The sequence below is a fragment of the Sylvia atricapilla genome, chromosome Z (genome assembly GCF_009819655.1).
Source record: "Sylvia atricapilla isolate bSylAtr1 chromosome Z, bSylAtr1.pri, whole genome shotgun sequence".
Classification (NCBI taxonomy): Eukaryota; Metazoa; Chordata; class Aves; order Passeriformes; family Sylviidae; genus Sylvia; species Sylvia atricapilla.
In genome coordinates this window covers 7,006,439-7,076,940 of record NC_089174.1, presented here as the reverse complement: position 1 = coordinate 7,076,940, position 70,502 = coordinate 7,006,439, and the positions used below count along the sequence as shown (strand labels likewise).

Below are 70,502 nucleotides of genomic sequence, written 5' to 3'. Positions count from 1 at the left end.
CTTGCAGCTGGGCAGCTGATCCAAATGTGAATGTACCCAAAACGGCCAGTTCAGCATCCCTGCTCCCTGCAATGGGGCGTTTTCCTCCTGCCTGTGCTGCAGAACAAGGGATTGGAGGTAGCAGAGGGCTGGGGAAGGCCCAGGCAGAGATAAAACACTATTAAAAAATCCAAATGATCTAAACGTTAAGGGAGGAAAAACTTAATATATTAAATGTAAATCTATTTTTGTTACATCTGTTCAGATCCTTTAAGGAGCTTTAGGACAGCTGTTCCTATATCCCATTTAATCTTGATGTTATTGTAATGAGCTAAGGCTTGGGGGCTGAGCTGATTGTCTCTCCAGGCGAATTCCTGAGCACCAGTGGAAACGCTGCTCCCAGCCCGGAGCCACTTCCCCAGCTCCCATCCCAGGGATGGTTGGGTTTTTCCAGGCCAGGAGGGGCTTTGTCGGCCAGCAGCCTCTCAAAGCCCGGGGGACACAGTGGGAACACAGCAGGCCTGGCTGCTGGAATTGGGGACCCCCCACCAGTGCCCGGGGCTGAGCTCCAGCCCCACTCCCGCTCCTGCAGGCAGGGAGGGGAGGGCAGGGAAGGGAAAGCAGAGCTGCAGCCAGGTGCCTGTCCCAGCCTGCACACCCAGCACACCCTGGGGGGACACGGCTGAGCCCCCCACCCTCCAGGCTCCCCTCCTTCCAACCCTCCTTCCACCCCTCCCTTGTTCCGTGGTCCCTCCTGGGACCTCTCCTCCAATTTCCTCCCCCCAGGTTGTCACGTCCCCGTTTTGCTCCTCAGCTCTTCCCCCACTTTGCTGGCAGAGTTATTCCTCTGACATGAGAGGCTTTGTTTTTAATTTCCTAAATTACAGCATAATTTAGGCTAATTATTGCTTTGTCCCTCTGATCTTATTAAACCTTTAATCCCTCGGTGATTCCCCACCCAGAGCAAAGTCTGCTTTTCTCACATTCATTCCTGCTCTGGGTCTGCTCTTGCCTCTTGCCCCGGGCGGCCTCACCTCCCAAACCGGCTGCAGATGCCCTGGATATTCCCTCCCTGCCTCCCTGTCCTTCCAGTGCCATGGGATGCCCTTCCACAGGCAGAGAGAGGGTTGGCATGAGGGCAGGAACCCCACAAGGAGGGATGTGCCATCCTAGACCAGCCAATATTCCTCTCACTGTCATTTTAAACCTCCCTGGCTTTTTTCCTGAGGGATGATGTCCAGCTGCCCTTTGATCCCAAGCCCTTTGGTGTGCCACATCCCTCTGAGCACCATGGAGACCTTGTTCCTCCCCTCTCCAACTGGGTCAAGGCCAGGCTGGACGGGGCTGGGTCCAGTGGAAGGTGTCCCATGGCAGGGGGTGGAATGAGATGAGTTTTAGGGTCCCTTCAAACCCAAACCATCCTGGGATTTTATGATGGGCAGCTTCAGGCAAGGATCAACCCCATTCCCTCCTTGCCAAACAGCTCATAATAAGCCCTTCCTGCCTGCCACGGAATTATTATTGACTTCCCAAAGTTTGGAAGGCTCCTGTGTGCACTTTCTTCCCAAGCTACCCAAGGTTTTTCCATGCTGGGATGTGCAGAGATTGTCACCCATCCGTGGGCACCCGGGGCCACCCCAGCCACTGCTTCCCAAGGAACAAGCCTCAGGATGAGGGAAAACAGGCTTAAGCTGTGCCAGTGGAGGTTGAGTTGGATATTGGGAAAATTTTGTCCTGGAAAGCTTTGTCAAGGCCTTCCGCACGCAACGGGGGATTTAAGAGACCTGGGGATGTGGCATCTGGGGACACAGTCACTGGTGGCCTTGGCAGCACTGGGGAATGGTTGGACTCGAGGATCTCAGTGAGCTTTTCCCTCAGGTGACCCCTGGATGGATCCAGCCAAGGCGCCAGCACGGAATGCTCACCTTCATTTGCTTGGGCAAAACAGATGATGGAAATTTACTTTTTATAGCTACAGTTGAAGGATTTTCTGACCACAGGCTGCAAAAATCCCCTTAATGAAGCCCCAGAGCTCTCCAGGGCTTTGAGAAGAGCTCTGGCCCCCGGCCCCCCTTCTCCACTTGAAGTATTGTTTCTGTCTTGAGTCTCCTGCCAAGAATCTCTTCAGCTCTGCAGCTGGATTTGATACAGGGGTGGGGAGAGGAGCTTAATCACAGCACTAAAGAGAGAAGCAGTTCTGGGGGAGTCTTTCAAGGAGCAGAGCTGAAAGAGCCCCTGAGAGCGAAGGGGCTCCCACTTGCACTGCCCAGACAGGGGAAACAAACCCACCCCAGAAAGGCCAAACAAAACCTCGCCCAGGCTTTGCTGCTTCTAATTCATCGCAGGCCCTGGATTAAAAGTAGGTCATTAAAGCAGCTGCAGGAAGGGCTGAGGGCAGCCCTGCCCGTGGCACTGAGATGATGGTGGTAAATCTCAGCCCCTGCCGAGGCTCCTGTGCCTGGAGTGGAGCCCAATTCCCAGCTGGATGCAAGAGGCACCGCAGCAGCCCTGGGAGAAGGCTCAGAGTGGGTACAACCATGGCAACCTTCCGGCATCCATGGCCTGAGAGGATCAGGAGGAGGGTGGGGAGAGGAAGGGATCAGCTGGGACTGAGCAATGGAAGCAGGACAAGGATGCAGTGACCTGGTTTTGAGGACTGAGCTGGTGTAGGGGCTCCAGAGAGAGCCGGAACATTGCTGGCTTCCCACCTCCTGCTCACCTGGATGGGGCTTGGAGTAACCTAGCGTAGTGAGAGAGGTACCTCCATGGCAGGGGGTGGAATGAGATGAGCTTTAAGGTCCCTCCCAATCCAAACCATTCCAGGATTCTACAATTCCATGCCCTGGTGCTGCCCAGTGCCAGGCAAAAGCTGCTGCCCAGAATTGCAGAATGGGATGAGGAATGCTGGTCCCTGGAAGTGGGGATGATTTCCAGCTCAAATGAACTCCTGCTCACCAGCTTTGATGCTGCCAGGCAGGTGGAGCATCCACCTAGGGCCAGCAGTGCCCAAACCCCAGAGAATCTGGGACAGAATGCCTTTTCCTGCCCCCCAAATCGCTGTGAAACCAGGGCTGCCCTCCCCACAGCCTCACAGTCCCTCTCTCCCAGCTCTCTGCAGCCTCCTCTGAGGCTTCCCTGGATCCATCCTGCCCTGAGGGCACCAGGAGGGATCCATGCCCAAATCTTGCTCCAGCACCATCAGTCCTGGGAGCAGGACCCCAGCACCAGCAGGAGGGCACCAGAGGGTGACAACAGAGCAGCACGTGGATCTCCCACGTCTATTATTGCCACCCAAACTTTTGTACCCCAGGAAGGACTGTGACACCTTTGCAGCTTGAAGAAGCGGAGGGAGGGATGTATTCCCTTTGGTCCCCGAGGTGGGAATGGCGTCTTCCCCCTCAGGGGGCTGTCAGGGCTCAATGGCCACACACGAAGAATGTCACAGCTCCTGTTCTCCCAGGATAAGCAGAATCCCAGGGAGCCCCAAAGGGAGAGGAGAGCTGGGGGAGGGAGAGGACAGTGGAGGGGCTAACTTGTATAATAACATTAATATTAATATTAATATTAATATTAATATTAATATTAATATTAGTAGTAATAGTAGCAACTGTTTGCCTCAGCCATAGAAGGAAGTGCCTGTTGGATGCCATCAGCTGTGGCTCCTGGATTGTGGCTGCTGGATTCCAGACTTGCTCCGTGGAGCTGCAGGGATCAGAGGAGAGGCTGAGATTCCCAGTAACACTGATTACAGTGAGCACAGAGCTGCGGGATGTGCAGGAGCTGTCACTTCTCTCAGGGCTGCTCCAGGTCTCTCACCCTCCTCACCACATGCTGCAGCCCTGGGCTCCTGGTTTGCTATGAAAGCTCCCGGCTGTATCTTCCTGGGGCTCAGGAACCCACAGGAGTAGTGCATCCTTGATGCTGGACCCACTGACAGATGGATGAGACCCCATGGCACAGAAGGGGACCACAGCACGAGGTGTCCGTGTGGGAGCATCCTGCTCCTCACCTCGCCCAGGGATGTCAGCAAAGGTGGAGTGACCCTGTCCTGGGAGATGAGTGCTCCCCAAATCCCCCTTGACAGTGCCAGCAGGACCCGTCCCCCATCCCAGTGCACATGCAGACATCCCGGGCGAGGAGACAGGATCCAACCCACTCCAAACCAGGCTGATTCCCGTCGTCTTCCAGGTGGCCGAGGCACCGGCCAAGGAGGATGCTGAGATCTGCAGGACCCTTCTGCTCCTCCCGGAAGGAACCCGCAGCCTCCCACCAGGCCCGAGCATTTGGAGGCCGTGGAGGAGGAGGGCTGTGGGGGCTCTCCACGCCTGGTGCCATCCCCCTGTCCCCACCGTGGGGGACACAGCCCCTCCCTGTCCCCTGCCAGCTGATGGCTTGTCCCGTGGCCAGCGGGACGGGGCTGCCTCCAAGGAATGTTTGATGCCAAGTTCAACCAGGCATTGAGGATCTTCAGCTGGCCGTGAGCATCCCCCTCACCATTCCAGCTCCCTGCCCCCCGCTCCGTGCCTGCTGCCGTGCCTTCCTGGGGAAGGAGCACGTGGTGACAGGGAGGATGTGGGGACAGGGAGAATGGAAATGGCTCCGAACGCTTCCCTGAACCTGGAATGGTTTGGAGGTGTCTCTATCCCAGTCTGGGGTGGGGGAGCGATCCCTGCCTGGCTCGGGGGTCCCTCCAGACCGGAGCTGTGCCAGGGCTCTAACATTCCAGGAGCACCGACAATAGCGAGGAAGAGCCGGCTCCGCTGGCGCCGCGGATCCTGGGCTGCCGGACTCGCCACCCACGGCACAAAGCAATTAAAAGTTGCACACAGAGGCCACAGTGAAGAATGAGGACACGTAGCTGTGTCACCAGCGCTCCGTTCACGCCTGTCACACCAGCCCAGCCGGTCCCGGGGGACGCAGCCGGCACAGGGATGCCGGCGAGCTGCTGCTCCAGCAGCGCCAGGATCTGGGAAGCAGTGAGAAGCAGGGAAAAGGAGGCCTTAGACAAGCAAAACTTCCTCCCCCACCATCCTCTCCCTCAGCCACGGCTCGCTGCTCGCAGCCCACAAGGCCAGTGACCGGCAGAGCATCCGCAGTGACCGGCACAGCATCCCTACGGAAAACCCCACGGAGCGGGGAGCGGAGCAGCCGGGCAGGACGAGGCACGGCGGTGTCCGTGCGGGGGTCCCGGTGCCCGCAGCCCCCCGGGCCCGCCCCGGCACAGCCCATTGTGTAACGTGGCCGCGCCGTCAGGACTCATCTCGTCACCCGCGCCAGGAGCCGGAGGCGGCGGCTGCCAGGACACATCAGGGACACACGGGGGTAAGGGGAGCAGGGATAAAGCTCAGCTCACACGGGAATCCCCCGTTTGCTCCCCACGGAGCATCACCCTCCGCCCAGCCCGCTATCGACACAGAATTCTGGAATTACTTAGCTCGGAAAAGACCTCGGGGGTTTTCCAGAGCGCCCTGAGGAGAGGGTAGAGTGGGTGTGGTGAAGCGGGACGCATCCTTAAGGATCCCCTTCCCATGGCTCCCATGGCTGCCCCTTGGCTTTGCTGCTACAAAATCCTCCCAGCCCGGGCGTACACACACCCCAAAAATCCTAAAAAACCCTAAATCACGCACCCCAAAAACAACCAACCACCCCACAGGGGTCAGTCTGTAGGAAGCAACACCCTAAATCCCTCATCCTGCTGATGGGTAACGGGAAAGGGCTGGAGAAAAACCCACCGCAACAAGAAGTGTGAAAACAATGGACTTGGGGTTTCCTTCAGTGAGTAAATAATAACAAAACCCAAATCATTTCAAGGATCCCAGAACAAACAAGAAACACCACAAAAGAAAACGCCGTGGTCTGCACGAGGATAAACAAACAATCCCACGTTAAATGCAGCCAGAGAAAAGGCCAAGTTTGTTTGGGAAGGGAGAGTTAGGTTGGAAAAAATGTTTTTAGAAGTGCTCCCTATGGCTTCACCTGATCTCCCAGCTCTGACTCCAAAGGCAAAGCCAAAATATTTGATTTAAAAAAATGTCAAAGTGAGACATTTTTATATTTTTAAAAATCCATTCTTTTGGCCCAGAACCCAGAACGAATGAATAGTCCAGGCCAGTCCAAAACTGCATATTTTTGTTGAGCACAGCATTAATTGGACACGTTTCACCCCGCTCCGGTAGAAACAAAGCGACCATGGCGGAGCCAATTCCAGGTTTGGTGCTGGGACTGGGGAGCTGGGCACAGGACACTGGGCAGGACCAGCCTGCCCAGAGGACACAGTGAAGTGGGAAATGTTAATTACGTGATTTTTAGGGTAAAACCATTCCTTTAAAACCTGCTGGAGGGGAAGGAATGGTTTCCCCACTTTGCAGATGGAAGGTGAGAGCCAAGCTCCCCCAGGCCCCTCTGCTGTGGCTGCTCCAGCCCCCCCAGCTCCAGGGTGAGCTGAGAGGATTCCCAGCTGCCTGCTCCTGCTCTTGGCAGGATGAATCCCACACGGCTGGGGAGCCTTCTGCTCTGCCAGCACCCCCTGATGCTGGAGATGGGAGGAGCTCCACAGCTGAGGTGCCCATCCTGGCTGGAAAACCACAACGGGAGCAGCCTCAGTGCCAGGTCAGGATGATCCAAAGGGTCCAGCTGCAAGTCCTGGTCTCCCAGGAAGCTTCCAGCTTCCCTTCCTCCAAAGATTTTCCTTGCCCTGGGGCTCAGCAGATCCTGCCGTGCTCCTGCTCTGTCCTCCCTGCCTGTCACTGTGGGGCCGTGGGGCCTCCCCTGGCTCCGGCCGTGCTCCGGCCGCGCTCCGTGCTTGGCTGCACTCCCTGAAAGAGCCTTTCTCTGGCATTCAGGGCAGGATCCGCCCGCCCATCCCTTCCCGCCTCTCTCCCGCAGCCAGCAGTGCCGCAGGGAAGAGCTGAGGGACATGGGATGAGGCAGGGCCAGAGTATCCCATGGCACATCCCGTGGAGTATCCCATCGAGCATACCATGGGGCAATTCATGGAACATCCAATGGAACATCCCATGGAGCATCCCATAGAGCATCTCGTGGAGCATTCCATGGAACATCTCATAGAGCATCCCATGGAGCATTCCTTGGGGCATCCCATGAGGCATCCCATGAAACATCTCATGGAGCATCCCTTGGAATATCTCATGGGGCATCCCATGGAGCTTCCCATGGAGCAATTCATGGAACATGCCATGGAACATCCCATGGAACATCTCATGGAGCATCTTATGAAGCATCTCCGGGCAGGGCATGCCTTGGATTCACTGCTGCTCCTGGAGAGCCATTTTGGCTCCTGCCAAGCCCTCTGCCCATCCCCAGCTGAATGAGGGGGTTCCAACATCCAAATGGCATTCCTGGTGGGAATTCCTGCATTACCCTCACATGCACAGGGGTTCTGTGCCTGGAAATTCACGTCCAGCAGCCAGGATCACCAAGAAGGTGCAAAACTGACTCTGGAAAACCCTGCAGGATTTTCTTTGCTAAAGGGTGGTCAGGCCCTGAAACAGGTTGCCCAGAGAAGCAATGGAATCACCATCCCTGGAAGTGTTCAAAAAAACCATGTGGAAGTGACACTTGGGAACATAGCAGTCCGGGAGAACAGTTAGACTCCAGGATAACGGCAGGATTCTCCCACCTTAATGATTCTGTGATCCTGTAAGACATGGAATAAAATCCCCATCCCCCAGGCTTCGCTGCCTCTCCCTGAGCTGTGAGTGAGGTGTTCATAGCCTGGGATTTTCTGAGATTCGGGATGAGGCTCCTTGGCCTCGCTGCCCCCTTCACGACACACCCCACGGCTCCCAGCCCTCTGCACCCCCCGGGGACACCCAGGCTCATCTTCCCCGTTTATTAGGAGCTAATTGCCCCTCTGTTGGTTTTGAGAAGGATCTGGGGATGTTTGGAGGCTCAGCCTTCCTTAATCCTTTCCCCCCAGGCTGGGGCGGGTTTCCGGGTGACCCGGGGGGCCGCAGACACTGTGCCTTTGTTCGGCTGCTCCGGCTGCCGGGATATCGGGATATCGCCTTACGAGCCGAGCGCTCCGGCCCCACTCCCGCGTCCAAGAGCAGCAAAGCCCAGCCGGCACCGGGATTATTGTTGGAAGCCCAGGGAGGGCGAGGAGAAGTGTCAGGCTCTGGCAGGGCTGCGGCTGGGGGGAGGTGGGATGGACACGCTGCCTTCTCCCGCTGGGATGAAGCTCAGCCTTTCCATCCATCCCCTGGGAAACCTTTTCCCCTCAACCCTCGCCGTGACCCAGCCCCTGGAGGTGCCCCCAGCCTGGTCCTGTAAAGTCCATAATTAATGGCCAATCCCATTTTACATCAAGCAGTGGGAAGCCACAGTTTGTCCTGCATCCTCCTCGTGAGCTGTTCTCGTGTTTCCAGCCAGGAAAAAGTGATGGGTGCAGGATGGGAGCTGCCATCCTTCCAAGTTCCTGCAGCCCTGGCACTGGAGTGAGCTGGGCATTGCACAGCTGCAGCTGGGGGGACACCAGGGGGTCCCACGGGGACAGCAGCCCTCCACCCCATTTTTCCGAGGGCAGCTTTCCTTGCTGGGGCTGGGGGAGCAGGAAAGCTCCTTCGTTGGTGCAAAGGGAAATAACCCCACAGGCAGCTGTGCTCCTGGCTGTGGGTTCGCCCACTGGTTCATCTCCCCAAATATTCCCTGTATCCCTCCCCACCTCCATCTGCACCAGGAGAAGCCCACCTCCAGCTCAGCACCTCCTGGGCACCCCAGGAAGCCCTTTGCTTGCTGATGGGCAGGGCTGGCACCCCACAGCACCCCATCCCCTGCCTCCTGCTGCAGGGATGATCCCACCCCAGCTGTCAGCAGGATTCAGGGCTTTTTCCACCCCACTCCAGACACCAGCTGGACCACGTCTCCACCTGAGCTTCCCCAGCCCCCAGATGAAGGAGAGTAGAGCCCCTCCCCCCCAGTCCTTTGGAGTCTCCAGCTTTCTTTTCCTTCTGGCTCAGCCTCCCTACAAGGACTCCAGAGCCACAGCCAGAGCAAATTTCCAGCAGGAACCCGGCGCTGGGCTCGCTGGGGAGGATTACTCCGGGCTGCAGGAATTAGGGAGGAGCTGGGCTGAAACCGAAGCCTCGCTCGGCCCTTCCCAGCCAGGGCAGGTCCAAGGCTGGAGGCGATTGCTGGGTCTGGGGACAGGAGCTGTAGGATGAGAACAGGAGCCCAGCTTGTCCTGGATCTGCCCAAATCCCATCCCTGAGCTCTGGGTGCTGGCCTTGGGACAGGGGAGCTGACAAAGGCTCGGGCACATCACTCCATGAAATGGGATGAAGCAATGGGAGCCTGGATAACACCCCCCCAACAATCCATCCTGTAGTCACCGTGTCCTTATTCCCTGTGTCCTGGGGAACAGGAGAGAAACACAGAGTAACCCCATTGAAATGGGGCAGACTCCCAGCAGGATCCTGGCTGGCTCAGAGGAGGAAGAACCTCCCCAACAAGGTTCTGGGATTACTGAGAGGCAGAACAAGCCCCTGTTGGGATCCCAGGATTGCTGAAAAGCAGGACAAGCCCCTGTCAGCCTCCTGGGATTGCAGAGAGGCAGAACACCCCAACACTAGTGGGAACCTGGGTTGGCTCGGTAGCAGCTCTCAGGGTGGCCGCAGCACTGATATTTCCCATTTTTCTCTCATCCTCCATCAAAAACAAAAGGAAAAGCTCTGCGTTTCCTTCAGACCCCCTTCCAGCAGCTGGGGGACCCTCTCCAAGGGTTGTGTTTCAGGAACATTAAAACCTTGCACATAATTAACTGATGTTTGCTGGAGAGCCGTGTTCATTCCTTCTTAACGAACCAAAACCTCCAGGATTTATCCTGAAGCTCCCTGTTTCACTGGGACAAAGTTTCCTCCTCATCCCCCCATGGCTTCCTAGCACGGTCCTTTGCCTTTTCCAGCCCTGTGACCCCTCCAGCCCAGCCTTTTCCTCATGGTTATCCCAGCGGGTTGCTGGCAAACCCAGGGAGGTCATTCACGGGAGCCCCTGCACATCCCGGCTGGCTGGGATATGACCAGGGAAGAGCCTTTTCAGGATGCTGGAAGTGCTGCCAGGGGAAAAAGGCTGCAACCATCCCCGCTGGCTCGGGGCCTGCCTGCGGAGGAAAAACCTTGGCAGCGCGTGACGCTTTTCTCTGAGCACTTGAGCTCCGCTGGGTCCAACTGCGGGGCCTTTGTGCGAGCGGTGCCGGGCCTGCACCACCCGGATCTGCTCCGCCTCAGGCACAGATGGCTGCCCTGGCACAGGGATGGGGATGGCAGTGGCACAGGAATACGGGGAGAGCGCTGGAGACCAACCCGCTGCTTTGCCAGCACCATCTGTGCTCTTTCCCTCCTCTTCCTTACCCTTCTCCTCTTCCCATCCCATTCAGCATCTAACACAGAGAACACTGTCCACATTCCCATCTCCATCCCATCCCCTACCTGTCCCCATCTCTGTACCATCCCATCCCAGTGACAAACGTCCCCCCAGTGCATTCCCGTTATTGCTCTTATTACGGAACCCACGGGACTCATTGAATTCCACAACAGCCTAATGGATCTTCCAGGCTCCTCTCCTTGGAAACCAGGTACAGGCAAGCCAGTGGATGCAGCAGAAAGCCTGGCTGTGGGAAAAGCCCAGTGCCTTGACCAGGAAAACCTGTTAGTTATTTTGGATATACTGCAGGGAAAACAAGGATAAACTTCCCAATCCTGGCGGCCACAGCTGGTCCAGCCAAGGGTTATGAACAGGAATTGCTGTTATCCTGCCCTTTCCAGTCTGGGGGATTCAGATGCTCCCCTTGGAGTGAAAATGCCAGAGAAGGAGGCTGAGTGGGCTGGGAAGGGCGGATGAGGCCAGGAATGGGCTGCAGCAATGGCAGAATGGGGTCGGATATTGGAAAGGAAACCTGGGATACATTGTCCTGTTCATTCTCAGCCCTGCTGAGATCCAGGGAATACAGCCAAGGCTGGGAAGAGCAGGGGCTGGAGGCACTGGTGCTCCAGCTCCCTCCCTCCTGCCTCTCAGGGCCAGCTTGTCCATGGATGGGCAGCAGCAACTGCTGCTCAGGGCCTTGAGTGGGAAGCTCCAGGGATGGCAATGCCTTGGCAGTGCTGGGATTAGGAGGGAGAGGACAGGTGGATCAGGGAGAGCACCCTGTCAGCACCAGTGCCACCAGCACAGCCCCAGCACATAGAGCCAAGGTTCCAGGAATCTTGGAGGTGTCCCTGCCCCATGGTTCCCCACACCAGAGCTCACCCTGAGCCCCACAGCAGCCCCGATGTCCCACCTCCACGTGAGTCTGGTCTCAAACTGGAGCTGGAAGTGCTGCCAATCCATCATTTCCCTGCTCACCTTCCTCCCAGGGGATTTGAACTCCCTGTCCCTTAATCAGATCATACAAGTTCTTTCCATATGGGCTCCCTTTCCATGGGGCTTCCACCCTGGCCATGGCACACAGTGGCACCACACCTACACACGAGGTGACCCTGGCATCCTGATCCCCAAAACGGTCCTGCACCAAGAACATGGTACTCCCCAGTATCCCAATCCCCCCAATCACTCCTGCACCAGGGGACATGGTTAACCCCAGCATCCCAATCTCCCCAAATGCTCTGGCTCTGCTGGTCTGGCAGCCGCCCCACTCCCGAATGGGATCCGGCCAAGGGTGAGTTAATAAACTCGACAAAAAGCTCCTTTATGTGAAATAATTAAAATAACTCCTCCAGTCCTGATGGACATCCAAAACCATCAGCAGCTCTGCAGCTTTAATGAACTTTCCAGATCCAGAGGCTCCCGGGTAGGATCCTGCCGACCCCTCGCTGCCAGCCGGTCCCTGGGAGCAGAGCAGAGCCACTGCACGGCCTCAGTTCCCTGTCCCCATGAGCACTGGCAGCAGGGTTTGATGTCCCCTCCCTCCACAGACAGGGACAAGAGTGCTTCCAACCAAACCCTTCCCAGCACGGGGACTTCTGCAGGATGTCGCACTGGGGTGTGGGGTCAGGAGAAGCAGCTCCAGCACATCCCTGCCCGATGTGCCTGGGGACACACATGGAGCACCAGGAGTGATCCCGCGGGGCTGGCAGGCTCTGCACCCCCCAGTCCCTGCTGGTCCCACCCGGAGCAGCCCCGGAGCCAGAGGGACCCTCCCGCACTCCCGCTCCCGGCCGGGGGTGGGTTCCAGGAACCTGTTAAAGCACTTTTCCCTCTGCTGGCAGGTCCCAGCACGTTTGGTACTTCCAGTTCTCCCTGCGGGCATCAGGGCCCAGAGAAGCTGTTCAGAATTAAAAGCCTTATTTCATTCCCACTGGGATCAAAGCATGCAGAGAGGGAGGATTTTCAAACCAGCAAACCACATTTGAGCCCGGCTGGTGCACCCCGGGGGCCCCCCCAATCCCGACCCCCATCCCGGCATTCCCTGCTCACTCCAGCAGGCTCTTGGCATGTTCCCAGAGGTTCTGGCTGTGCCCAAGCAGCTCTGAACTATCCCGCTGTGCTCCATCTCCAAGGATGGAACCCCTCCGGGTTGGATGAGTTTCTCCAACCTCTCTTGGTTGGAGGCTCAGCCCCATTGTAACTCTGAGATCCCATGAACCAGACCCATTCCCTCCCATGCCTCTGTGGTCACCCCAGAATCCAGCACCCACAATTCCTGACAGGAGAACCTGGACTGGAGCAGGTCTGATTTGCACCAGGCAGGAACTTCCATGACTCCATCCTCTCCTAAAGCAACTTCAGGGTGAGGAGGAGCTGGTCTCACGCCCTTCGTACTTTTCCCTGTGCCTGTCTGGAGCAGGCTCATTCCTGTCAGGAATGGGACATCCTTGTCCTGTGCCACCCACCAGCAGCTCCCAATAGGCTCTGCCTGCTCTGGAGCACAAGAGCAGCCCTCAAGGCTGAGTGGAATCCAGTGGCCTCCAGGAGCCTCCAGCTGCAGGGACTGAGCCATGGAAACACAGAATCATTTGGACTGGAAAAGACCTTTAAGATCATCAGGTCCAGCCATATCCATATGGAGTGCCCAACCATATCCAATCCTGAGTTCATCCAATCTTGAGCCCACGCTGTAAATATTGGACAAAAATCTCCAAACTTTTCCTGATCAAACCAAACCCATCAGGTCCCTCCAGGACCAGCTGGTACAGATCTGTCCCAGCCAATTTTTTCCCAGATCTCTTCAGCTCAGGCTGTAGTTTCAAACCCGCGGCAGGAATAAAGCACACGGGAGACAGTCGGGATTCCATAGGAAAAAAACCCTTTTTATTTAACAATATATCAGGTTCCATCACGGCTCCATGGAGTTCAGCTGCCACAGAGCTGTTACCGATGCCGATGATATGCTACTGGGCGGGAGAGCTGGGAGAAGGCGAAAGGAATCAAAACCAGGAACATGACACGAAGAAAGAAAATCTGCGGCGCCGGGAGCACGGCCGAGCAGATCCCGGCACCACCGGAGCCCCACCAGGAGCCAAGGAGGATCAACCAGCACGGGGATGCCGAGGATATGCCCCTGCAGCTGAGGAGATTCCGGCACGGAGGGGCCTTGTTCCCTCTGTGCCCGGTTCCCCGCACGGTGCCCAACCATTCCCGCTCAACCCAAGCCCCCTCACATGTGGCCCGCACCAGGAGCACATCCAGGCTCCAGCTCCATATCCACCTCTTGGCTAAGGGCAGTGGAGGGTGGACAGGGAAAATCGGGCAGCCAGGCTGCTCCGGAGGTACCAGGGCACGGGAGTGGGGCAGCGGCAGCCCCGGCTGGTTGATGGCAGGGCCAGGCCCCTCGGGACAGGGGACGGCGCGGATGTGACGCTGTGGGATGTGGAGGTGGCACAGCTCTGAAATGTGGGAGCGCAGTGAAGACATGCAGGGGCACGGTGCTGCTGGGATGGAAAGAGGGATGTCCATCCCTGCTCCAGCACCTGTGGAACCTCCCAGGAACCCTCTGCTGATATAATGCAGGTTCACAGCCTGGCTCCTGGGAGCAACTGGGAGAACTGGGGGCTCCCTGATGCCTTCCAGCTGCCCATGACAAGTGCCATGTGACACCAGAGATGGCTCCAGGCATGCCCACCACCCCTGGGCAGGGACCCTGCACTGTGCTGGCCACAGCTGAGGAGAAGCCACCCCAGCCCAGGCACCAAGAAGAGATGGGGTCATGGTGAGCTGCCAGCTGGCAACCAAAATAGACAAACAGAAAACAGGGATAGCTGGGAAAGGGATCTGCACTGGGAGCAGTTCCACAGGCCCAGAAAAGCAGACCAGGATCTCAGCATGTTGCATTGAGTTCTGCATCCCCAAGTCAAGAGATTTTTTTATTAAAGACAAAAAGCAGATAAATTTGATGCTCCTTTATGTCACCATGTCTACGGCCGGGGCAGGGCTCAGAGCTCTGGGACTCACAGGGAATGGGGCCACAGATTCTGAGATGGAACAGAATCCCAAATTTCTGCCTCACTCTCTGCTTGGAGCCCATCTGATCCTGCATCATATCGAGGGCAGGTCCCCGATCCCGGCAGTTCCCACACTCCAGCACAGCCCACAGGCTCTGGGCTGAGCTCTATGACAATGTTTTACACCCGTTCTTGTGGTTAAAATTTCTTTTTTTTTCATCATTTTTTAAGTTCTCATTTGTTTTTCTAAGAAAAAGCAACCAGAAAATAATTCGGAGTTTATACAAAACATCTTTACATTATTTTTTCCAAAAAAGACTAAGTATTTACACAAACAAAAGGGGGGGGGAAACAAAAAATTGAAAAGAAAGGAAAAATCAACCGAATTTCAATGCTTTCCATGAAAAGAACCCAAGGGACACACTCTGATCCAGGACCCAGCAGCCCGAGGTGCTCAGCAAAAACCAAGAGTTCTGATTTCACCCTTTCTTCACATATTTACAAGGTTTTGCAGCTGTTCCCAGCAGCAGGAGTGGGACTGATGGAGGCCTCAGCTGGAGACGGCCACCATGAGAAGCCACCGGCACTGTCAGATCACTCGGTACAACCCGTGGCCAGACTCTGTCCCTTCTCCAACAAAACCAAAAAAAAATTACATTATCCCCCCCCCACATCCCCCTCCACTCCAAATACTACGCTCAAGGGATTCCACTGTCACTGTCACCATCACCACTGCCACCACCACCCAGCCAAGACTCTGCCCCCTTTGGGAAACACAGGATAAGGTTTAGCAGAGGGAAGAGGGGAAAGGGGAATTTTTTAAGACACAATTCTCTGGGATTTCCCCATTGGAGGATGGGGGTCCTGCTGCGGGCAGCTCCCGGCCAGGACGGGCAGTGGATTCCACAGAGAATACAGGGATGGAAGGTGCTACACAGGGAAGTAGCGCTGGGATAGGGAAGCGGGGGGAGCACCCGCTGGGGCACGTCTCTCCCGAGGGAAGCAGCTGGTTTGGGGCCCTGGAAGCAGAACCACCTCGGGATGCTGAGGGCAGGAGGGGAGCTGGGACACCCCACTCCACTCCAGCCCGAACTCCTGTCCTAACCCTACAAACCCAAAAACGTGACACCACAGGATGCTCCCATCCCGCTCAGGGCCAAACCCCAGTGCAGCAGCTGGGCCAACAGATCCCCAAAGGCCACCAGATCCCCCCCAGGCCACAGATCCCCATCCCTGCTCTGCCCCCGCCCTCACCCGCTCCTTGTCAAGGCACTTTAGCAGAGCAGCTCTCTCGCTCTTTGGGCACTTCCTAACGCGGGATTCGGGGCCCTGGGGACAGGCGGGAACAGCCTAGGTGGGAATAGCCCTGCTGGCCTCACTCCTGCTCCCTGAGCAAAAGCAGCTACTGCTGGAAGGAAAAGAAAGTGATAAAGAGGGGACAGCCCGAGGACAGGCAGTGACAGGGCACTGCCAGCCCCACTGGGCTCACTGGCATCAGCCGTGGTGCTGGCGGCTCCTCCCGGAAAGAGAAAGCTGGGAATGATCCCACCAGACAGGCTCAACCCCTTCCAGTTTTGGGCAGAAGATGGGCAAGGAAAGGGCAGGTGAGCCGGAGTGGTGGGATCCCTGGGAGGTGGCAGGACAGGGAATGCTCCTGCACCAGGAGCAGGGCAGGGAACAGGCACAGCAGGGGTTGATCCCCAAAGCAGGTCCTGCTGAGGGGCACTGGACTCTTCAGGTAAATTAGGTGGGTGGAAAAGCCTTTGGCTCAGCTCCCAGTCAAGCCAAGCCTGGTGCTCCAGCCTCTTCGGGGCTTCCAGCCCCAAGCACCAGCCTCCTCCTGACACCATGGCAAAAGCTGCAGGTCGGGAACCTTTGTTTTCCAGTTTTCCTTTCCAAGGACAACTACCTGCAGTATGCTCAACTTGAGAGGGGGCTGCAGCTTACCTCTGCCACCCCCTACTTTGCTTCCAGCAGGCTAAGACCCAGCCCAATAGAAAGCCAAAGGTTTTTTTCCACAGTGGGATGATCCAGAGGGGTCAGGAAGAGCTGCCAGGCTATGGCTGCTCCATGTGGGGCAGAAGCAGTGTCCAACCCCTCGCGCACTGAACGCTTGAGACAGGGTGGAGATAGTTGTTGGTGGTTTTTTTTTTTTCTTTTTTTTTTTTTTTTTTTTCTTTCTTTCTTTCTTTTATAAAGAGACTAAAACAAGAGTCAACAGCTACGAACACAAAAGTTTCCATGGGCAGCAGGGAGAAGTGGGATCTGCCCCATGGCCGGCGGGATCACGTGCTGGAAGGAGGTGATGGTGTGTGCCCAGAGGCAGCGGGCCGGAGTCCTGCCCGGAATTCACAAAAATAAAAATGTTACAAAAAATTAAAATAATTATAATAATAATAATAGTAGTAGTAGTAAATCGGGTTTGCCAGCTTCCTCCCTGCACAGTTGTCTGCATCTTGTCACCTTGGCAAAGCATCCTCCTCCTCATCCCCCTGTGTGCTTGCTGCTCCTGGGACCAAGGCCCCAGCGTCGCTCCAGGCTCTGCGGTGCTGGTGGACAATTCCCGCAGAGCCAGAGGGGTGACGCGGGAAAATCTCAAACCACAAAGGGGAGGTGGAGTCTCCGGGTTTGCAGCGATGTCCCAAGCACGGAAAGGCACGGTGCCCGCCCCCCATGACCGGCCACAGTCTGGAGAAGAAGAGGAGGAAGCTGAAGGCTCACCCTCAGAGTCTCGGGATTACAAAAGCTGAGAACTACAAAACTAAATACAAAGGGGAGAATCAGCACGTGAGCGTTGAGCCCTCCGGTTCCCGGCGCCGCTCCCGGCGCTGCCCGCGCCGTGCCGGGGGTGGGACGTTTCACTTCCTCCCTGCGGCGCCAGCCCCGCGCTCCCGCGCTGCTGCATCGGCCGTTCCCAGGCTGCTCCTCACACCTTGTAGTAAATGTTGGCTGGGCTCTGCGGGGGCATCTCCTGCACGATGTAGACGGGGTGCCCGTAGTCCCCGCTCACCTTCTCGTAGTGCGGGCAGTAGTTGTTCTCTGTAGTCCGTAAGGGGATGATGATGTCGCTGGGCTCCGAGCCCGCGTTCCCGCTGCATTTGGGGCTGGCCAAGGTGCTGAGGGACAAGGCTGCGGCTCGCTGCTGCGTGTGCTTCCGGTGCCGCTTGCGGATCTTGATCAGGAGCACGACAAGGAAGATGATGATGAGGATGAAGATGACGCAGCCAGCGCCGATGGCTGCAAACACAGCCACCTTGGAGCTCAGGAAGCCATCGCTGGGACCTTGGGTCTCCTGGCCGTCCTGGTTGACAGAGCCTGCAAGGCAAGGGGAGACGGGGGTCAGAGAGGCAGCCAGGTCTGTGCTGCGTCCATGCGTGGATCACACCTGTGGAGCAGGGGGATGAGTTGCCCATTGGAACCCCTCTTCACCCCCCAAACTCAGCACAACGTTCTGCTACGCTCCCAAGGAGGCAAATCCCTCACCTTCAAGGGCACGGCACTTCCTCCCCACCTTCCCACCCCAGTCAGATCCACACACCCTTGGGAAGGACTGGGCAGGGCAGGCAGGAGCCCCAGGCATCCATAGAGGGGGCATCACATGCCCTGTTCCCCATTCTACGCCACTGCTCCCCTTCCCATATCCCTGCCTGTGGAGCAGAGTGTTGATCATTTCCAGGTGACACCATTCCAGACCTGGGGAGCCTTCGCTCCCCACAAAAGACTGGGATGCCCTGGTGAACATGGGCTCTGACACCCAGACCCCCCCAGTCTCCAGTTACTGACCCCTGGGCTGGGGCATCTGCAGTCCCTGTGGGGGCAGCTCAGAGGTCGATCCAGGCAGGAAGAAAAGAGGGACTCTTCCCAGCTCCATCTGATTCCACTTTGCTCTCAGAGGGGTCAGGAACTCAGGAAACCACCTTCAAAGGGCTCTCACACCCAAGGAACTCACCTCCTCCAAGCCCTCTCAGAGGTACTCAGATGTGAGGAATACATGGGAGGAGGGTGAGGCGGAAGAATGCTGGAACAGCACTTCCCTGCCAAGCTCTGCCAGGAGCTGGGAAAACAAACCCAAACTGCTCTGCACCCTGGGCTTGGGACAGCAGCAGGACAGCAGAGATGGGCACAACACTTATGGCAAACACATCCAGATTCTGGATCTGGAGAGTCTGGTATCCCTGGGACTCAAGCAACAAGCTCAGCTTGGAGGGGCTTCCTTGGCCCCACAGCAGGCAGAGCCCCATCCCTCTCCTGAGGATCCTTGGAATACCCACCTGGCTTGCCAGGGTCCTCCACTGCTGGGACCTTGCTGCGTGGGCTCTGCGTGACGACCTTCAAAGTGTCATCCGACTCCTTGCTCGGCCGACTCGTTGTCAGCTGCTCTGGGATCACCGCGTTTGGATCTGAGAAAAGGGAGAGGAGGGATGGATGAGAAGCCTTGATCCAACCTGGAAAGCTTGTTCCCCCCTTAAAGAAGTGCCCCCAGTTGTCAGCCACTCCCATGGGGCACAGGAGCACTGGGAGATGCCGAGAGCAATAGAGCAAGGCTGAGCTGCTCCAGGGCTTGTGGGAAGCAGGTCTCCACCCTAATTCCCTGCTTTGCTGTTTTCAGAGCTCTCGTGCGTGGGCTGGGACAGGTTTCTTGCTCAGGCAGCGGGAGGAAGGGAAGGGCAGGCAGGAGGCCAAGGCTGCAGCACAGTTTCGCCTGTTTATTATAAATATTGGCCCCGACGTGCAAACACAATAATGAGAAGCAGAATCGGGAGCTGTGCATCCAAGTGAGGGCCAAAACGAGCCCAGGGCATTGCTGGGGCTAGGAAGCAGCTCGGGATAGAGGTGGTAGGGGGCAGGAGCTGCAAGAGAAAAGCCTGTTGGTGATATCCCTGGTGTCCCACTGCCACTGGAGCCCCCACAGCCTGGTGGCCTCCACAGCTGAGAGTCACCAAGCCCAACCCCTGATGCCTGGCCAGCTACAATCCCCCCTTGGATACCCGGGAAGTCACACGGGCACTGCCTGTTCCAGCCCCACCCGAGGCACTTGCAAGGGTTCATGGGTCCTGTGTGGAACTCACTTCCCGCCGGGATACAGCCCACGAGGTAACTGGGAACAATCACTCCCTTTCAATCCCAGCATCCTGTACAGGCGCCATGTTGGCAAGAGAAAAACGGCAGGAAGAAAGATCCTAAAAATGCAGCTCTGTTGAATCAACCCAGGAGTGCTCCCAGGAGCAGCTGGCCTGGCCTAAGTTTCCCAGGAATCTTGAGCTCCCACATCTCCCAGAGGAACAGGATGGTTCAGGGGGCAGCAGGAGACCCCAGAGAACAGGAGGACTCACCCTGCCCCACTTTCATGACAATCTTCATGGAGCGTGTCTGGCAGACCCCTCCTTCCCGGTTCTCCAGGCCATCCAGCGTGCCATTGGAAGTGGCTGCAAGAAAAGAGAAGGAATGTTATACAGGTTCCTAGGAGCTGGAAGGGCACTGCTGAGCAGCTCCTTGCTGTTCCCTGGCATTACTGTGCAGGTCTCCATTGCCCCCTGGCACTGCCAGGCAGGTCCCCCACCTGTCCCCAGGCAGGTCCTCACTGTCCCCTGGCACTGCCAAGAAGGTCCCAGCTATTCCCTGGCACCTCCTACCCCAGGGATTCACTCTTGATCCCCCATTACAGCCGCATCTTCACACCCCAATCTGGAGCCCACCAAATACCCAGCTCCTGCCCCTCCCGAAGCTGCTCGCAGAAGTGAGGACATGATCCCTTAGGCTTCCTCTCACTGCCACATCCACACAAGTGAGCCATTCTCCACGCCTGCACCCTCCTCCCCCTTTGATTCCTGGATAATTTCCTTTGCTCCTGGTGCAGAATGGGAACACTTGCATATGCACAGTTTAAATTATACATCTCTAATTACACCCTGTGCCTTGGTGAAGAATGTAAACTCAGAGCCCCAGTGGGCTCTGGGGGCTCTAATTGCAGGGCAGAAGTCACTTAAATTCACATTAACTTTTTGCTGGAGCCGGCACAGAGTTTTCAGCCCTTGGATCCCATGAGAGCACAGGGAAGGTTCCCCCATCCTCCAGCCCTCTGCGGGGCTCAGGGCAGGGGGGACACAAGAGAATAAACCCAAACACAAGGTTTTCAGGATTCAGCACCTAAATGGAAGGTTCTGCTAAAGAGACTCAAAAAACTGCCCCCCACCAGGATCCTGGATGTGACCCCACTGTGCTTGGCATGGAGCCAGATTTGCCCAGGAACCAGGATGGTTCCCACCCCATCGCAGCAAACACAAATCATCCCAGTGCTCCTCCAAATTCAACCACAGGGATCAATTCACTCAGGGAAGCAGGGAAACCTGGGAGGAGCTCAGCAACAGCCTGGGGTACGCAATGCTATGGAGAATCACAGAGTCCAGGGATCATTTTCCAGACACAAGACAGGACTTGGCCAGCACAGCACAGCCAACACCTCCCTGAGCCTCAAGGCCAAAGCTCAGCCCCGGGGTTTCAGGTTCCCTCTGCAGCCCAATTCCTGCCTCCATCCTGCAAAAAAAACAGGACTAGGAGGGCAGGTGACTGACAGAAATTTGGGATGAATCCATTGCACCCTGCTGGGTGTTGGTGAGGGAAGAGGCTGAAGTACAGAGCAAGGTCATCCTTCCACATTCCCCTTCCCACAGCCGGAGGTTGGGTGCCTCCATGAGCCTCCACGCTGGGATACTCTGGTAAGCACACCCAGATACCACCAGGAAGCAGGCTCCAAGTCCATCAGCTCTTTCCAAGCACCTCTGTGCAATCAAGGCTCTCGCTTGAAACCCCAGCAAATGTTTTCCTAATCAAAAAGTCCTTGGGCCATTTGCTGAGTTATCGCCTCTCCTGCAGCAGGGTCCCCCCTGCCAGCAGCTCCCGGGATGGAGCTGCGCATCCAGCTGGGATGGTGCATCCAGCTGGGATCCGCTGGCAGCCGTTCTGACAGCAGCACTGTCAGCACCAAGCCCCATGCAAACGCCTGGGAATGTGGAGAAACGCCCCCGACAGCCTGCACGAGTTCTCTGGAATCCAAACAGGACGGACCTGAGCTCAGACTCCCCATAAAAACACATCGGGAGTGAACTCCAGCAGAAAGCTCGGCAGCCCAGTTCTCCCAGGCTGGAGGCACCGGTTTGGGGGGTGAAATCAGCCGACAGATCCCAGCTCACAGCCCTGAAGCAGCTCCTTGAACAGTTTCCCTGCTCCCCAGCTCCATGCCATGAGTTGTTGCATCTCAGAGAGACTCATCCATTGAGGGAGAAGGCAGCAGTCTGTAAAAACCAGTCCCTGTGAGGCTTCATGAGGTCTGATTTATAAATAATTAACTAATTATAACAAACTGAGGTAACAAGCAAGCGTGGTTCAAGTGGGAGAAACCAGAAGATCCCACAAAGGCAGCAGTTCCTCCAAATAACTATGGAGACATTCCATCCACATACAAGAAAAATATTAAAGGTCCAAAGAGGACAGAGGGAGCAGCTGGAGACACAGTGATGGCAGCTGGAGCCACAGGGATGGACGAAGGGACACAGCTGAGCATCCTTCTTCCCACCCCACACTTGGACACAAAGTTTCTTCTTGTTCTGGCCATGGAAATGATGAGGGAGAAAGTAGCCTTCAGAGGGAACCAGGTGGAAAAATGAAACAGTTGCTTGAGGGAACAAAAAAGAGGAAAACCGTTTGTAAAACCCATAGTGATGGTCTTGGAATAGCCTCTGGAAACAAGGACACATGCCTCCACACTCCCTGTAAATCCACAACGGGCTGGAGTGAAGTTGGATGCTTCCATGCAGCTGGTTGGGCTTCCAAAAGTCAAAATCCTAAATCCCCAAATGCATCCAAGTGGTGCAGAGTCCAAAGAGTTTGATGTGAACACGTAGGGCAGGGTGAGAGCAGAGGATCCTTGATCCATTGGGAAAGGCTTCTCCAGTGCAATTCCCTGTGAAGCTCAGCGATGAAGAGCTTCTCCTCCCGCTCTGTTTCCTGCTTTCCCAGCAGAAGAAGCCCCAGTAGAAGGCTCCAGGCTCAGCTCAGCTCCAGTGGATCCAGACTGGGATCCGGGTGGCACTCGAAGGATTCCCTGGGTGCCTCTGCCACTCACTGCCATGGCTAGGGCGAGCTGTGGTGATGCCACCAATCCTCCAGCTGCCAATGGGACCCAGAGTCACAACCCACAGAGGAAAATGTTAAATCCATAACCACGGTAGTGGCTGCAGGAGAGCTGGGAGAGCCCCGAGCTGTAGAGAGGCAGCTGCAGGGCAGCAGCAGGAGGCAGAGCTGTGACACGATGAAGGAAGCCAGGCAGGGAGTTGGGAAGACCCATGGAATAGGAAATGGCAGCTCTGAAAAAACAGTCACCTCCCCACGCCACACCAGCAAGGCTCAACTCAGCCAACCCCAGCAATGCTGAGCATACAGGAGCACTTTACTGCCCTATTCCATTTTGGAAGGATTCTCAGCTTGGCTGTAGGACTGGAAGAGCAAAAATAACCTCTGGCCAGTGACTTCCAAAGGCTAACTTCCAGAGCCATCGGATGCCTCTGCCCTAATGGAGCATTAAGCCCCGGGCTGCTGAGTGATGAGGATTTAACAGTGATACCATTAACCATGTAATTGCTTGTCAGTTTAGAGGAGATGCTCAGCCACCATGGAAGTCAGGCAAGACCTCCACTCCTGGAATCCCACACACACATCCAGCCTAGTGACACACACCACAGAGCTGGGACAGATGGCTGAGACCCCCAACAACCCCACAGTCCCTTCTCTGAGCCAGCAATGCCATGTGCTGTCCCTGCTGCCTCCCCAGCACCAGCACTCGGTATCACCAGAGCTTTTCTCCCTCCCCTAAAAATATTTCAAAGGAGAACTCGGATTTTGGCAGATGGGAGACGCTGGAAGTAATACCTGGCAAGAGATGAAGGCAAGGGTCTCTTAAATGGTCAGCCTTGGCCAGAGCAAGATGTTTGGTTTCTCTGCTGGATTCCCTCTAGCAGGGCTGCGTTATGATTTGGGCCCCAAAGCACAATTAATGTGCTGAGACTGTAGCGAATCCAAGTCTCTTTCCTTTTATTGCTCTTAATCACTCTTCCATCTGTGCAGCTCAGCCCTGCTCCAGGCTCAGCCAGGCACGGCATGGCCACAGCACGGCCACAGTCCCCACCAGCCCCTCGCCCCTAGACCTGCACAAGGTTTGTGTTTCCATCACTTCAGGAGAGATGGCAGTATCCCACTGGTGTCCCACAGCCTGATCCTGATCCCACTGGAGCCCAAGGGCTGTCCCCGGCAAGGGGCAGCTGGTGCTGAGCAGCCTCACCCCAGCCTGGGCACCCCTGGGCTGAAAGCCCCTCCTGGCACAGGTGAAGCCCCTACAGGCCACCCTGGAAATGTGCCTCCCACATCCCTGACATGCTCAGACACTGCCAGAAATCTCTGCAGGAATCCAAAAGCAGACTGCCCTTCAAATGATACCCCAGCTCCTGCCACCTCCCCTCTCTAGATCTTTCAAGCTGTTTTACACCTCCTTGGTACCGACAGAGGTGCTCCTCTGGAGCCCAACCCACCACGGGCACTGAGCTCCTTCCCCCCATCCCAGCCAGGGCTGGCACCCATGGGGACACGGAGCCACTTCCAGGTCATGGAGCAGAGGCACCTGCCTGCTCCACTGCACACCAACTCCCCGGGGCCCTTGGGGAGCACGGCTTGGTTACAGCGCCTGCTCCTCCTCCTCCTCCTCCTCCTGCTCCTCCCAGGCATCAGGGCCACACAGCTCCAGCTCAGGGCATCCCGTTATTGGTACTATTAATATTAATACCAGAGTCACTTCCCAGCCAGCCCCACTGTGGAGACACAAGCCCCACACCCCGCACACATCCTCCAGCCCCTTCCCTGGGCTCCAGCACATTGGCTGGGCTGCTGCCAGCGCTGGGGCAGGGGCCGTGTGGAGGGAGCCCACCCCACGCTGTCACACTGCCAGCGGGGCCGGCAGCCTTCTTCCAGCCTTCTCCCGGCCTTCCCGAGGCAGCTGCGCCGGGAAGGGGCCCTGCAGCCCCTGAAATGCCTGTGTGAGCCAGCCCAGCCCTGTCCCGTTCCTGCACGGCGCAGGAGGTGCAAGGCTTGGGTTTCACAGCCACTCCTGCCAGCTCCAGAGCTGCTCCAGAGCTGCTCCAGCCACACGGTCCGGCATGGAAAGAGAACGGCCATGGGAGCTGCTCCACCAACACCACTGACTGAGGGAGGCCACCTCTGCTCTCCTCCCTGGCACCAGGGCACTGCCAGGCCCAGAACTATGCCATGAAGCCAACTGGGATTGTTGTGTCCCTCCCCACAGCTGTACATGGCAGGTGAGGAGCCTGTCGCTACAGCCAGCCCATGGAGCACTGGGAATCTGGCCATCCCGCACTCCCTGCTCCACCAAACACAGTGGGAAAACTCCCAGCTCAAATGCACTGCTGGAAATAGGAATGAAAACCACCACAGGGGGTTTGGCTGGGATGGGGTCTGGCTTTCCCTAGCCAGGGTCAGCACCTCCCAAAATCAAATTAAAGGGTTAAATTAGGCCCATTCCTTATAGAGAGCAGAGGGATACACACAGTTACAGCTGGAAAAAGGGAGGACTCCACCCACTACACTCATCCTCACTACCTACAGCTCCACTCTCTCCCATTCTTTCCTGGGGCAAAGGAAAAGGGACAACAGGCAGACACTGAAGTATCCACTGGAAGAAGACACTTTAACCCAAGTAATGCTTAAGTGAAAAGCTAATTTCCTATTAAAACAGCTTTCTGGTGGAAAATTATAACCAACCCAAATTAGTATCACAATTAAGAGTCACTGCTGGATTGCAGGAAACCTCATCCAGGCTGGAAAGCACATCTTTGCTGCACGACCACAGCTTGGTGACTCACTCAAGCCCTTTATCATCAACACTGTCCATGTGGATGAGCTGTGGAAACTCCCGCATCCTCATCCTGCTTCCTGCCCAGCTCAGAGGGACCATGGTCCTAAATAAACCCTTTGTCTTCAAGGCTGTCCACCCCTTCCTAAGAAAGAGCATGTCATTGGAAGAGGAAGGTGATTTGTGCAGTCTCTGTGGTCACCCCAAGCAACTGGAGACAGGTCAGGATGAAACTACCATTTAATTCCCCGCCTGATGCTCTGCCAGAATCATACGTGGGCCCCACTGGGAGCAGGAGGGGAGGAAAGCACTTGCTGCCTTTTAACAGGGTGTAAATCTCTCCTGTTAGGTAGCAAAACATCTCAGAAATGACTGAGAAGTCCTTTGAGAAGGGGATGGAGACAGTGCCATCCCCCAGCTGCAAGGCCAATGCCAGCTGCCCACCTGAGCTTGGGCTCTGTCCATGGCCACATTCCCAGGGGCTCAGATAAAACTTCAGGTTATCAGGGACACAGAGGCTGACAGAGGGATAGATTCATGTGGAGATCTTCTGGAAGGTCTAGGTGCCTGGGAGAGCTCAGGGAGCCAAGGAGGTGCCAGGCAGTGGGGAGAGAGAGCAGGTCTGGGTGCTGTGCGACAGCCAGGAGGAAATCCCACTGCAATTACAGGCAAACTTTGCATAACCACCAGGAACTTCTGGAACTGGGGAGGTGACACCAGTGAAACTCCTGGCCCAGAATTGCAAATAATCCCCTGCCTGCAAGAGGAGCCAGCCCAGGCACTGCTCCCACTGTGGCCAGGCACCCACCAGAGCCTGGCCTGGAGCAGGACCAGCTGGGGCTCCCAGTGCTGCACCCCACAACAACTGGAGCCAGAGATTATCCATTGCTTCTGGGGATTGCACGGCATGACCTCGGGAGCTGGTCTCTGCTTCAGGCAGACACCAGTGCATGGATCAAATAGTCTGGAGCAACACCCTGAGTTACACCGTTTGGAAATTTCCCATAGATCCAAATAAACCCCTGACTCTCCAGACAAGGATCTGCCTCCTGGCTGAGTAATGGACAGAGGAAGGAGGCTCTCTGCCCCTAAATCAGAGCTGACCCCACTGCAGCTGCCTCCAGACTCCACTGCTCCAGCAGCCCCCTCTCCATGAGGTGTGTAACTCCCACTCCACACTGACAGGTGGGATCAAAGAGCTCAGGCATTACACAGCAGCAGCAAAAACATCAATCCCAGGGCAAAGAGACTCCAAATGGAGGATGACACCAATCCTCCCTGGAAAGGTGACCCACTAAAGGTGCCACAGAACACCTGGCCTAGCCTTGCTGAGGGGTGGATATACAGAGATCCCTAGAAATTAGGGATGGAAGAGGGTGACATGTCACAGTTCATTAATGTCAGACTCTGTGCATCCTGCACGTCTCAGGGTCCAAGCGTGGTGGTGCTTCCTGAAGCTCCCAGTGAGCTCTTGGTCTGACAGACAGCACCCACCATCATCAGCATCCACCACCACATCCCAGCATCCACCATCCCAGACTCTTCCACACCAGTTCGGAGCTGCAGTGATGCCAACAAGCCTCTTCTCAGCCCTACAGGAGCAGCAGATTGCAACAGGGATGCCAGGAGAAAAGCCCAGGAAGAGGGGCTTGATGGTGTGGTTATTTAAAAAAATATGCCAAGGAGTAGCTGCCTGCACTTATCCATGCACAGCTTCCCAGACACACCAGTATGCCAGGGTTTGTTTAAATTCCTCATCAAGTTGAAAGCTCCTTCTGCCTTGAGAGTCTCCTATTCCACGTTTAACCCAAAAGCAGACAAGTTTAATCTCTTCCAGTGTCCCAGAGAAAGTCCTTGGAGGTGACCATCACTGAAGAGCCAGGTCCATCACAATCCATGGGCACCTGCAGCTCCAGGAGATGCCCTGGGATTTCTTGCAGGAGGAGCAGGGACTGAAAGAGCCAGGATGAGGAAAGGGAAGATGGGATGCACCATAAAATCTGCTTTGGTGTGAGCCATCCCAGGAACAAGGGGGTAGAGCAGGATCAGGCAGATGATGCAGGGGAAGATGTCTCCTCTTCACTGCCATCACCCCTGCACGCCATCTCCATCTCTACTGTCATCTCAATGTTCAGGAGCACTGAGGAGTTAGACATGTTTTGTTTTCTCTTAATGGGTCGTGACAATGCTGAAGGGGTCGTGACAATGCTACAGATGCTCTTGGAAATCATTTCTGTCGGGGAAGAGCATTCCGGGATGCAGCCAGCCCAATTTCCCAGGCAGACAGCACTTACTGCCCATCTCCAGAGCCCTTTGCTGTGCCAGGGCTGCAGCCAGAGCTGGGCTGCCAGCAGCCAGGGAGCTGAGCGGGCACGGGGACCCCAGGGCGGGGATTTGTGGCAGGCAGGGCCCCCTGGCCCCAGAGCAGATCAAAGCACGGGGTATTTACCTCCCGGCCGGGCGCAGGACACCGGCCCTTTCTGAGGGGGCTTTTCATCCCTATTAGGGCCGTGAAAGGCTGAGCCATGAGATCAGCTGCCAGGGGCTGTCCGGGGACAGCGCTGAGCTGAAAAGGTCAGGAGGGAGGAGGAGAAGAGAAAAGAGGCAGAGGCTTAAGGGACAGGGCTCAACAAAATCACATTTACTGTGGTCACGCTCTTCAGACAAGCCTGCAAGACAAGGAACCGCGTCTTGTCTAAGGGCCATTATAAGGGTTTGACATGGCCAGGGCCCGGGCTTTGAAGTCAGGAGCAGGACACCGTTAGAGCCGTTTGTGTCCGGCCTCCGGCTCCCACGCGGCATCTCCATCCTCTGCCAGTGGCTCCCAGCGGGATGGCGATGGAAGAGCAAAGCCCCAAAACCAGATGGATGCCACCAGGCCGGCTCTGCTTGGTCCGGGTGTGTTGCAAGCCAGGCCCGTTTGGGTGAAGAATGAGGAAGCCGCTTAATTGGGGTTTTATCAGCAGAAGTTCACAGCTCCCATCGTGGCATCAAACGGCCCTTGGGCTTTCAACTCCCCTCCACCAAACAAGTTGTGGGAAGGAGGATGACGAGCACATGAAAGTGGCCACATTCAAATGGCATCAGCAAAGAGCTGGCGGGCTGACAAAGACCCCCTGGCACAGCCCCCAGCCCAAGGAGAACCAGTGAGGGAATTATCAAATCCCAAGGAATGCGGGAAGGAACGCGAGCGGCTCCGCACACACGCACTGGCATGGGCTGAAGGCTTCCTAAACCGACGGAAGCTGGAGGAGCACAGCCAGAAAAGCAAGTATGGCAACGTGTCCCAAAAAAGCTCCCGAGCAGGAAGGATGATCCTGGCAGCTGGCAGGGTATAGGTGACCCCCTTCCCCACACTGAGCTGCAGGAAAATGCTGATGGAGCGTGGCCCAGGGACAAAGCCGCATCACAGCAGCAGCGATGGTTTACAACAAATAACTCTTGCCAGGTTAAGACTAATTGCATCTAAAAACAGAAATGCAAGACAAGGGCTTTATCACAACACTCAGGGTAATAGATCCGCTCTCACTGCATCCCGCTGCCAAAAAGCGTTGGATTGGATTACGGACGTTATTACATCAAAAATGGATTGAAGGGCTTAAGGACTCACAATAAACAGCAAACGCCTTGGATTTATGAGGAAACATCTACTAGGACCTTGCTTTTCCTTCAGCATTGTCATCAAACAAGGGCTCTGTGCTTTAAAGAGGCTCATGGGACAGGTCGGACACTGAGGAAGAACACCTGGAAGAACACCTCGGCACTACCACATCTGCAAACAACTGCCTGCAAGTGCACCCTGAGGCTGAGCAAGGTTTGCCTGGGGTGACGCACTCCACTGCATACAGAAGGGGCTGCCAGGACCACCACCCGCCCCAAAAACCAGAGAAGCAACTGGGAACTATGGGAGTCCATCCAAATCATCACCTGCCATGAGCAGGGACACCTTCCAGGCTGCTCCAAGCCCTATCCAGTCTGGCCTCAGACACTTCCAGGGACAGGACATTCTAAGGACGGGCTAGGTGACATTTAACAGTTCCTTCTAATGCAAACTATCCTTTGACTCTCTGATCCAGAGGTTTGGGATAGCAGGGAGCCACTGCAGGAGCTCCTCCTCACGTCACCCTACTGCCAGGACACAGGGATTAATGGATCTCTATCCAGGCACCTCATTACCAGAGATAGTAAAACTGGAGCAAGTTCAAAGACGAGCAGCGAAGGCAATTAGGAGTCGGAGTGAATTAGGAGGGGAGGTGGAGGGAGCTGAACCTGCAGGGCTGGATAAGCCATGGTGGGGCCGGAGCTGCTCACGACATCCCCAGAGTGCAGGCGCCAGGCAGGGGGAAGGCTATTCCAGTGGGAAGTATTTTGTAGGGAAGAGACAGGACACTGGGGACAGGGAATCCCACCAAAGCACCAAAGGCAAGCAGAAAAATACCTGGGAGACCAGGGATGGAAGAAACCACAGCCCAACATGATATAAAACACACAATTCCCAAATTCCCAGCTCCTTCACCCTCTCAGCACTTCATCCTGGGGATGGTGCCCATGTCCTGCTGTAGTCCCACATGTCCCCCCATTCTCTGTCTCCAGTGTAGACCTGCAGGCAGACGCTGCTGCATCTTGCTCTTTATGGAAAGCCTGAGGAATAAGCATCACCTTTCCTTAATCCATCCCCAGGAGCAAAGATGCTTTTAAGGAAAGCCTGGAGCTGCTGAGGAGGGGGTCGGTGTGAGGCTCTGGAGAGGATGGGGACAGGGAACAGCAGCTTTCAAAAGCCTTTTCATTGCTAAGCCGAGGGCTGGGGCCATGTCCCTCCATGATAAAAGTGTCCCTAAACAAGGCTTGGCATATCCAAAGTGATGGCAAGGAGCATTTCTGAATAGAAGGGATCCTGGGAAGCCCCCCGGCTCCGGTGAGGAGGTTTTCCAGCCACTGGGGAAGGTGGGGGATGAGTGGCACACGCCCTGTTCCCCTCAGCTCCAGCGTTGTTTCCCCAGCTTAGAAATGAAAAGGGAGAAAAAAACCTCCTTTGTGTGTCCAGGCAAAGCTTGGGGAAAGGGAGGGGAGAAAAATTGAAGTGGGGGGGGGAGGTGAAGACAACACGTGGGTGGTCTGCTCAGGAGACTTTTGACTTTGTTTTTTTGGCTATTTTATTTCTTGGCAGAAAGAACTCTTGGGGCTGCTCGGCAGAGGGTACGGCCAGATCACAGGAACATCCTCAGCCCACCCAGGGGCCAAAGTTCAGCTGGCAGCTCCCTGCTCTGAGGGGTTTCGCATCAAAGCTTGGAGGAGTCAAGAGAAATTAAAGTCAGAAACGGTCCAAGACAGGGGCAGAGAGCACTGCCGGCCCCCTGAGGAGAGGGGGGGCATCCCACAGAGATGCTCCAAGCACCCTGCTCACCACATCCCTATACAGCCTGAAACTGGGAACAAGAGGATAAACAGGATTTTATATTAAAAATGAGCTTAAAAGGCTCAGCCCAGCATCCGACGGGGACACATAGCCGGGATTTCCCAAGCTGGGCTATGCCGTCTCTGCAAAATCCCGGCTGTGTGTCCTGTTGCATCCGCAGCGAGCCGGAGCCGGTCACCTGCAGTGACCCAGGTGTGCTGGCAGCCTTGGAGGGGAGCTGGCATCGGCTCAAAGCCACGGGGGCCCCGCGGGAGCCGCGTTTGGAGTCAGCAATGCACCGGCAGCCACTTGTGGAAGCACCTCCCAAAGCTCCAGGAGGTTGATTTTCACTTCAGTTTTCGTGTGAAATGCAAAACAGCTCCATAAAATTTGGGTAATTCAGAGGCTGGTAAATCCTTCTGCCTCCACCTTCCTGATGGACTCAGTTACCATGAGTGGAATCCCACATTTCTTCTCGGTGCTTTGTTCACCTCCTGAGCTCGTTTAGGGGAATCTATTTGTCTTTGAGGGCTCTCTGCAGCCTGAGAGTCCCACGGGCTGTAGCTCAGAGGACCCCAATTTCAGCCCTCATTAGCTTGAAGACCATGTCAGTGCTTGAACTTGACCCCTGAAAACAGAAGAGCCACTGACCGAGCGCTTCAAGATGTTTGGCTGACCCAAGTCTGGCACTTTGGCCTCTCTTCCAAATTTTTGCCCACTGAAGGCAAAGCTCGTATTCAATCAAGCTTTCTATCAGCTGAACGACAGCAGGAGGGCTGAAATTTGGGCTCCCAGAGCCACCAGGCTGTGGTGTCAGCTGTGGTTAGGGAGATGGGAACCTATGTGGGAGTTGTGCCAGGGCTTTTGGCATCCCCTGACCATCTGAGGCATCTGGGCTGGAACCAGGGTGTCCTGCCCCCACTGCCTTCAAAGCTGGTGCCCCTCAAGTGACACGTGTCCCCATGTCTGGACAGTAACAGTGACCACTGCTCTGGAAGAGCCTGGCCCTGCCACAGTGACTCAGCCCTGCAGAGCCCGCAGTCACTGCCAGCGCTGAGCTGAGCTGGCTCCGCAGGTTGTGGCGCCAGGTCGTCCCTGCTGTCACCTCTCCTGTTAGGGAAACTTCACTAGATGATGATCCAGGAGCCGCTTTGGCATCTCCACAGTCACAAAGGGAACAGAGCCCACTGCGAACCCCTGTCACCACCCAGCAAAATCTGCCATGACAGAAGTGATGAGGGCTCAAGGCTGACCTGCCAGAGCCAGGCCCGGCTGCTTCCCCTGCATCAGATTTATTCCAAATTATTCTGCAGCAAGATTCCAACAGCCCCAGCCAGGCCCGCTGGGGACATCCGGACCAGCAGCCTCAACACAGCACCACACTACAGCATAGCCCCCCCTTCTCCGCTGCCCGCCACAGCCTTGCCACCCCCTCCCAAAGATTCCAGGCTAAAAATACCCTGTTTCCAGCCGGGAACACACCGCTCCCACGGCCGGGCGCTCGCTCCCACACAGGCAGTGACCCCTGTGCCGGCCGCTCGCCGCAGAGCCCAGGGCACACAGCGAGGGGAGCTGAGCCGTGGCCACCGTGCCCTTTGCAGTGCACCCAGCCAGGCGGGGACAGCCAGGCTGAGGAGGAGGGGACAAAGAGAGAGCTGGCAGCACTGCCCAGACGCGGCTGAGCTCCCCCTCCATCCACACCAGAGCAGGCACAGGCTGATACATTTCTGTGCAGCAATCCCCTGCACGCACAGACCACAGGCTGTGAGAAAATTCCAGCCTCCTTCTCTCTCCCCTTCATAAAATGCTATGGTGCACCAAGACACAAACAGAACAAGCCAGCGTGCAGAATTTTTCAGCCACTTCGATCACATCTCATCACACACATGACACCACCAGCACTTCCCAGTGCTGGGGCTGCTCTTGGGGGCGACACCCAGGAATAAGGACAAGCATCACCATTCCTCTTTCTCCCCAGCTCCAAACCAAAACCTTGCAACACTTCCATCAAAGATGGCAGCAAAAAATAGGCTCCAGGCATGACAACACTCCAGGGCCGACCCCAGATGGGGATGTGCTCCTGCCCCCAGCCATTAGCAGGGCAGGGGACACAACACAGCAGCCAGATAGGGCCTGGTGACCCACTCGGCCAGTGACACATTCCTCCCCCTGCTCCCATCCAGCGGGACATATTTTCCATCCGTGTCAGCTCTCTGCACCAGCCAAGCCACACACAAGCGCCTGGTGACACTCTCCAGGCACCCAAGCCCTCCCGAGCCAGGGCTGGCAGCAATGAAGAGGAGGGCAACTCACATGTGATGAAGTAATCCTGCTGCCGCTTGAATTCCAGGCCCATGTAGTTGGGGCTGAACTCCTGGAACTTGATGGTGAAGCGGATCTCCTGCTCGGGCCGGTTGCACGTCACCAGCACGTTGGGGTCCATGACAGTGCTGCAGGCATCTGCCTGCTCCTTCCTCACCAGGTACAGCTTGTAGTACTCGTAAGGCTTGGACGGCTCTGCCTTGGGGCAGATAATGTCCAGTTTATCCCCAATCTCTGGGTAGATGACCAGTCCCTTCCCAGTCATGAACCTGGAAGAGAAGAGGGTAAGAGGTTACCACGTGCTGAGAAGAGGTCACACGAGCCTGGCCCACCCCACTTTAACATCATTATTTTATTTTGTGCTTCAACTATGCTGTTCCCCCTCTGTAAGATGGGTTTTGACACAAGTTCTCCTCTTCCCTCACCATCTCGGCCTGTGCATGGAACCAGCACAGGCTCCTGCTGACAAAACCAAGGCTGGCTTGGGTCAGTCCCGCTCGCCAGACACAATGAGGGTGAGCACCCTTCCAGGCCCCAAGCCTGGCATCCAACCGGGAACGAGTCTTCCCACAAAGGGCTGGGAGACGCCACGGCTCTGCCCGACGGCCAGGCAAGGAGCTTCCTGCAGGGACAGGCAATAATTAGGTATAGGGAGAAGTCCTGACAATGGGATGCAGGGAGGGATCCCGTCCACGCCCCAGCTCCCTGAGGAATTCCTGTCCTTAAATGGAAGGAAAGGAAGCATCCTGCAGGACAACTTCTACTGAGCCAGGCTCAACAGCGTGCCCAGGAGCGTGGGAGGACCGGATGGAGAGGAGCAAGGAGGGAGGAAAGCTATTCGGGGCTGGAAGGCAGGGCATTGGGAAGGGTAGGAAGGTAAGATGCTGATAATTAACATTCGGATCTCGTTATGGTGGGGCAAGGCACTGATTAGGTTTTTTCAGCGTGAAGGAGAGGATTAGGGCCGCAAGGAGGGAAGCAGCAGATCATCTACTTTGATGTAGGCAACTAAACGCGTTCCTGATGGGAGATAAGGTGGGAATGGATTTTCCTGCAGAGTTATCTCTGCTGCAACTCCCTCACGTAATCTGGGCAAAGCAAAACGCAAAGTGAGTGCTTTGCCAAGGCTGCATGGCCATGCTTCCCCTTCCACTGTTGGACACAGCCCATCCCTGCCCCAGCCCACCCCAGAGATTGGATGGGGGCCGGGATACCTTCTCCCCCAGCCAGCTGCTCCAGCTGGAGTTGCAGGCTCCATGGAAGGAAGATCAAACACACAAGACCAACCTGCTCCGTGGCTCCATGCAAGTCTTAGCAAGAAGCCACAGAGCTGGAACCAGTACCAGCCTTTGGCTGCAGGAGCCAAGCAGATCCACAGGCTGGGCTGGGAGCAGGCAGGCGGAGCTGGAGCCCACACACCCCCCGTGCCCTTGGCACAGGCTCCAGAGCTTGGTGCCAGCTGTAGCAGCAAGGCAGGCACACAGACATCATCTGCACCTCACTTGCAACTTGCCAGGTCAGAGGAGCATCCCAGGCACCCAGGGCACAGCACAGGGATGGCGGGTACAGCCCTGTCACGGAGCTGGATTTAGAGGGGTTATGGGTCCATCCTTCCTGCCTGGCTGCAGCTCCAACACACCAGCTCCAGTAATACCCAAAGGAACACAAAGGGGCAGCTCGGATCATCCCAAACCCAGCACTACTGGCACAGCAGCACATGGCGGGGTGTTTTGTACAAGTCACAATTCAGGCAGAAGGTGACCAGGAGAGAGTGAGAAACCTGGACTGTGGAGGGTCTTTAGGGACACAGGTGGGATGCAGAGCCCACCTCCATCCCGGCACTGCCAGCAGGTGAGCCACGCTTTGCTTCACACTACCAAGTAGGTCACCTGGCCAGTGGCCAGCACGCACTTCCAAAGACTTGGGAGCGATAAAGGCTTCCCCACCCACGGCCGGAGCCCTGACGCAAGGCCGGAGCAGGAGCAGGAGGCAGGAGCAGCCCCTGTCCCTCCCTCCCCGCCCGGCCGCAGACACGCAGCGCAAGTGAATACTTGCATGGGTTCCCACCCCGAGAGGCAGCTGGATCCCACACTCCTTTCTCCATGGTTGGGCTGAGTCAGAGGCTTCCTGGCACAGGACCCTGGAGTGACTCAAGCTCCCTCCTCCAGCCCCTGCCAGCTCCCTCCTGCCCAGAAGATGCCAAACAGGAAGCCACAAACAAGTCAAGCAGATGTCTTGCACCGCCGGAGCAGGAGGAGAAGGCTCCTATCCACCCTCATCTCCATACCAGGAGGACCTATCACACCTCTGTGGCCAAAACCTTGGCCAACACCTGCAAACCAACCGGTCCCTGGGCCACCAGCCTGTTGGGATCAGGCCAAACAGATTTGTAAGCAGGGGAGGGGCCGTGAAGCAAGTGAGGGAGCTGAGAACCTCCCAGCACCACATCCTGCTGGCACCTCTTCATCTCGGGAACTTCAGGACCAAGGCCTACCCTTGGTTTATGTAAGGATAAAACAAGGAGGCAAATCTCTTCCACGAACGCTCAGTCTCAGCTCAGAAGCACACAGCTGCTGTCTGGGAATTAGCCCAGGAACATCTTCCAGATCCACGCAAACAGTGAGCGAGACAGAGCCACTTCCCTGTGTGTGGAGCTTTTGTGCTGCTCCCTCCAACTGCTGCTCCCCACCAGCCACATTCCCACCTGCACATAGACCGTTTTCCCTTTGTCCTCCAATTGTCCTGACTTTTTTCTCCTCCATCTCCCCTCTCGCCCAACAGCAGGGCTGTTTCCAGACGACAGCCTGGGCAGCACAGGAAAACAGATAAACCTGAGGCATGTGCCTCAAACTCCTCACACAGTTCTTCCAGCTTTTCACCACACATAAAGAGACCTTTATTTCCCCAAAAAATTCTGCTTTGTCACAAGAACAACTTGTGATGATTGTCCTAGGGAAGACCAACAACAGCTCCCACCACGCCAGAGGCTGGTTCTCTGGAAAATTGTCCTTTAAAATACAGAGTGAAAAGCAACATTTATCACAAGAAAAGTAGAGGAAAAACGTCCAAAAATTGTCACATGTTGCCTGAACGCAGGATTTCAGCCAGTTCTGGAGACGAGGAATTTTAGTTTCAAGGGATGGTTGAAGACAAAAAGGAATTACACTCTTGACTTGTCTTCACAAGGACTTGTCTTCAGATTTATACTAACCCGGAGGAATGAACAGAGCAGCTCTTAAATTAATAGGGAAATTCATCGTGCCCTCAGAGCACCCACTGTAATTTCAGGGAGGGAAGGGGGAATCTATTGTTCCTCTGGAAAATAGAACCTGATATCCCTGTTTTAAGGTGGTAAGGGGAAAAAGAAAACTAAAACTTAGTTCAACCTTAATGCTGAAACAACTCTCAGCATTACGAATCACTCTCCTCTACCTTGCCCACCACGTGGGAGGAGGAGAATAATGGCTCCAGCTTTATTCCTACCCCATCCCTGAAGTGTCCAAGGCAGTTTGGATGGGGCATGGAGCAACCTGAGATAAGGGAAAGTGTCCTTGTCCGTGGCATGGGGTGGAACTGGATGAGCTTTAAGGTCCGTTTCAACTCAAACTGTTCTGGGATCCTGTGATTGGCACCATCACCAGTTCACAGGCAACATCCCAGCATCCTCTCTCCCAGCATCTAACTACAGCCATTAAAGCTTAAAACGAGTATTTTTTTTGCCAGCTGAGCAGGTGGAGGGGGCTGGCAGCTTCATCCCTTAAAGCCCTTGAGGTGATTTTTGGGTGGCATCCGTGGCTGCCCACCCGCAGAGCCAAGGGACCATCCCAGCCAGGCATCCCCATCCCCAGCGCCACTCCAGGCCCCCAGCTCCGGCCCCGCAGGTTCCTTGGGAGCGATCAGGTGGCAGCGTCCAATTTCCTCATTGTTTCGGGAGGTGTTTTCTGATGGGAAAGGTGAAAAGGGGATTTGTGAGCCTTGTAAACCGATTCCTCTGAGTTGGGTAAACAACGGGAGCTCTGTTGGCAGCAGGATGCCGGGATGCCGGAGCAGGAGATGGGATTAAAGTGCAGCCTCTCCTGTGCCCTGAGTTGGGGGGCTGCTGGTGGGGCCCCCAATCCCCTGCAGAGCCCCCCTCACTTCTCCTTGGGTGTCCAAAATGCAGGATCTGATGGAGTGACCAGGGGCTACAGGTGGGACCTGCTGGAAGAGCTATGGACTCAGCCAGGGTCCGGTGGCATCCCAGAGAGGGCTTGCTGAGAGAGGAGGAAGAACACAAGCTGAAGAGGAAAATCAAGCAAGTTTGGCCAGAGTAAGATCAGGAGTCATACTGGGAATGACACCCCACTCCTCCATGCCCCCCCCTCCCTATGCAGGCACCTCTTCTCCATGTGGGAAACATCCATGAATAGACAGGGACGAGCCAACCCATTCGCAGCAATCCTGCAGACACAAGCGTCCTGCAGATAAGTCATCTGGAACGTTAAAATCCAACAGTCCTTCAGCTCTTTGTTAGGGAAGACCAAAAAATGGCTTAAAAATACAATTTTTTAAGAAGAATGGGTTGACATATTTTCCATCTGCTGTCCCTCTGGATCCAGGCATTCCTTGCACCACATCAACCACAGAATCTCCGGGGCAGCATCACCTTTCCCCACGTCCACAGCATACGATGCCCCTCACCTGATTTCAGGCTTGGCAGAAACAGAACATTTCCCAAGAACCTTCTCCTTGGAGAAGATGTTCTAAAGCTGATGCTGACATACATATAAGATGACATATGCTAAATGCTGTTTGCTTCAAAGAAATCCAAAAATAACTGGATCTTACATGGAGGACGTGTATGTCTGGCAGGGAAGGCTGACAATGCCTGGCAGAGCGAGACCTGCAGGAGCTGGGAGATTTTCCTGGTGTCTGGGCAGCTGAAGCCCCCATGGGCCAAGCTCTCCACACCAACAGAGCATGAGTCCTTCCAGATGGATCACAGCTCCCACCCACTGGGAATCTCCTCAAGGAAGGGATGGGAAGGGACCAGATGCAGTAAAAAAGCCAAAGCTCCATATTCAAACTGGCTGTGGGATCCCAAAAAACACTCCTGAACCCTTCGATTTGCTGGTGCCCAGCCACACACAAATCCAATCCTGCCCTCTCTGCCTCACTTGTCCAAGCCTTCCTAGGAAACAGCAGCCATGCCCAGGCACTGGGGATCTCTGGCCAGAAGGATCAGTCCTGTCCCCAGAAGTGTTTTCCAGAACCTGATGTCACAGAGCCACGTCACACTCCTACCATTGGAGAGTCCCTCCACAGCTCGTCCAAAGCTCCCTTGGTGAAACCCAGCCACCTCTGCCCTTGCCAAAATCTGTATTTTCATCAAGAAAGAAAATTGAGAGGTCAGCAGTAAAAACTGGAACCTAGCTCAGGTGAAGTGGGATGTCACAGGTCAAACAGCATTACCAGACAGGGAGAACCACACTGTCCTCAGGGAGCTTGAGCTGAGAACATCAGACACCCCTCGTCACAGGGAGAGGTTCTCCTGCTGACACCAGGAGGTATCAGTGAGACAGTGCAGCCCCCACCTACTTCACTTCACCCCTGCAGAGCCAAAGACAATCAAACCAGAGGAATTACACCCTAATCCCAAAGGCCCACCTGATACCAGCACACTACCAACATCCACAGCCCTTCCCCAAAGTGGTGCCAGTATGCAAAGGCACAGCCCCTTTCTCCTGTTTGACTCCCATTCAGCTCTTGGGAACAAAGATACTCCGTGGAAGGAAGTTAATTACAAGAGGAATGAAAAGGTTCCTCCCTCTGTATCTGTCGCCTTCTCGCTCGTCCATCGCGCCGCTCACCACCACAAGAGGGTAAATAGGAGCACACGAACCCCCACGGTCTCAGATCACACTCCTTTCATGTGCTCCTCTATTATTAGTCTTCTTTAGAAGAGCCTGCCATCTTTTTTCCCCCTGCTAATCTATGGATAATTATTTTCCTTGCCCTTCGGCAGCCCTCTTCTATTTCTGCTCTATCCTTTGGAGCTGAGGTGGCCACACAGAACTAGCAATTCCAGGTATCTGAAAGCAGCTCATATCTCCTCCACTCCTTTGGTCTCTGCTGTTCAAGGAGATATTTTTCACCTTCCAGCCCCCTCAGTTCCTCACTACCCTTGTGAGAGGGAACAGCCTCTGCTGAGCCCTCCGGGGCCGTTCTGTCCAGTCTCCCTCCCAGATAGACTCTAAGGCCCTTTTTTTTTTTTCCTCATCTCGGGTTTAATGAGGCCCATTCAACCCTCCCAAAGACAAAAGGCCCTTCTCGTTTCCAAACGGATTTACACGACGCATCAGTGAGGCATAAACGAGTCTCCATGGCAACGCTCACCGGCCCCCCCAGCTCTGGGATGCCATTTTCCAACTCTGCTGCTCCCCAAAATCCTTTTGTTGCTTCCCTGCCAGCTGGGAGGCTCCTTGCAAGCCGGTAACTCCCCATCCCACACCCCCAGGTGCCAGGGGTGACATTTTTTGAGGTGAAGTCACAAGATGCCCAAGCCAGCATCCCCCTGGCACAGACACCCCAGAAAGCTCCGAGCCTGGGTCACGGTCAAGCCAAGGTTGGGATTGAGCAGAAGGGATGGAAACACCGAGTGCCATGGAAAATGAATCCAAACTGCCCCTCTCTGCCCAGAAAGGGGGTCACAGTGTAGGCTGTCCATGCTCAAACACCAGACCGTCACAGCATGGCTCCCAGCACCTCTCAACAGGAAAACCTGTGGCTCTGGGGATTCCCATGGCTTTGGCAATGGCCAAGAGACCACTCCATTGCTTCACATAGAGATTTGGGAAACAGGAGCCCCATGTTCAACACTTTGGAACATAACTCTCCCCAAGCAGCCTCAAGCACTGAAGGCTGAGAGAGCACCTTGCTTACACTGAGCAGCCCTGGAAGCAGAGAAGGTGGGATGCAGGGAAGGTGGGACGCAGGGAAGGTCTCACTATAGCTCCTTGAGCTTTGTTCACATGTTGCAGTCACTGCCATAGCTATGAAGACCAAGCCCTCACCCAGCATCTGGGGGACACACCAGAGAGCCCACTTTTCCAGGAAAATACCCATGACTGTTGGGTTTCTCAAGTAGGAAGTTGGGAGCAGGATCCTGGTTTCAACTACAAACCTGCAGCTTGTGGACAGGTCTGCTTTCCCATCCTGAATTCCAGATCCCTTCTCCTAGGGCAGTCACACCACGATTCCCACCAGCCAAGGGCAGAGGAGGGTTCCAGCCACCAGGATGCTGGGAGAACAGGTCAGCAGGCTTCAGGAAAGCTGGCATAGGTGCTGTGGGATGCCAGCCACACCTCAGCATCCACAGCCAGCAGCTGCCACCACAGCTGGTGACATTCCTGGCCCCAGTGACTCAGTCCTCCTGTGCCAGGACAGGGCGGCAGGAAGGGCTTTCTCCCTGAACCATCCCGATAATTACAGCATGGCCAGGGAGAGTATCCAAGTGCCAGACTCCCTAGCAGCCCCAAGGAGGATGACAGATCATCACCACCAAAGGCAGCGCCCACAAAAGGAGAATGTTCTCCTTTGTCCCATTGTGGGCTTGGCCAGGATGTATCCTGATGCCATTCCATCACTTCCAGGGACAGCTGCTGACCACCCTCATGCCCCAAGGAGGAGGAAGAAGAGAAAGGGAGGAAAGGGAAGGCTCCCAGCCCTCGCAGCAGCCGGGCCCGCCAGGAGCAGCCATGTGCTGCTCAATCCTCCCAGGTCTGCGCACACTCCACGCTGCACCCAAACGATCTCAATGCAAACCTAGCGAGGGGAGGAAACAAAACCTGCTGCTAATTGAGGGATTTTGGAGTAGATTTAATTAGGGCCAGAGCACTGGCGCAGGCTGCTGCTGCCACCTGCAGCACTCTCCGCAGCCGCTGGCACGGGCTCGGGGGACCCTGGGCTCCCGCCCACGCCCGCCCAGGGTCCGGACAGGGAAAGAGGAACACAGGGAGTCCCTCAGGCTCACCCCCCTTGCACACCCACCCCCCTAAACCCGTTATTTCCCAGTACAATAAGCACCTCCAGCAGTGACGGAACCAAGGGCTTGGCCAAAAAATAGAGGAAGAAAAGCCGTATTTTCTCCCTGGAGTCGGATCGTCCAGCTCTCCCCTCGGAGGAATCAAGAGGGGCCGAGTTATCTAATTAATGCTGGCAGAAGCAGGAGGCCGAGGGCCGGGGGGCGGCGGCAGCCCACAAAGGCGGCGTGGGGAGCGGTCTCCCCGCCGCCGCCGCCGGCATCCCCCGGCAATGGGGCCCCACGCTGGGAGTGAGGTAAGAGGGGATTCAAAGGGGGGTTTGTCAGAGGTTTTGTTTTTGGAAACGGGGGAGGGGAAGGGGACAGGGCTTGACAAGAGCTGACAGACAACTGAACAAAACCATAAGGGCCATGAATGGCAACACGGAGCTTTAATTGGCGTAGGAATGGAGAGAGAAGTGAGACAATGAGGCTGGGCGGTGGCGGTGGGGCCGAGGTGTGGGCAGTGGGCACTCACCTTCTCCCACCCTGCACCCCAATCCCTGCTCCAACAGAGGTTGGCAGCTGGATGCTGCACTGTGACCCCCATCCCAAAAAACACCACCTAAAACGCACAGGGAGAACATGGAGGCAGAATGACAGAGCCTAGCACACGTCAGGCATCACAAAACCCTGACGGCACCAAGAGCGGCACAATCCCAGCCCCGGGATGCTGCAGTTATTAAATGATCCATCGGAAACAGCTCATGTTCCCGCTCGGCTCCATGCATTTTCCGGCTTCGGTTTGGCCACTCGTGCTCTGGCTACAGCCCCGCTCATCCGGAGGACGGGGGGCCGGGAGGGGGAGAGAGGGAGAGGCAGGTTAAAAGGGAACACGGTTGGATCAGCGGGGTTCCCACTCCTTCCCTGACCCCTCCGAAATAAAACGGAGGAGATTTCGTCTCTCAGTTCCAAAGCAAAGAATTACTTTGGCAGGGGCTGCGGCGGCGGCCGGGCGCCCACTTGGAAGGGAAAGCAGCAGGAATATGCCCAAGGAGCCCAAGACAAGCCCTCCCCGCCAAGCCCCGCTCATTCTCATGCAGATCAAACCCAGTCGGGACAGAACGGAGGCAAACTGCAGCCCCCCCCTCCCCAGAGCAGGGCTGGGGGCACAGGGAAGGGCTGGGTGGGGGGCTCAGCACACCAGATCTGACACAAACCCCAGTGTTTTCCAAGATCGTCCTTCTTCCCACATCTCACTTTTCCATCTCAGTTAGAAACAAGAAGAATAGAAAGAAAGAATAAGAGCCAAGAGTTGAAGTTACAGCTGGTAGTTGGGCCTTAGGAGAGTGGGGCCCCTTTCCTTCCTGAACCCCAGGACCTGACACCTCACTTAACCCTGCACCCCACAAACACAGTTTGCAGCCAGGAGTCTCAAATCTCCCCATGGGACAGTGACTGGGTGCTCATGCCACTGCATTCCAAGGGATACAGAAGGGCTCCCCAAATCCCTCAGCTTCCCACTTCACTGGCCACCTCCAAAGCAAGGGAGAGGAGCCACCAGCCTCCCCCATATTTCTGAGAAATACCAGAAAAATAAAGCCCACACATGTCCCGGGGAGCAGCAAAAACCACAAGGTCTCCTGGATTTTCCCCTGGCTCCCAGGAGCCCCTCACGGTGTCCTAGGGCTCAGGTTTCCATCCCTAGAGATCCCACTGAGGGCTGGGTGACAGCTCCAGAGCACCCACCCAGGTCCCTGGGGCTCTGGCTCAGCCCGGGGATGCAATGCTGCGGTTTGAAGGATTAATCCCAATGTCAGGAACTGGGCAGGGAGGAGCAAACCCTGCGGAGGGTTCCCCAATCCCAGCTGCGGGATGCCCTGCCCTGCCCCGACAGGTCTCCCGGGTTTCGCCAGCCCTGCCAGCCCTTGGTCCCAGGGGAGCAGCGTCACCCCCACCGCGCCGCCCTGACTCACACCGGGCCCTTTGATCCCCCTGCTCCCAGAGCGGACAAACAAGTTCTGGCATTCCAGCTCTGGCTCCCGTCTGGAAGCGGCCATCTTCCCAAGCAGCTGCAAATCACCATCCCTCAGCCCTGGCGTCATTACTGAGAACTTGTTTGGCTGCCACTGGCACTGGGGGTTATTAAAAGCTTCCCAACCCCCCATTCCAAAACAGGCCATGTGCACATCTGCCCACAGCTGCCCGACCCGGCTAGAAGGGACCTTGATGACCATCCAGTTCCAACGCTGCCACGGGCAGGAACATCTTCCACTAGCCCAGGCTGCTCCAAGTCCCATCCAACTTGGCCTTGGACACTTCCAGGGATCCAGGGGCAGTCACAGCTTCTCTGGGCACCCTGTGCCAGGGCCTCACAATTCTCATAGGAAAGAATTTCTTCCCAATATCCCATCAAACCCTGCCCCATGGCAGTGAAAAGCCATTCCTCCTTGTCCCATCCTCATCCAAAGTCCCTCTCCAGCTGGCCTAGAGCCCCTTTAAGCACTGGAAGGGGTTCCAAGGTCCCCCTGGAGCCTTCCCTTCTACAGGCTGAACCAGGTCACTCAAAATTCCTCCCTCCCACACGAGTCCCACCACCGGCTCGCTGCACTCAGCTGCCCCAGACCTTTGGCCACACTCCATGGGGTGGATGGGGCTGGGTTAAGTCTGGGAGAAAAAGCTAAAGATGAGTCACAGGACCTCATAAGTTTATTTGTTCTCTCCCCTCTTGTCCTCCTGCACAGAACTGAGCCATCACCAAAGCCTGGAGACCCAGCTCTGCAGGAAAGTTGGATCCAGTCTCCTCTTCCAGTCCTGCTCTGGATGTCACCCAGCAGAGCAGAAATTGCCCCTTTATCCCTAGAACCTCTTCCCAGTGCTGCATACACTCCTCTTTACTGTCCTGTTCTGGCACAACAGCCCAGATTTTCTCCATATCTACACCAAACAGATCCTCCTAAAGGTTTCACCACTGGAAGGAGTTGGGAAACTCTTGTTCTCTCCCTCAGCAGCCCTTCCACTGTCCCCAGTTTACTCAGCTGAAAGCTGATGGGAAGAGCAGCAGCTGAGGGAGGGACCAGGAGAGAGAGCACAGTAGTGTCAGGTTTTAATCCCTCCTCCAGTACAAAGAGATCTGGCTTGTACTTGCTTTTATTTTTAGGTCAGATTTACATGTACAGCTGAACTTCAATCCAAAGTACAACTTCTAGCAGGGAATGGGAGAGGAACCAGAACCCAGCACTGGCTCTGGTGTCATGGGCACTGCCAGAACTGGAGATCTTGGGACTGGTGCTTCTTTCCATCTCCAAGGATGTCACCAGACATGGCTCCCACTCCCAGAGGGAGCTTTCACAAGGCACTAAGCAAAGCTGGTGTTTAAACCTAAAAATAACCCAGCCCTTGGGCTTGGGGAGGAGGAGGAGGGCAGAGCACCCGGCCTGTCCCGCTCCAGCACCAGCAGTTTCCAATTGCCTGCGGACGGGGAGTGTTCCCAGTCCTCCCCCCGAGAAGAAATCCTCCGCCTTGCCACCCACACTCATGGAAGAAAACTGGCAAGAGCCGCAGGAGAGACCAAAGTCTCCCCCAACCACATCCTGCCCCCCTGCTTTGCTGCCAGATGCGATCCCCCAGAGCCTTGTCCCAAGATCCCGCTAGCTCCAGCATTCCCAGCAGCGGTCCTCGCCTCACTCAGTGTGTGCCACCTCGCTGGGAGCCTGAGAGGTCTGATGCTACCAATCCAACAGGAGCTCATTCCAAGGCTGCTGTCTGTCTGTCTGTCCGGCTGACTCCGCAGGCAGAGCCAGTCCCCAACACAGAGAAATCCTCAAACCCACCGGAGCTGTGAGAGCAGAGACCAACACCCACCTTGGAGCAATGGGTTTGGGGTGCCCCCTAGAAAAGTGGGCCCTTTATCCCGGCTTGGGAAAACCCCAAGTGAGCAGCACCAGTAGTGTTGTGGGACCTCCCTGTCCTGCCCTGCAGCCCCTGGCAGGACTCACCCACACAAACCTCTCACCAGCATCCCAATCTCATCCCTGACCCTCAGCTCCTCCATTCCTTTCCTGCTTCCCTCTCCCAGAAAAGCACTTCATGGGGCGCTAGCTTCCAACTATCCCAGTTCACTCCAACTCCCTCAAACCATTTAAGTCTTTCTTTGCATGTAAGGTGGTTTTTTCTTTGCCTTTCTCTTTTTTTAACTTATTAAGGAGAAAGTTCAAACCATTGGCAGTGTCTGCAACACACTAATTTGGAACTTAGTGCGGTGTCGACATTGCATTAAGTATTTCTGTCAACCATGAGGACACACCATGTCTGTGTAAGAAATTACACCAGCAATTATAGCTAAAGAGGCATGTAAAATTTAAAAAAAAAAAATTAATGTATTCAGAAATGATAACTGACATTCTTATTAGGATTAATCTAATTTTAGTAGACTCATTTATATCCTGCCTCTGGATAAAAAATGAGTTTCAATTTTAAAACCTGGATAAAAAGTGGCATTTTTTAAAAAAGTACTTTTAGAAGTCACCCTGCATGATTAAGCGGGATGATAATGCGAGGAAGCTTAACAAAAAAGCTGTGCCATTAAAGGAGATATTTGTTAAACAAAACGGAAGCAGAGATATTTATCAAGCCCAACAGATTATCCCAGGGTAGCTCTGGACCTGGCACTGCTGGGTGTTGCTTGCGGTCACAAGTTAATGGAGAGAAAACTGGGAATGGCAGATAACGGGGAAGGGGCAGGAGTTTTGCTGGGTGCATCCTGCACCAGCAAGCCAGGGAAAGGCAGCACTGATGAGAACCCTCCATAGCCTGGATGAGTCCATGCCCATTGGGCATAAAGCAAAGCACAGGAGTCACTCACAGACTGGGAAGAAAAACCCCAAAATGTGAGTCAGTTCAACACATCCAAAAAACAAAGAAAGTGAGAGGGAAACACCAAGGTCCTTCCCAGGGTTTGCTGAACACCAAGTGGGGCTCAGCCCATTCCAGCGTCACCCAGCCCCCCTCCATGGCACTGCCTCAGATGCACTGTTGGTACAAAATGTGCCCTTGGCCTCAAGCTCTGGCGTTGGCATGTTTTAACTCCATGGCAATGGATGCTTTGATTGACACAGGTTCTGGCAGGACACTGGAGTGTCTCTTCTCCCTGTGCCAGCCCACCACACACCTCCTGCAACGTCCACCTCCAGCAACACCTCACCAACCCACAAATCTCCTCATCCATCCAATGAGCCACCCCAGATGAGGAAGCAGCAAGAGGCCTCCCCCAGGCTTGCCTGTTGCTCCATTGTCCCCACATCCCCCACATGTCCATGACCACCACATCCCATGGGACATTGATGAGATCCCAGCCATCCCAAGGTGCAGGACATGGAGGCAGGAGGGCACAGGGAGCCTGCACAGCCAGGATCAGAGCCGGGGCACCCACAAGGCTGGGCTCCCTCCTCTCATCCACATCTCCCCATTACAAGGGAATTAAACACGGAAGCAAAGCACCAGAAGATTTAAGAATACGTGGAAAGACTCAAAAGCTGAAGAGGAAAAAAAAAAACTCCCAGGCTGATTATTTTATTTTCTCCTGACAGTTTGAGCCACAATGGCCAATAAATCCCAATTACGGATTTTAAAAATGCTTCCTGCAGACACTTGGACCATCAAGGCAATTCTGGGCTCCCATAACTCCTGGTTTATGATGGTCATACATGTCAGTTTTCCAAAGAGCCCAGCATTTCAATAAAATGACCATAAACCTAGATTAGAGATTAAAGGACTGACTCAGAAGTTGTCAGAGCAAGAAACAAGTTTCCCTGCAATTGCTTTGCCATTTTTACCGACCAACAGTTTGGCTTTTTGATGGGTTTATGCCAGCAGTAAATTTTGGGCTGCTGACAGCTCGGTGTGTGAGACGACTGAAGGCAGCAGCGGGGAGGTGTGGGGACGACACGAGCCCAGCCCCGGGCTCAGGCGACAACTCCGAGATGAGAAGTGACAGGGCTCCTCCTGGGCTCCCCAGTGCCAGCACAGGGACACGGATGCCAGCTCTGACCGACCTTCCCGGCCCCCCCTCCCAGCCCCCCAACCTGTCAGACTTCTCTCCAGGGAGCAGCTCTGTCCTCATTTCTCCTCCTCCTACCTTGGCAGGGTCAGGAGCTGCCAGCACACGGGAAGGTGACCCCCCGAGTGATCCCCGTAGCCAGGCAGGACCAGGGACCTCGGGGACAATGCACAGGAGAGCATCCCCGGGCCCCCCATCAGCAGCTGCCTCTCTCCCCAGCCTGTCACAGTAGCAGCAACAGCTCAAGGGAGACGCCTTTGAAAGGATAAACTGCAGGCGTTTGTTGTGCTCCCGTTTCCTGGATGAATGCGCTGCTTCCTTTTACTAAGTGCTCTCTTAGGAGAAGGAAAAGGGAAAAATAAAACAGCAGCAGAAAGGAAAGAGGATGACTCACGGTGAGGCCACATCTCCACCAACACGCGAGAGCTGTGAGACGGTGCCAAGGACAAAGGCTGGGATCAAAAGCAAGTGAGCGGATCAAACACGCGCCCTCCCTGGAGAGGGGGGAAGGTTTCAGGGAGCTGCCCGGGGGAGGAAGGTGGGATGGAGCTGGGCCCTCCCGGATGGCCAAGGGCTTCGAGCAGCCATCTCCCTTTCCTGAGCTTTAGCCACTGCTTTCACCATCTGAACAGGAGCTCCGGTTGTTGGAGTTCATTAAGACACACACGCAGGGCTCCACACCAGGACATGGGCAGCGATGGGGGCGGAGAGGACCAGGAGGAACCGTGGCTGCACCCAACAGGAGGTGAAAAAATGCCCTTTTCCTGAGGAAATGAAAGAGCTGAGCCCGGAGCTCAGCGCGCCGAAGGGGGCCGGTGCCCTTTCTGCCGGTGTCTCTCAAAGTCTATCAAAAAGTCCCATTTACATCAAAATGCCCTTCCAGACATGCTTCGATTTTACTTTTCCCCTTTCATCTCCGTCCCCCTCCCGCCCCACCTCGCAGCCCCATTGTCCTCGCAGCACCAGGAGAGGGCCGAGCGAGCTGCCAGCGGGAAAGGAACAGGAGAGAAAGAAAAGAGCTGGAAACTAAGAGAGAAGCCGGAATCGCTCCTGGTCCCGCTCCAGCGGGAGCTGTGACCCCATCTCCTCCCGCCTGCTGCTTGGCGGCCGCCCCGGGGGACGGCGCTGGCCGTGTCCCCTCTGCGGGGACAGGGACTCACTGCCCCGGCCTCTGCTGTCGCCCGGGGCTCTGCTCAGGCTCCGGTGGCCACAGATGGTTTCAGTGAGCTTCAACAAAAGCCTCGTCTAAGGGCTGTAGGAGCCACCATCCTGCTCAGCTGTCCCCGGCCAAGCACTCTGCACACTGCTCCCGGCACGGAGGCCACTGGTGGCACTGGGGAGACCCCAACAAATCGATCTGGGCTTGGTCACAATTGCACATCCCAACGAACTGGATCGAGTATAAGAGCTTCACTCTGCAGATGAGTCTTTAAAATGCCAGTGGAGCTGGAATACTTCCACAGGTGCAAGTCCAGACTCTGCTCAGCCCCAGTCTTGTCCCACCTGTCCTCCTCCAGCAATTCAGATTTATTCAGCTGTTTCTTTCCCCAACACTGGCCCCAGCAGTGCCACATCCTTTCCTCACTTTTCCAAGCCCCTTAAAAGCAGAAGTGCTTTCCTCAGGCTGCCGGACGGACACGCAAGCCCTGGACTGAAATCCACTCCAGGTTCCAGGTGCAAATAAGGTTTAACTCCAGTTTAACCCAGTAAAGCCCAGCTCTAGCAGTGCACAATTCCAGTGTCGTTCACCAGGCTCTGTCCACCTTGCCTGACACGGAGCTTTTCCAGTCCTCCCTTCCTATTGTCAGCGTCTATTTTTAACCCCCAGCATTATTTCTCCCTGCGTGACTTCAGACACTCTCTGGGGACGAGGTGGAATTGCTGAGCTGGTTCCAGGCAAAGTGACTCAACTCTCACCTTCAGAAGCCACACAGGAATCAGAGGAGAAGTAAATTTTCCTCCATTCACATTTTCCTTTCTCTTTCCCTCCAAGCTCTGTCTGGGGCTGAAAGCAGGGAAAGCTGCAGGGAGGTAAAGCCAGCGTCCATCAGCAAGAACGTGCGGCAAAGCCATTTTCCTTCCTATTCTTCCCTGGTACCTTTACAACCAGCTGGATTTACCTCTGTGGCAGTTACCTTGGCAAAAATCGTGCATCAGCTGCTGGTGCATGTGAAGGTTAGAATGGTAACCTTAACACAGGTGTTATGAGCGGAGTTCTGAGCTGCCAAGCACAGGGAATCTCATGGAGAGAGGCACCATCCCAGCAGAAGGGAGGGAGCAGCATTCCCCTCACGGGGCCCTGGGCCGAGCGCCGGTGCCGACGCTTCATTGCTCCCTTTGAGCTGGTCTTGCCGGCGCCGCAGAGCAGCAATTAAGGAGAAGGTCAGCAGCAAAGCCCTTCAAGAATCTGTCCCTTCAGGGGAGTACCCAAACAACCCCACCATTTGCTACCTTCTAATTCCTAAAGCGCACAAGCCCAACGCCAATCCAACGCCAACCCAACGCCGAGCACTCAGAGGCGCCTCATGGAATGAGGGATGCGCGTGCTGCGTCAGCCAGATGTTGACATTATTTGGCATTAAGAGCCAATAAATAATCATTAATGCCGCTGCAGCAACCAGGCTCTCTGCAAGAAAGCCCAGATGCCAAAAACACCATGTTTATGGCACAAGAGGAGGCAGGATACAGGAGAGCCGCCTGCCCTGCACTATGCAGCCAGCACCGCCAATTCCAGAGCGTATCCCAGACCTCCAGCACTCGGCATTCCTCCTGAAGCCCCAGCAGGGACTTAGGAGAGCCCCTGGGAGCCCACCTGCTTCCACAGCCACACAGGATCACACTGGCCACCAGAAGCTGGGGTGACATCAGGAGTTGTTGCATTCTGAGCTGTCTGACACTGCTCCAGCCAGCCCTGTTTTTTGGGATGACTCCCTGGTTTCGCTCACTGGAGCTGGCAGGACGCTGGAACACACACAGCCCCGGAGACAAGGGGAGGCAGCATCTGGAAGCAATTATCCCAGCGCTCTTGTATCTGTCACCCACTCCTTTTGTAAGGAACCATTCCCAGTATCAGCAATCTGTCATAAACCAGGAAAAGGATTCTTCCCCCTCATCCCAATGAGGCAGCGGAGACTTTCCTGATGGAAGGCAGGGTGGGCAAGGTTCCTCCTGCCAGGTCACAAGAGAATTGGGCACAGCAGGGACAGGCACTTGTAGGCACCTTAAGGAAGAAGCCCACTCAGAGGAGGAATATGACAATTTATCTCCTTTGCCTGTGCCTTGGTATGGTGCTGCAGCACTTCCAACATTATACTTCCAAATCTGATGCCCCAAAAACCTCCAACTGTTTTACAGGAATGGATGAACTTCTGGGAGTTCTGTGGGATGGTCCCCATGCCTCCAACACAGCTCATGCAATTGCATCCTCAAATCATGTGCTCCATCCTAAACTAACACGCCTCCAGCCTCAAACCATGTGTTTCCATCCTCAACCCACGTGCCTCCATCCTCAAAGACAAAAAACAAGGAGGAACAGGCCTTGTCTAGGAGAGCAGGAGCCAGGAGGATCTCACAGCCCTTCCCCACCACCTTGAACATCCCTGACCCAGGATGTCCCTAGGATCCTCTCCCCTAGGTAGTCCCTGCATTCTCCTTGGCATTGCCCTCATCCCACACCATGCTCAGGAACAACATGCAGCTTGCATCCCCAAAGGAAAATCCAGCCAAGAAAGGCTGGCCAATGGGTGCCAGGATTTTTCCAGCTGACTGGCACATCCAGCAAACCCTCATCACCTAAAACGGGCACTTCTGCCCACCTGTCCAAGCCCACAAGCCCCACACACAGCAGAGGGAGGTGGCTCATAAAGACTTTCGTGCCTCTCTTAGATGTTATGAAATCAGGCAGGGAGCATGAAACTGCCTGCCGTGGGTGGGAGCACCCAGGGCTATATGGAGAGCCCGGAGGATTCCTCCGTGGTCTGGGAAAGCACGTGGACTCCCCCGCCCCGCACACGCCCTCACAAGGTGGGTTTTTCTTCTGGAGAGACTGGGTGAGAACAAATACCCAGCACAGCCCCACATGAAGGGGGTAATTAGGGAACAGCACTCAGCACTCACCAAGTCGGGGCAGAGATCAAAAGCAGAATCAAGCATCAAACCTCAGCAGGATTGGGAGCCACTCCTGGGAATGGACTCCTGTGGGACCCCCCCATCTCTGCATCCCAGAACTACTCACTGCAGGTAGGGAATGCCAAGCCAAGGCAACACAAGCAGGCTTTCCTCCATCCCCTACCCCCAGCAAGTCCTCCTGTAGCTCAAGGAAGTAGAAAAAAAGAAGGAAAATAGGAAAAAGGTCTTCTACTGCCATTAAATGAGTAGCAGGCATGAAGCTGAAAAGTACAGAGAGGGAGAGGGCTGGGGGTCCAGAAAGCACAAGAAAACACACTTCTCTCCCTTCTCCTCCCTCCACTGCTTTGTCAGGATGTTGCTGCCTCATTTATTTCAGTAATTAGCTGAGTCGAGGCACTGCTAATGGGGGGACAGGGGAAGGGGGGCACAGGAAAAAGGGGGCACAAACCAGCCACGATGCACGGCCAGATCTCAGCCTAGCAAAATTTCCATGAAAGAAGAATAATGCAAATCTTAAACTCAAACACAGCTGAAGGGGAAATTCCAGCTGCCTCCAGCCCTTCACACCTCCAAGCGCCTTCCTAAAACCCCAAATCCAGCCAGGCTTCCTTGGCCCAGTGAGAGGGAAGGGGGCTGTGCATCCCCAGTGGCACTGGGACAGCCCTTCCCACCTCCTGGGGAAGCATCTCCTCCTCCTCCTCCTCACATGCTGCGAAGGAAGCTGGGAACAATGGGATGCACCAGTGCCAGCTCTGGCAGGGATGGACAGTCATGGACCACCCACCTGGCTGCCCAGGGACAAGGGACAGCCTGGGAGGGACAGCCTGGTGCAGGGGGCACAGGCAGCTGCCAAGATTCCTTCCCCTGCTTGGTGTGAGGGGCAGCTCTGTGTCCTGATGACATGGGGGGACAGAAGAAGGATATGGGGAATTCAGAGACTGCAGGCTGTGGTCACTGAGGGAAGGGCTGTGCAGAGCTCCCCCATCTTCCCCCACCCTAGCTCTTCCCACAGGAGCAAGGCTGCTGGCTGAGCCATGGCCCAGACCTTCCCTTACAAAAATAACATTTCATCTTTTTCTTTTTTTTTTTTTTTTTTTTTTTTTAATTTCTTCTTTTGAAATAATTGACTAATTGGCCAAGCCCCAGGTCCGTGCTGGGAGTGTATCCCAGGTCTTCTCTTGCATAAAGCCTTTATTAAAGACATCACAGGAGGACAGGAGAAGAGGGGAGAGGAGGGGGGCCAGGCAGAGCCCGGCAGGCCGGGGCGGTGCCCAGAGCACGCTGGAAATTTCCCATCGCACCCAGAGGGAGGAAGCCCAAAAATTAATCCTGATCATCCCCTGCAGCGCCGCTCTGCCCCGAGCAGGGCCTGACTCAGCCGGGATGGGCATCACCCGGGGCAGGCAGCACCCAGGGAAGCAGTCCCAGCACCCCCAGAGCAGGGCTGTGAGTACGTGAAAGAGATGGGGTCCCCCTCCTCCCTTTAATCCCCAGCCCCAAAGCAGAGCTCTTTCAGGGGAAAGTGTAACGCAATACCTGGAAAATTTCTCCCACCCGTTCTCCGCTGTTGGCTGCCAAATTTAAAACATATTTGCTGCCTGGCCTTGAAGAAATGTAACCTGCTGCCTAATTCCAACACGTTCATTCTTTGGGGGGCAACGAAAAAATTCACAGAGCCGCTGGTGGCTCCTCTCCTTACACCCTGCAGCCCTCGGGGCTGGGAGCTGCCAAAAAGCTGCCTGGGAGCCTCCGCCAGCACACACCGGAACGCCAGGAAAGAACAGGAGGGAGGGAGCCCTTGCACAGCAAGAGGTTTTTGAGTCAATGTCCATAAGCCCTGAGAATTAGCTGGGGCGGCCACCAGCCAATAGCCCTTGGAATATGCAACATCCAGGGCAGCACAAAACTCCGGAGCATGGGGAATAGGCAGAGACTGCAGGGAGAGGATCCCCACTCGGCAGCGGAGCCATCCCATCTCACCTCACAAGCAGAGAACCAAAGAAGCAGGTGGATGCACATGCAGCCCCACCCCTCATCCCACCACCTCAGCTCCTCAACAGGAGGAATTTTCTAGCAGGCTGGGGTTTCAAGGGGAGGCTGGAGCAGTGGGAAGGGGCTGGGGGAGGGCACAATGTGTTTAGCAGACTGAGCGATCCGACAGGGCCCATTAAAGGAAACAATTTGTAATACAATAATTATTATGTCGTTTCTCTGGCCTCTTTCCTAAGCCTCCCTTCGCACAGTTTGAGGCTTGAGGGGCCTCTAGAAACCAGGAATCTGTGGGGCTGCGGGTGTCCACATGTGCCAGGATGAGGAAGATGGGATGGACACACGGAGCAGACACTCACTTGAAGCTCTCCATGCAAGCAGCTCATCCTGGCATGCTCACAATCCTTGAGGGAACACACGAAACAAAGAGGAACTGCTACCCAGCTGCAAGGTATCAGCAGCAGATAAGGGTTGTCCACTGGGAACACCACTGGATGTGGTGATCCATACTTGCTCCAACCTGGAGCAGGGCTGGACCCCATGGCCGCTCCAGCCCGGCTTTTCTGCTCTGAAGTTCTCGGCCACACATCTGAAGAAAGCGGCAGTAGGGAACAACAGAGCGAGAGCAAGCAACACAAATCCCCGGGATAATGAGCCCGGAGGAGGGAGACGGTGGGCTCTGTCTGAGGAGGGAGCCGTGCTTTTATTGGAGAGGCCTAAAAGGGCTATAAATCCTCAGATTCAAAGGCAAACTCAAGCTCTTTCAAGTCGGAGGAAGGCCTGGGATGTGTCAGCTGGGAGGACTAACCACGCCGCGTCCCCTGCTGAAGTGGCCTCTTCAGCAAAGCCGCGGAGCAGCCCGGGATATTACACCCAGATCCTTTCCATATGCTCCCGGCCGGCCGCAGGCAGGGCATGCCGGCATCCCTGCCGGCACGGGGAGCCGCCCGACCCCCCGCACAGGAACACGGCCACCCTGCCTTAACGGGGCAGTGCCTTTGTGCCCATTCCCCTCCCAAACCCCACCGAGGGTTTGCCCCCCGAAATCCCAGTGGGAGCAGGGGCTGCGTCCCTCCCTCTCGCGTTTGGCTGCGATACTACAGCAAGCCCAGACAAAGAGCACGGAGCCCAGCACCGGCACATCCCTGCATCCCTCCACATCCCAAGGCTGCCAGCCCTGCCTGCCAACCTGCACACCAGGCCGTGCTCCCACGCTTCAGAAATCCATTAAAAGGGAAAAATTGGTGGCAAAGAGGAGACAGCGCCGAGCCTCAGCCCCGCATGAGGAACCGCAGACGCTTTCCAGCCTAATGAGTAGCAAAACACGGACACACTCTGGCATCTATGAGAATGATGTAAGGGAGTTTATAGCTCATAAGCCATGAAAAGACACTTTGCTTTTCCCAAAGTACCTACTCAGAAGAGGTGGGATGGCAAAAACCAGGCAGGGCAGCTGGTACACAGGGCTGGGCTCATCCTGGCAGGATGCCAGGGGCAAGGAAAGGGATTGCTGGGAAGTAAGATGTTCCTGTCCCATCACCAGCAGTGATGCAGGCCTGGGTGCCACCAAAACCCACCAGGACCCCCTAGCTAAGGAGGGCACCCACTCCGAGGCTTTGAACTTCCCAAACTCTGGCCAAAAGGTTCTGGAACAGAAGGAACTGGGACAGCGTGCGTGGTGTCTCCCAAGTATCCCACCCCAGCACAGGCCAATCCACATCAAACCAGGTGACTCTAAGCTTTTCACCACAGCCCAGGCCCAGTAGACCTGGCACACATGGATCTCTCTGCAGACACAGCACCACAGAGGCATAGAGCCTTTGAAAAACACGGAGGAGAGCTCATGGCTGGACACCAACCAAACCCCCGGCTCTGCCCTTACACAGCCCCCCTGAAACAGCCCGGTCCCATGGCCTCAGAAAGGGCAAGCAGTCCACCTGGGAAGGGCCGGCTGCGGGTAGGAAAAGGTTATTCCCGAGCAGCCAAGCCAGGGTTATAAATAGCTGGCATTTTTGAAGTGCAGCTGCTCAGCTCAGCTCAGCTCGGCCGGGGCGACACTGCCACGCCGGCACCTGAGCCGGCTCGGATCCCGCCCGGGGGCTCCGGCAGGGAGAGCTCACAGAGAAGCCACTGCTCACTGGAACACCATGAGGAACCCCCCAAACCTGTCCCCTCATCCTCCAGGGAGGAGGGACTGGAGGCCCCTGAGCTGTGCCCTGGGGATCGCCTACAGCCTCTGCTCCAGCTCCAGCAGAACCTGCTCCACGGAGGGGCAGGGGCCAGGAAAACTCCACTGTGCACAAATCCAGCCTCACTGAGCAGGACATTTAGCCCCAGCTTGTCCAACTCCTCTGGGACCAAGCCTGGACAGGCTGGGGGAGCCTGGAGTGCCAGGATTCCAAGGCTGAGCCATGAGCAGAGCATTGGGGCTCCAACCAGAGATGGGATCCTCAGACTCAGTGAGCCAAGCACCACTACTCCAACCAGAGGCAGGATCTCAAGACTCCGGCACAACCATAAGCTGAGCTCTGATGCTCCAACTGGAGATGGGATCCAGAGGTTCAGCACAGCCCTGAACAGATCAGCAGGGCTCCAACCACAGATGGGATCCTGAAGCTCCAGCACAGCCATGAGCTGGTGATCAAGCAAGAAACAATCCATGAGAGGCAAGAAAACCCCTCCAAAAGGATGCCGGGAGTGGGCCAACACTCTCCACAAGCAGGACCACCACCACCATCCACCCTTGCTCTCCAGAGCAGGAGTCTCTGCCATGCTACCCGACCCAGAGCAGGGGATGGGAAGGGGAGAAACATCGGGAAACAGCAGCAAGGGGCTGGGCTCCCCCTCAGCCCTGCACAACAAAAGCCCCGCAGCAGGGCCGTGCATTCCTGCCCAGATGTGACGCTGCGATAGCGCTGAGCGAGTCCTGCTCCTGCTCCCCGATCCCAGCAATCATTAATTAGAGACAGAACGGAATCAGCTTTGTTTCTCCCCACCCTATTCCAGCTGCCAGACTCCAAGTAGCATGTGCTACTGATCGCTCCAAGATGTTTTCCCACCGGAGTCCAGCACTCCTTGGGCAGACAGTCTTCCCAGCAGCACAGCCACTGCTGTGCTAAGGGTGCCCTGGCACAGGGGCAGCGAGCACAAAGCTATGGGAAAGCCGGGGGGAAGCTGGGACACACAAATCCTACATGGAAACAAGGGATCATCCCCACTGCTAAGCCTCTGGTTTACAGGGGGCAATCCAAACAGCTCCTGACGGACGTCATGCAAAGGGCTACTCGTACTCTGGCTCTCCGCGAACTCCATGATCCCTAAAAACATGGACAGGGCTTGGTGGGACCCCCTGAGCTCCCAGTGCAGCTGTTTGGGGGGACCCCTAAGCACCTCGTGAAGCTGCTCAGAAGGACCCTCAGCCCACTTGGCCACACCACCAAGGGCATGGGCACATCTTACCCTCTCACATCCAGCCCATTTGGGATAAGGATTCAAGAGAATGGCTTGGACCCCAAAGCAACCAAGGAGCTCAGGTGTAGTGGAGGGAAGCAGCCCCCACCAGCCCCCTGCCAGCCCTTCCCAGTCAGAAACGGCAGGGAAGCCCCATGGAAGCCCCATCCAGCCCCACTGCCAGGCAGATCCAAGGAGCTGCAGCAGCTGTTTTGCTCCAGAGAAAGCTCCGTCTCCTTTTACAATCAATCAGCCACCCCATCACGGCTCTTTTTTTCTTTTAAAGGAAGCAGTTAAATCCATTTTATGGAATCCAGCGGTATTTACCCGGCTACTGCAAGAGCCGCAGCCCTGCCTTCCCCTTTTTTTTTTAATTTAAGTTAATGAAGTCATTCCCAAACGACCTAGAAAGAGCCCTGGGTGCTCCTTTCCCCCCGGCACAGGGAGAGGGAAACGCCTCCAGTGAAACTTGGGCTGGGCACGGCGGGTTCTGCATTGAGGGGAGCAGGAGCTGGGAGGGCTCGCAAAAGCCTGGCACCCAGCAAAGGGTCCCCTCCATTCCAGTGGGAAACTCCAAACAGAAAGCAGGCTGTCCAGGCTTGCTTTGCCCAAGCCAGCCTTCGGATATGAAGCAAAGCCCTGGAAAGACCAAGGCACACGCGGGGGCCATGGGATTCTTGATGGGAGCACAGAATCATTAATCTTGGAATGGTTTAGGTTGGGAGGAGTACTTAAAGCCTGTTCAGCCCCACTCCCTGCTATGGACAGGGACACCTTCCACTGTCCCAGGCTGCTCTAAGCTCTGGACAGCCTGGTCTTGGGTACTTTCAGGGATGGGGCAGCCATAGCTTTTCTGGGTAACCTGTGCCAGGGCCTCCCCACCCCTACAGCCAAGAATTTCTTCCCAATATCCAACCTGAACTTCCACCTTTTTAGTTTAAAGCCATTCCCCACCTCTCAGCCTCAGGAAAGGAGAGTCTCCATAAGCCAGAAATGACTTTCAATTAAATATAGGCAGCAAGTTTTCCCTAATTCCCAAATCCTGACACTGTGAAGCGTCTCCTGCGCCCACAGCTCCTGTAATTCCATCTGCTCCGACAAGTGCGAGCCCCCCCGCTCCAGAGCTCCAGGCCAGCCTTTCCCCTCGGAAACAGCCTTCCCACAAGCACTTTGTCCCTCGTAAAATGGCATTAAAAGAGGCAAAGATCTGCCAGGCTTCAACCCCAGCGCTTACGGAATTCTATGGGACACCATCATGTCATTAAAGGTGGAATAAAAATACCACGAAGGATTAGACTTTTGTCTGGGGTTTTTTTCCCCTCTTTCTCTCACCTTTTTTTTTTTTCTTAAATAAATGCATTTATTTGGTTTTTAACAAGTTCAGAGCTGAGCAAAATTTTCTGGAAGGGGAAGAGGGAAAAGCAGAGGCGAAAGGAGCCGTTCTCCGGAGCCGCATGGATGATGTGTCCCATTTCCCCCACCTCCTCATTAAAATACTTTCTGGGGAGGCGAATTCCAGCCTGAAATGAATTTTCCAAACCATATTTTATTAGGAATGCTTCCCTTTAATGGTCGGTACAGGAGCCCATCAGGGTCAATATTTCTCCCAAATTACAGCCAAGGGAGTTGAGAAAGGATTTAGCCAGAATTCCTCCGGCAATTCCCGGCTGTCCAAGGAGAGCACGCTCCCACTGCCCCCCGGCTGTGCAGCAGAGGGGACGAGTAAATCCCAGAAGCACTTTCCCCAAAGCCCCCCTTGGACACGATGGAATAAATTAAAGCCATATTGCCTCTCCAAGCCCCTTTCCACAGGGCTCTGCAGGCATCCCAGGGAAAGCTCACTCAGAGGGTGAGCTCATCCCAAGCACAGGTTTGAGACAATTATCACTTTTTCCAACAAAACCATTCCTAGGCCTATTTTTTTTTTTCCTTTCAAGACCCAGCATCCTCACAGTGGGAAGCGGGTGGTGATTTCAATGCTGGCTTTGGGACACACACCCAGGAGCTGACCTTCCCAACCCAGCACACAGCTTAAGCCTGACTTAACTTGATTAGGAAATCATTCCATCTATCAGATGTGTTATCAGCATCCCTCTGATAACACCAGGAGCCCCAGACCCGCTGGTGGAGCTGGAGCCCACAGCTCCCAGCTGCCCAGAAAGGGCAGGAAAATATTTTCCTTATTTACAGCAACCGTGCAGAGGCCGGCCGGGCCCAGAGCACCACGCTCGCTCCTCGGATCCGTTGGAAAATTCCACTTAGCCATGTTATTTTTAAAGGCTTTAGCTCTCTTTACTCTAAAAACAAGAGCTAAAGCTCAGCAGAGTGGGATGGGGGCTGGCACAGCCCCGGCGCTGCCCCAAGAAGGGGCTTGGAAGCCCAAGTACAGTGGCAAAGGGGTTTTATGGATCTATTTGGAACACAATCCCAATTCAACCAAGAGCATGAGTTTTCCTCCAGCTGGAGCTGGACTTTGCCCAGCACACCAATCCCCAGACTGGTTTCCTCAACGGGGCTTGCTGGGAGCAGCCCTGAGGAGGCTCTGCCCGATGCCACGCAGCCACCAAGGACAAAGCTGGGAAGAAAAGTGACGGATCCCAAAGACGGATCCCGGACATGAGGATCCGGGATCGCTCCACAGGGGCACAGACTGGAGGGATCTGAGTGGGATTGTGGCCGGGCCCCGAAAGTCCTCACCAAGGCAAAACACTTCCATGGGTTTTGCCCGTGCATGTCCTGGCAGAGCCATTCCTGGGTGGAAACGCCAACGTTTTGGGCGCTTCCCACTCCCTCCTGTCCCTGTGGGGATACAAGGACAGGGAAGCACCCACAGGAGCAGCCCCACACAGGACGGCACATTCCCAGAAAGCTGTCCAGGGCAGACAACCTCCAAGCTCCAAATCCATGGACAGCCAAGAGCAGACAAAACCCAAACTCCAAATTCCCAGAGAATGGAGAGTGGGCAATCCCCAAGCTCCAAACTGGGGGAGAACTGAGGGTGGAAAAGCACCGACTTCCAAACAGGAGGAGAACTGCAGGCAGACAAACACTAAGATCTGAATTTGGGGAGAACAGAGAGTGGGCAACCAACGGGATCCAAACTGGGAGAAAACTGGAAGCACACAAACTCTGAGGTCTAAACTGGGGGAAAGCAAGGGTGGACAACCCCAATCCCTGAATTCAGGAGGAATTCAGAGTGGGCAACCATCGAGATTCGAACTGGGGGAAACTGAACCCAGACAACCTCTGAGCTCTGAACTAGGGGTGAGCCAAAAGCAGAAACCACTCCAAAAACTGAGAGCAGAAAACCACCAAGCTCCTGGTTCAGCAAAACCAAGGAATTCCTCAAGCTCTCCCTGGACACCCCACCAGAGAGGGACCTCTCCAAGGCCACCATTCCAGGGCTCAGTGAGAAGTCCTGGAGCGTCACCCCTGTGCCAGCCGATGGCCACGGCTTCCTCTCAACTTCCCAGTCCTCAGCAGCTTAAGGAAAACCCAGGATAAGGAAGGCACGAGGGGTGACATGGCATCCTCCACCACCAAGCCGGAGCCGCCTCCACCTCCAGCTGCCTTTTCCCAAATAAAAACTATTTTATGGAAGCAATTTGCCTGCCCCTTGCCAAGCTCATGAATCCAGCGGGGCAATTCCCGAGGGAAAAGGCTCTCTCTGCTCCCAGCCAAGCAACACAACTCCCAAAGAAAGGAAAGGAAAAACACACGGCGGAGAACGAAGCGACACAGTCACCGTCCCGGCGCTTCCAGAGCTGGGGACACACAAAGTGTGCCTGCAAAGTTCCTTTTTCCCCACCAAGAAACCAAGGAAATAAACATTTGGTTGGAATACGTGTCCAGGCAGGAAGGTTGTCCAAATTGTTTCAGTTCTTTCCAACCCTCAAAAACTCTTCGGATTATTTTTGGCTTTTTTTTTTTTTTTCCTTGAGAAGCGCAGTGGGGAAAGGAAAAAAAAAAAAAAAAAAAAAAAAAAAGAAGAAGAAAAAAAAAAGAAAAAAAGCAGGCTAAAAGCAGGAATTTTTTTGAAGGGAGAAAGGGGTAAGATAAATAAACATTCCATGATGTACAAGATAAAGCTGACCGAGGGCCACCGAGCCATCCTGACCACCAGCCCAGGCAGAGGGGCGACCAAACACTCCCCATTCCTCCTCCTCCTGACCCTTCATACTGCTCCTGCACGGCAGCCGCGTCCACACCCACAGATTTATATAAAAATATATAAATTTACACAATTTAGGTGTCTGTACAGGCGGAGTAGCCGCGCCGCCCGCTTTGTTCGGACCCAAAGGTGGAGGCGGAATGAATCCCCTCGCCTTTCTCCGCAGCTGATTTCGGAGGAAAAAACCCAGTAAAAAAATTATAATAATAATTAAAAAAAAAAAAAGGTAATAAATCCAAACGCTGGAAGGAAGCGGCGATCCGGGGAGGAAAAAAAAAAAGGGGGAAAAAAAAAAAAAAAGAAAAAAAAAAAAGGGGAAAAAAAAAAAGGCGTGAAAAATGAAAAAAAAAATTTAAATTCGAGAAACAAAACGTGGTTTTCAAAAATAAAAACGGATTTCAAGAGAGGAAAAGCTGCGAGAAGTAAAAGCATACTTAAAAACGGGGAGGAAGAAAAGGAAAGAAGGGGGTTTTTTTGTACGAAAGGCAGCGCGACGCCGCGAGTCCGTCCTCAGCCGGGGGTCGCTCCGTCCGCCGCCCGCAGCCTCCAGGAGCGATTTTTCCTTAAAAACCTCGCTGTTTCCGTTAAATTCGCATTTAGAACGCGGTTTCGGTGCCTTTTTCCCCGCGGGGGGCGCAAGGCGCGTCCCTCCCGACCACCCCCCCCACCCCTTTCTCTCGCCGCACGTACTTGGGGTTCGCGGAGCTCCACGACACCGGCTCCAGGCTTTTGGCGAGCGGTGCGGCGAGGCGGCACAGGGCCAGCAGGACACCCAGCAGCCACCGCCCGCCGCGGGGCCGCGCCATCGTCCCTCGGCGGCGGGACGGGCCGGGCGTCAGGCGCCCATCACGCTCCGCCGCCGCCTCCTCCCGCTCCGCTCCCTACCCGCCGCCTCCGCCCGCCCCGCACCGACTGAGGCGCCGCCCGCCGCGGCAGCCGCTCTACCCCTCCACGCAGGCAGCGGCGCGGACAGCCCGGCCGGCCGGCCAATGGCTGAGAGGAGCGGGGGGGGCCTTGCTGGAGGACACGCCCATTACGGGTTCTTAAGGGGAGCGCGGAGGGTTTTTTCGGATTTTTTTTACGGCCCCCCCTTCACCCCCCGGTGGCCGGCCGTTGCTACCGGGTTACCGGGGGGAGGGTGAAGTGGCGACAGCGTTGGGGACGAGCTGGCAGAGCGCCGGTAAGGTCGCCCCACCGGGCCGTCCCCGTCCCCGTCGAGCCCGTCAACCCCCTGCAGCGCGCCGTTCTTGGCCTCGCCCTCCCCTTCAGCCGCGATCCTACAGCGCCCCCCAGCGGACGCGGCCGGCTAACGGCCGAAGCGGCGGCGGAGCCGGGACGGAACCGAAATATTCCATAAAACCCCTGGATTGGGAGGGGTTTAAAGGGGTTTGACCGGTTTGGGACTTTTCTTCCCCAGCGGATTTGAGGAGTATTTAAATTCTTATTTTTAAAACAGAATTAATTAAGTTTTTTCCAATTCCCCCCCCCCCCCCCCCGAGGGTTTTCCAAAGGTTTTTGCTCATTTTTTCCCTACTTTTTAATAAAGATTTTTCATTTCTTTGACTTTTTGGAGGGTCTCTCAAGCACTTAATATATTTTAACTTAATTGAGGTTTTTTTTTAAAAAATATTTCAAAGTTTTGGGGATTTTTTGAGAGTTTTCCTATTTTTTAAACTTTTTCCAGGTTTTTAAAAGATTTTTAATTTCTTTTTACTTTTTCCAGGTTTTTTTAAGTAATTTCTGAATCTTTTGGTTTCGTTTAGAGATTTTTTTAACCTTTAGGAGTTTCCTTTACCACTTTTTAAGATTTAGTGTTTTTTTACTTTTTTGCAGAGTTTAATTTTTTTTTCCCAGATTTTCGATTTTTTTAACTGTTCTAAAATTTTCATTTTTTATAGATTTTTTTCAGTTTTCTGATTAAGTTGGAATTTTTTTACCATTTTGAAATTTTCACCTTTTTTTTTAAATTCTTTGAAGGGTGTTTTGCGTTTGTTTTGTTTATGGGTTCTTTGGGGTTTTGGGGGTTTTTTGAGGTTTTACATTTTTTAAGTCTTAAATCTTCTTGATTTTTTTTTCCTTTGGTGTTATTTAGGGTTATTATAGATTTTGGAGGTTTGGGGTGGTTTTTAGTTTTTCTCCTTTTGCAGATTTTATTTTTTTTTCAAAGCTTTCTTAAGTTTTGAAGTCTTCAGAACTTTGTTTTAATCTCTTTTTTAATCATTCAGGGCTTTTCTTCCCTTTTTTAAAACTTTTTTTTTTTTTTTTTGAGTGGTTTGGAGATTCTTTTAAATTTTATTTAAAGGCGTTCTTTTTTTTATTTCTATGGCAATATTTTAATTTGTTCTGGACTTTTTGGAGTTTTTGTAATTTTTTAATATTTTTTTAGTTGGGCCATGGGGAGGGAAGAACCAAAATCTAAAATTAATTTTCTTCCTATTAAGAAAATCTTTGTAGTCACTTCATTTTCTATTACAAGTACAATAATAAATCCCTTTTGAGTTGGTTTAATTTCCATTAATAAAATAAAAACAAAATAAAATAAAACCCCCTCCTGAGTCTGCTCACTTTTTATTAAGGAAATTAAAAAAAAAAAAAAAAAAAAAAAAAAAAAAAAAAAAAAAACCAAAACTCAAGTCAGTTCCTCTCTGTTAAAAAAATATACCAACAAATTTTGGCGTCACTTTCATTTGTGTTGAGAAAATTGAAAAACAAACAAAAAAGTCACTTTGGAGTACAAAAATAAACCAACACACCACCCTCTCCCAGTCCCTTTGGTTTTTTTTTACTAAAATAATTCAAATTAAAAGCCAAAAAATTTTAAAAAAATGGCAGAGTCAGTTCCGTTTCTATTGGGAAAATTATTAAAATATATATATACAATAAAGGTCAAATTGGCTCCATATTAATAAAACTTACTAAAATCTCAAGGGTTTAAACTTGATTTTTCTGTCTTTTCCATGAAAATCCCAAGTTGAGGATGGCACGTGGGGTCTCCCTGGGCGAGGGGAGCAGCTGGTTTTGGGGTCCTCAGAGCCATCCTGATCCAAAGGAGAGGGAAATACCTGGGGAAGGAGGAGAAAAACCATCCAAAATTGTGACTTTTAAATTTTTTTTTAATGCATTTGAGTGGCGGGCTGCGTCCTGGGAGAGGAGCCTTGGATCTCTGCCCACTCCCGACTCATTCCTTCTCTGTTCCTGGCTCTTTCTGCCCATTCCCTGCCCTGTCCCTAACTGTTCCCGGTGCATTCCTGCTCTTCCTGCCCATTCCTGGCTCTCCCTGCCTTTTACCCTGCCCTCTCCCTACCCATTCCCTGCCCCTTCCTGGGTCTCCCTGCCCATTCCCTGCCTGTTCCCGCTCTCCTGCCCCTCCATCCCTGCCGATGACATCAGGCCCCGTTGCCATGGCGATGCCGCTCTCCCGGCACAGGCTCAGGTGGGGATCCAGAGCCCGGGAATCCTTTGGAAAGGAGGATGATGTCCCCACAGCTCCCCTTGTGCCCGACCTCTCCCCCAGCCAGGAGGGCACTGGATCCCTTCAGGATGGCGTTGGGAACACTTCGGGATCAGACCCTGTGGCCTCACCCCAGTTTGGTGCTGCGGGGGATGTGGATCCTTGGGATGAGGGGAAGGAGCAGGTGAGCCAGGCACAGGTGCACGAGCTTCCAAAGGTCACCACTGTATGGAAGAGTTCCTCGGCACAGCCGCGCCTGGCACGCCGGGAAAAGCCCGGAATTGTGGCCTCTGCCCACTCTGGAATGTGTCGGTGACACCAAACCAAACACTCGTAAGGTGGGAGAGGCCCCGTGGAACGGGAACAGGTCTCATCCAGGGCAGTGGGACACCTTGGAGAGGGGGAAAAACGGGAAAACTCCTTTCCCAGCCCTCCTGGTGTTGTCCCACAGCAGGAAACACCTGCCCAGGGAAGTGGAGCACCTGATTTTCCCTCCCAGCTATGCAAAGGAATCGGTGGTGAAGGATTCCTTGGATGGTTTGGAGGAAAAAGAACCAATAAATTAAATGGGAAATGGTTCCCTGCCTCTGGTGCACCAGTGACCCCGGGATCTGGGCTGGGGTCCAGGTGGAAAAAGTAAGGAATCCATATCCTGGGGGGCTGAGCCAGGGGGCTCTGAGCAGGTCCAGGGGACAACAAACCCCATCCATGCCCAAAATCCCAGGCGTGGTGGATGATCCTTGTGTTTCCATAAGGAGTTACTGGGATATCCATCTCCTTTCCCTTTTCCCGCCCTGCTGCAGCATTCCTGGGGCTGTCATGGGCATTCCCACATGGATGTCATGAGTTTTGGGGGACTCAGCTCCCACACAGCTCCATCCTGGAGTGCTGCTACATCCCATTCCATGAGGGATCCAAGAGCCACCCACAGACCTGGTGCTCCCCAAAGTCCTCACCTGCAAGTGGTGAGAGGCAGGAAAGGGCATTGTTGAACTCCCAAATTCTTCACCTTTGTGGAGCCCAAGAGCTGCCTCGTGCCTTATCCATGCCCTCTTCCCACACATCCCACTGTGCCCTTCCCACCCCTTGTGGATTTCAGACTCTTGCCTTCCCTCTCCTCCCCCTTCACCTCCCTTCAAACATCATTAAAACAACATTTTTGGGGATGATCCGGAGGATTTTTCTCCACCTGCTCCATTCTAAAAAGGCCGGACTGGTGACACCCAGCACCATGCCCAAAATTCCGGGCTGTCCCAACTCCCTCCCTGCTGGCAGAGTCTCTCCGAGCCAAATCGGCCCCTCATCAAGTGATGAGCTGTAGCCCAATGTATTCCACAGCCACTTCACATTTAAATTGCTTGAGAAATTTCCGAGCGGAAAAGGAGAAGGAGAAAGAAAAAAAAAAAAAAAAAAAAAAAAAAAAGGAAAAAAAAAAAAAAAGGGATAAAACAGAGGGGAACGAAATAAAAGAAAAAGAGAAATTCGGCTGAACACCAGGAAAAAGTGCTTAGTGCAGAAATCTGGGGGATGGTTCCCCCAGGAAAGCGCTGGAGTTATTTAAAACTCACCTAAATAAAAGATCGGTGGGGAATAAACTTCTCTCATCCCACAAGCACCCTGGGATCAGGGAGATATTCCCCCTAAGTGTTTTTTAGGATGAAAGGGATGAGTTCCCACCAGGCTGGCACGTGTATCCACAACACCCTGGCAGAGGCACAGACCCTCTCCCTGGAAATTGCTTCTCCAAGGAGAATTTTCCAAGGAGATTTTCTGCACAGATGGGGCCAGAATTAATGATTAACCCAAATCTCTATAAAAAAAAAAAAAAAAAAAAACACTAAAACACAGGGGTTTGTTTCTGGGGGTTTTTTTTAGGATATGGGTGCACGGAGACATCCATGGAGCCTCGTACCTATGGAATAACAGCCAGCCAGGCAGGATGGGTGCCAGGGAAGCAGAGAAATCAGAGCATCAAAACCAGGAATGAAGGTGATGTCAAGGGTTTGCCTTTCCCGTGATTTATCCCATCATTCCCGCGCTCAGGCTCCGGGAATCTTGCACCTTCTGCAGATGTGCTGCCTGATTAAAATGATGCAACATTTTTGCTGGCTGTGTCATAGGATTTCAATTAAAAAGTGCCCCATTTTCCACCTGGAAATCCGGGCGCTTCCCACCTGCCCCAAGGGGAGAGGGAAAGGGGGGAGCTGGGAGTGTTTAATCCATCGGGAAAGATAGAGCAGGGAAATGCAGCAGCACGAGGCCACGGGGCTCCAGAGGAACATTTTATGGGGCTGAGAAGTCACTGTGTAATAGGCTGGGGAAGGAAGTATTAAAATCTTTAACCGGTTTTCAGAGCCGTGATAATTAAGGTGTTGCAAGCTACAATTGCCAGGGAAGAAAAAAAAAAAATCCAGAGACAGCGAATAAGATTTTTATCGCTTGCAGAAGTGGCCACTCATGAATTCGGGGTTTAAAAAAAAAATTAAAGAAAAATAATAAAACCCTGAAAGAAAGAGAAAAATTCAAAGGTGGCTGAAAAGGGGTTGGGCTGGAGATAGAAAGTGGGAGCTGGGGGAGCAGCTGCTGGCTCTGGGAAGTCGGGGAAGCTTTGTCTGGAGTCCAGCCCTTTAATCAGGAGCTTTAATGGAACTGGAGTAGAGGTTTAATCCTAAACATCCTCACTGGAGCAGCTCCCTTTCCTCCGGACCTCTGGGAAGGGAGGAATATTGGCTTCAATGAATGAGGCCACAGAAATGGGTGAGAGAGGCTGAATTCCCTCCTGGCTCTGCCTTCCCGCTGCTGTCTAGGACAGGACACATAATTCCCCATCCCCAGCAAATCCTGGGAAAGAGCAGAATGGGGCTGAAGGCTGACAAAGGGAGAGGGAAGGGACAACAAAAGCCACAATAAAAATCCCTGGCAGGCAGCTGGTGCCACCCTAAACGTGGAGAGAGTGCAACAGAGGGGTCCTGGGCATCCAGATATTCCCAGAAAACCAAGCAACGAATCCTAAAAACACCACCAGAAGTGAATCACCTCACTCTGGTAAGAACAAAGGTGAGGAGTGAGATGTGCCGGGAGCTGCCTTTAACTCCTTGACCATTATTGTTGAAAATAGCAAGAAAATGGCTCAAATTGCTGGAGAAGGAGCAGCCCTGAACGGCACAGTTGGAGATTACACCAGGAATATGTATAGCTACATACATATATCTATCTATAGATAGATAATAATGTATTAACTACATGTGTATAGTATATACATATATCTACATATAGATATGCATTAATGCGTGCATATAAAGGTGTGAAATTTCGTAGATAGATATACGAATATACATATGTATTAGTACATATTTGTATGTGGGTTTATATATTCGTATTTATAGGAATTTTTGTATTTTATTATATTATAGATTTGTATATATATGTATATACGTGTGTATATATACACACATAGATACATATATATATAGTGTGTATATGTATATATAAATATATATATAAATATATATATAAATATATATTATATACAATATATAAATAAATGTGCGCATATATATATATATATATATATATATATATATATATATATATATATATAGGAGGTAGCAATGTACCCACTCGTGCAGAGCTTGCTGGAGGAGGCGGGAATATCCAAGGGGACACTGCCGAGGTCATTCCTTAACATCTCTCTTAATGACCTGCAAAAGGCACCACCAGCTCGTTAATGACCTGGCAGGGAAGATAAGCAGCTTGTCCCTGGAATTCCCGCTGAAATTCCCGCCGCTATCCCGGTGTGCGGGGCCGGCCGTCCTTCCACAGGAGAAGGACATGAAAGGGGCCTAAACAGCCAGAAAGGAGCACAGGAAACGCCATGATTTTGTTAGCGGGGGAGAAAAAAAAATAAATCTAATCGGGTCTATCTGGGGCGAGTGATTAAAAAGTTGTTGGAGCCGGAGAGCGGCAGCGGCACCTCGGGAAAATCCGTGGGGTTTAATATGCAGCTATGCCGGAGCTCTCCTCATCCACCTCTCCCAGGGAAAACACAAAGTGCATTTTCAGGTCAGCGAGGCAGAGAGAGAAGGAGAAGCCCCAGAAAGGAGCAGAAGCTGGAGGAATGCTGTGTAAGCCGAGATTTTCAAACACATGGATCTGTTTTCTTTGGAGCGGCAGCAGCCGGGGGAAGTCGCAACTGCAGACAAAGCTCCCGCAGGGTTTGAACACCAAAGGAAAAGCGGTGGAGGGTGGCAGAGGAGCAGGAGGTGACCTGGGGCTGTGTCCTATCCCAGGGGAAGTGCCGGGAGCCCGAGGCTGTGCCGGGATTCGCAGCTGCCGATGGTTGCTCCCGAAGCATCTCTGCTCCCAGGGCTCCTCCCTCCCCTGCCGTGGCCTATCCTCCTTGGCCGGGGTGGAAAATTCAGGATCTGTCCCCAGGATCATATCTGCTGCCCTCAGCATCAGACCCGCTATTCCCAGGGCCGGATCATCCATTCCCAGTGCCACACCTGCCATCCCCATGGCCAGACCTGCCATTCCCAGGACGAGACCTTCCAACCCTATGATGAGATCATCCCCTTCCAGTGTTGCAATTTCCATCCTCAGTGTCACAACTTCCATTCCCAAGGTCAAACTGGCCATCCTCGGGGCCATTCCCAGTCTCAGACCTTCTGTCCCCAGGATCAGACTTTCCGTGTCCAAGGTCAAACCTGCCATTCCCAGTGTCACACCTGCCTTCTCCAGCATCCCATCTCCAATCCCAAGGGTCACACCTGATACCTAGTGCCAGACCTTCCATCCCCAGTGCCAGAACTGATCCTCATTGTCACACCTCACATCCCCAGTGTCCCGCGTGCCATCCCCAGGATCAGAGCCAGCACCCTGGTGGTGACAGCAGGATCCCGCCAGCTGGCTGCAGGAACCTCGGGAATGATGCATGAGGCCACACGGTGCTGCTGCCAGAGGGACCTGGTGGGAGAGGGGTTGGACGGGCTGAGCTCTTCTCCCAGCTCCCAGCGGCGGGCAGCCCCCCGGGGCAGGGTCCCCACCCGCCTGCCCCGAACGAGCCGGTGATCTCACGTGAATGAGCTCAGAGCTGGCTGCGTCCTGCCAGGATTTACATGGGAGGCTCCAGAGAGTCTGTGTGTACTCACAAGCCTCCCGCCGAGAGCCACAGCTCTCCCCGAGGGGAGGAGGAGCGGGGCTCCCTTTCCTGCTTCCCCACCCTGCCCTGCCAGCTCCTGCTCCTGGCAGCCGGCCTGCTCCGGGCGGCCCACGCTGCTTCCCGGGCAGCTGCGGGAGCCGGGACGGGGAGATCCAGCCCCTCTGGACTCCTCACTGCTGCCCCGCTGTTCCCTGCTCTCCTGCAATCCTATAGCCCTGCACTCCTGTATCCCTGTGCTCCTGAATACACGTGGCTCTGCATCCCTGCGTTTCTGCATCCCCGCATCCTCAGTCCTGCACCCACACACCCCTACACTCTTTGTGCCCCCTGCATCCTTGCAATCCTGTATCCCGGTGCCACCGCATCCCTGCATCTGCATGCTCCTGAATTTCTGCGCCATTGCATCCCCTCTAATCCCCTGCATCCCCCACACCCTGCACCTCTGCACTCGTACTTTCCCATCATCCGTGTACCCCTGCATCCCTGTGCCCTTGCATCCCTGCCTCCCTGAATCCTGTAATCCCCGACACCCCTGCATTCCCTGCATTCCCTGCCATCCTGCACCCCTACATCCCAACCACACCACATCCCTGCATCTTCACATGGCCACACCTCATCCCGACCCTCCAGGACCCCGGAGGGGATCCCAGTTTCCCACAGAGCACAAGTCTGTATAATCCTCCCATTTAGGCGGATCATGGCTGCGTAATTCCCACTAGGACATCGTTCCACGCCCCGCTGCAGGTTTTGGGGATTCAGCCCCGTGGTGCCATTGATGGCTCCTTGTGCAGACCAGGATGGGCTGAAAGGCAGAAGAGGAAAGTGGAGAAATTCAGTTTTATCTCCCAGCAATCGCAAAAAGGGATAAACTGAACATCCTGAGCAGTTGCAGCGCTGCTTTTGTGGGGCTGGTAATTTGTGACAGTGAAGATCACTGGAAATATCTTAATTAATGTTTATTTTGATGGCTGTGTAGGTTTGGGGTGACGTGTCCCTGAGTCTGGAATGGGGAGGGTGGCAGGGGGAAAAAAAGCAGATTTTTTTTTGACTTGCTGCCCAGAACCACAAAAATGCCTTTTAAATCGTCCCTC

The 70,502-nt window shown here is 54.5% G+C and overlaps 1 protein-coding gene across 1 annotated transcript; it reads right to left on the bottom strand.

The window, feature by feature from the left end:
- Positions 1–16,557: 16,557 nt before the first annotated feature.
- EFNB1 (ephrin B1) lies at positions 16,558–61,698 on the bottom strand. Its single transcript, XM_066339741.1, has 5 exons — positions 61,490–61,698; positions 32,996–33,273; positions 19,706–19,798; positions 18,644–18,772; positions 16,558–17,687 (listed from the first exon to the last, which is right to left on the bottom strand). Exons 1-5 carry the CDS (start codon positions 61,603–61,605, stop codon positions 17,299–17,301), a joined length of 1,005 nt encoding a protein of 334 aa, XP_066195838.1. The 5' UTR covers positions 61,606–61,698; the 3' UTR covers positions 16,558–17,298.
- Positions 61,699–70,502: the final 8,804 nt, after the last annotated feature.

Excerpts from the sequence above, each read along its gene's own strand:
- EFNB1 (XM_066339741.1), bottom strand. The coding sequence starts at position 61,605 with ATGGCGCGGCCCCGCGGCGGGCGGTGGCTGCTGGGTGTCCTGCTGGCC. Across the intron at positions 19,799-32,995 it reads GCAGGATTACTTCATCACAT|CCACTTCCAATGGCACGCTG; the intron begins GTGAGTTGCCCT and ends CTTTTCTTGCAG. Across the intron at positions 18,773-19,705 it reads TGTCATGAAAGTGGGGCAGG|ATCCAAACGCGGTGATCCCA; the intron begins GTGAGTCCTCCT and ends CCCTTTTCTCAG.